Raw genomic sequence first — 72,089 nt, 5'->3', positions numbered from 1 at the left:
AATGAGAAGAAACCACAACAGCCTAAGAGCCCTCTGGGACAACATTAAATGCAACAACATTCGCATTATAAGGGTCCCAGAAGGAGAAGAGAGAAAGAAAGGACCCAAGAAAATATTTGAAGAGATTATAGTCAAAAACTTCCCTAACATGGGAAAGGAAATAGCCACCCAAGTCCAGAAAGCGCAGAGAGTTCCAGGCAGGATAAACCCAAGGAGAAACATGCCTAGACACATAGAAATTAAACTGACAAAAATTAAAGACAAAGAAAAATTATTGAAAGCAATGAGGGGAAATTGATAAATAACATAGACGGGAACTCCCATAAGGTTAACAGCTGATTTCTCAGCAGAAAATCTACAAGCCAGAAGGGAGTGGCATGATATATTTAAAGTGATGAAAGGGAAGAACCTACAACCAAGATTACTCTACCTGGCAAGTATCTCATTCAGATTCGACAGATAAATCAAAAGTTTTACAGACAAGCAAAAACTAAGAGAATTCAGCACCACCAAACAAGCTGTACAACAAATGCTAAAGGAACTTATCTAAGTGGGAAACACAAGAGAAGAAAAGAACCTACAAAAACAAACCCATTACAGTTAAGTAAATGGTAATAGGAACATACATATGGATAATTACCATAAATGTGAATGGATTAAAGGCTCCAACCAAAAGACACAGGCTTGCTGAATGAATACAAAAACAAGACACAAACAGACTTAAAGTGAGGGGATGGAAAAAGATACTCCATGCAAATGGAAATCAAAAGAAAGCTAGAGAAGCAATACCCATATCAGATCAAATAGACTTTAAAATAAAGAATGTTACAAGAGACAAGGAAAGACACTACATAATGATCAAGGGATCAATCCAAGAAGAAGATGTAACAATTATATATGCACCCAACATAGGATCACCTCAAAACATAAGGCAACTGATAACAGCTATAAAAGAGGAAATTGACAGTGACACAATAATAGTGTGGGATTTTAACACCTCACTTACACCAATGTACAGATCAGTCAAACAGAAAATTAATAAGGAAACACAAGCTTTAAATGACACAATAGACCAGATAGATTTAATTGATATTTGTAGGACATTTCACGCAAAAACAGCAGATTACACTTTCTTCTTAAGTGCACACAGAACGTTCTCCAGGATAGATCACAACTTGCAGCAAATCAAGCCTCAGTAAATTTAAGAAAATTGAAATCATATCAAGCATCTGTTCTGACCAAAACGCTATAAGATAGAAATCAATTACAGGGAAAAAAACGTGAAAAACACAAACACATGTAGGCTAAACAATACATTACTAAATAACCTAGAGATCACTGAAGAAATCAGAGAGGAAATCAAAAAATACCTAGAAACAAATTACAACGAAAACACAATGATCCAAAACCTATGGGATGCAGCAAAAGCAGTTCTAACAGGGAAGTTTATAGCAATACAAGCCTATTTCAAGAAACAAGATAAATCTCAAATAAACAATGTAACCTTACACCTAAAGGAACTAAAGAAGTGCAAACAAAACCCAAAGTTAGTAGAAGGAAAGAAATAAAGATCAGAGCAGAAATAAATGAAATAGAAACAAAGATAAGCCCAGAGATAAACCCATGCACCTATGGTCAACTAATCCATGACAAAGGAAGCAAGGATATACAATGGAGAAAAGACAGTCTCTTCAATAAGTTGTGCTGGAAAAACTGGACAGCTACATGTAAAACAATGAAATTAGAACACTCCCTAACACCATACACAAAAATAAACTCAAAATGGATTAAAGACCTAAATGTAAGACTGGACACTATAAAACTCTTAGAGGAAAACATAGTAAGAACACTCTTTGACACAAATCACAGCAAGATCTTTTTTGATCCAACTTCTAGAGTAATGGAAATAAAAACAAACAAAAAAAAATGGGACCTAATGAAACTTAAAAGTTTTTGCAAAGCAAAGGAAACTACAAACAAGATGAAAAGATAACCCTAAGAATGGGAGAAAATATTTTCAAATGGATGAATGGACAAAAGATTAATCTCCAAAATATATAAACAGCTCATGCAGCTCAATATTAAAAAAAAAAAAATCCAAAAATGGGCAGAAGACCTAAATAGACATTTCCCCAAAGAAGACATACAGATGGCCAAGAAGCACATGAAAAGCTGCTCAACATCACTAATTATTAGAGAATTGCAAATCAAAACTACAATGAGTCATCACCTCACACCAGTTAGAATGGGCATCATCAGAATATCTACAAACAACAAATCCTGGAGAAGATGTGGAGATAAGGCAACCCTATTGCACTGTTGGTGGGAATGTAAATTGATACAGCCACTATGGAGAACAGTGTGGAGGTTCCTTAAAAAACTAAAAATAGAATTACCAAATGATACAGCAATCCCACTACTGGGCATATACCCAGAGGATACCATAATTCAAAAAGACACATGCACCCTAATGTTCATTGTGGCACTATTTACAATAGCCAGGTCATGGAAACAACTTAAATGCCCTTTGACAGACGAATGGATAAAGAAGATGTGGTATATATATACAATGGAATTTTTTCAGCCATAAAAAGGAACGAAATTATGTCATTTGCAGAGACATGGATGGATCTAGAGACTGTTATACAGAGTGAAGTAAGTCAGAAAGTGAAAAGCAAATATCATATATTAATGAATATATGTGGAACCTAGGAAAAATGGTACAGATGAACCTGTTTTCAGGGCAGAAATAGAGACACAGATGTAGAAAATAAATGTACGGACACCAATGGGTGAAAGTGGTAGGGTAGGGGTGATGGTGTGATGAATTGGGAGGTTGGGATTGACCTATATACACTAATATGTATAAAATGGATAAATAATAAGAACCTGCTGTATAAAAAAGTAAAGAAAATAAAATTAAAAAAATAAAAATAAATGGGCAGAAGACCTAAATAGACATTTCTCCAAGGAAGACATACAAATGGCCAAGAGGCACAAGAAAAAATATTAAAAAGCAGGAAGATATTTTTTACAGGAAAACTAGACTTTGTAAAGCAGGAGGAGATGGTGTACTGTACTATCTAAAGGGAGATATAACATGTGCTCCAAAGACCAAAGCAATCTTTTGGATTATGGTAAAAAATAGAAATGGAAAGGAAATAAATGATAAGAAGCTACTACATCTCAGGCAGGTTGAAAAAGCAGATTTAGAAATATGTATGCAGATAAGAAAAGCCTATAAAAAAGCTAAGGCATTAATCATGGAAATTTATAATTACACCAATGCCAACAAGGCTGACTATAGGAGGATGCCTGTGGAAGGTGGCACACTTGAAGAAAACTGAATGTATAATGTAAAGATAAAATTCATAAAGAAAACATATCTGTATGTACACTGGAGTTAGATTTTGGAAACAGCCTCATAGAAATGATAAATGTGGTTGGTATAAATAGAATCAATAGGAAAATGAAAAAAAGAGAAAAAGGAAAGACAGTAATATACAGTGATTAAATATCAAGAGAGTTTTATGTAATTCAGTGTAAGAAATTTCACCATTCAGTAGATTTAGGGAGCACCTACTGTACATAAAGCACAGAATTTTAGAAACTAATACAAAGATAGATGATACATAGTCTCCAGACTCAAAAACTACAGTTTGAATTTATGCAGTATTTACTGGTGTTTAGTGAGTATGCCAAGTGTTTGATTTATGATAGTCTATTTCTGCTGGGTTGAAAATAACACATACATTTCCAGTTGAGTCTTCTGATTCAAGTAACAGAACTCCACAAAGCTTAGTTATATTAACAAAGAAGTTGTATCAATTTGATATGGGAACACACAGGCAAAAAGCACCAAGGTCACATAAGAAACTGAATCCTTCATCTGAAATGACAAAACAAAAACAAAACAGACAAAGCAAAGCCAAGCAAACCCTCTTTCAGCTTGGCTTTTTCCAAGTATATAGTTTCTTCACTTTCTTCCATACCGTTGCACTAAGAAGCATTTTAGCATTGTGTACAGTTTCTGACCTCTAGTCACCTCTGTTTGAATTCTTGATCCACACTTACTGTGTCGTGTGGCACAAGTTGAATTCCTGTAATACACTTACTGGGTCTTGGAGCAAGCTACTTATCCTTTCTGTGTCTGTTTCTTCAATGTTAAATGGGGCTAACAATACCTGTTTCACAGATTCTCTCCACAATAGAGATGAAAGGAGGAAATGTAAGTAAATAATTGTGACTAGTACCTAGCACATTGTAGGGGCTAAATAACTGTTCACTCTTTTCTATCTCCAAGGTGGTTGCCTTTCAGCTCTGGAGTTTTTATTTAATATAACCTTTAATTTTAGCAACATGTCAAGATTAAATTGTAATCTTTAAATCTCAAGTCTAAATTTCCAGAAGGAATAGGCCAATAATCATAAAATACCTAAGCATTTTTATAAATATCTATTATTTAATAATTATTACAAATTATAAGGTTACAAACTACGTTGTTTTACAGCTGAATTCAATCTATCCTTTAGATAAGAAACCACAATTCTATATCTATTCCAGATAGTCAAGATGGTGGAAAAAAAGATGCAAACTATCCTGTTTTACTTTACAAAGTTACTTTAGCACAATTTTAATAACAAAGCAATTTTAGCAGCAAAATAATGTTGAAATGCCAGAAATTCATTGGTATATCATAGAGAAACACATCCAAAGGCTTAGTGATAGTGGAATCTTAGAGTGTTTTATCATGGAAGACCTGCTCACACTCCCTGGAAAGGTCAAGAACACAGAGATTTTAACCAAGACTATGAGAAATAAATTTGTGAGAGGAGCCTCATCACCATTGAAGGTCTCTGTGGTGACCCTTGTTTGTAAGTCATACATTAGTGATAACTGCTACCATTGAAGTAGGATCCCTAAATGCAGTGAGAATGACAGAATCCTAGAGTGGCAGGAGCCAAGTGATGGTACTCATTCACCAAAGACAAGATGATCATAATTACTGAAATGGACAGTGAAGGCAAAACAGTAATCAGAATAGTTTTTCTTGCAGAGACCTTTGGCACTAGCTATTTCATTGTGTCATTCCTAAAAATTAATATACGGGAAACCTACTGTGTTCTTCATGTGATTATTCAATGTGGTTTGAGAACATATAATGGGCATTTGGATTCTTAGAGGAAGAGAAGCTTGGAATGAGAAATTCCAGAATTTGATTTCTGCCACATTCTAGTAGCCAACTCAGTCAGAGTCAGCCCATATTCAAGAAGAGGGGAAATAATTTCCATTTCCTGAATGTGGGTGTTCATACGGGGAGGGAAGGAATTTATTGTAAGAGACCAACTATCACGGTCCACACACTGGCAACAATAACCACATCCCTCTTGTATGCAAAATATACTCAAATATTGTATTCATTAAATCATTGGTTGGCAATACAGGATCTTATCAGCAGGTGTGGAAGAAGCTTCTCATGTAGCACAATAGAAGCAACTTCTCAGGTGCATTTTCTCATTTGCCGAGATAAGTTATCTTCCCTAGAACATATCCACTTTTACAGTGGTGAAAAAGAGACAGCATAATCACAGCAGACATGCCAGCTCACAAGGGGAAAAATCAAAGACACAATACAGTTAATGGTACATAGAAATTCTGAAATCAAACTGGGCACATAGTGTTATTTCCTCCAACTCCAGAGGTAAGAACTTTTCTTCGCTTGGGACTCAATTTTTCTCCCCAGGAATAGTTATCAATGGCTGTTGACTTTCCCTCTGTAATTTTGACTCTTCCCTCTGATTCATCTTTTATTTTCCACTAGAAATGATCCATGTTTGCAGATAAGTAGCATCCCCTGCTTGCAGGTAGAAGGATTGGATCCAGTGACCTCTTTACATATTGAATTATGTTCCTTTTCGTCAAAGATGATATGTCTTTAAATATTCTTGAGATCTTCCTGCATATCAAGTTACAATAAATCTGCTTAGGCAAAAGTCTCAATCAGAAATATATTTGAGAGGGTGACCCTCTCCCTACTTTAGACTGAGATACAGGGTGCTATAGGACAACAGTCATAGAATTCTTAGAAGTATTTCTATCTGGGTGAGAGCATCTATAAGGCAAATCCCTAAATCTTTCCAACATTTCAAAAAAGGTTCTTACAGACATATTTTGATCTCATCTTTTATCTGAGGCTACAATTTATGGGAAAAGCTGTGGATTAGGATTTGATCTTTGGCCGCAGGCTTTAAATAAATCATTAGTTAATTTATTTTTGGAGACTATCTTGTGGGCTGGAGAAACTGTAAATGGTATATAGTTTTATTTTCCATCTTAGTATATCCTTGTGGAAAATATTTCCCTAAATTTTCCCTGAAAACAGAATAGTCCCTTTTCTAGTTCAACTCTCTTATCTATAACTTATATATAGCTAAATGAAACCAGTTTGACAGTTTCACTATTTGATCTGGAAATCTATCACTAAAGTATCAAATTCATTAGGTAGATTTTTTTGAACCATAATGATTAATTTATTACATCAACTTGGCTAGACTATGGTACCAGCTGTTTGGTCAAACAATAGTTTAGATATTGCTGTGAAGGTATTCTTTAGATGTGATTAACATATAAATCAGTAGACTCTGAGTAAAGAAGATTACCCTCCATAATGAAGGTAGACCTCACCCAATCAAGTGAAGGTCATAAGCCCAAAGACTGAGGTTTTCTAAAGGAAAAGCAATTCTGCCTAAAGCTTGCAACATATAAATCCTGCCTGAGATTCTAGCCTGCTAGACTGCCCTGCAGATTTTAGACTTAAGACTGCATACAGTATCAGCTCTTACTTGAATCTCCAGCCTTCTAACTTGTCCTATGAATATCAGACTTGCCAGCCACAACAAATTCAACTTTTTAGTGGCTTAAAACAAGAACAATTTTTCTATCTCTCATTGTTCTGCCAGTTGACTAAGGAGGTCAGGTTGGTGGTTTGTTTATTCTACATAATGTCAGCTAGGGCTGAAACCCAGAGAGCTTGAGTCTCTCCCATCATTGCAAATAATTTTAAGAAGAAGGGAGAGGAAGCTACCAGTTGGCATACAGCCTGGGATCAGAAGTCCCAGGATGTCATATATGCCACATTCTACTAGGTAAGGAGTTACAGGATAAGACAATATTGAAGGAGAGAATCCACCTCTCTAGGTGCATAGATGTAGAAAAAGAGTTAATGGTGGTCACTGATGTGGGAAAGGGATTAGTGATGGCCATTGCTGAATACTCTCCACCACAACAAAATTACAGACATCATAAAAAGATGAAATACGAAACTTATCTATAAAAATGATATGTGGGAAAGAGGTGCCTGCTATCTCCATTATCCAATAGTTTGTAAGTCAGAGATAATGTAGTCAAATGGGGAAAAGTAAATGTGGCAGATTTTATTTTTTAAAGATGGTTGCAACAATATTTATCATTCTACATACTCTTTCTACAGTATATCCTTGATGTTCCTCCTACTGAATAATAGAGTTTATATTATCTTCCCTAGAATATGGGCAGAGCTTTATAACTACCTCAACAGCTAATAGATACTATGCACTTTCAAGACAAGATTTTTAAAAATACCATTCACTTCTGCTTTGTTTTCTTGCAACTCTCATGTTTGTAAGCCATTCACCATTTTGTGAGAAAGCCCAAGCAGTCACATGCAGATTTTCTGGTTGACAGCCACAGCAAACACTGCACTCAACAGCCAGCATCAACTGCCAAACATGTGAGTGAATGAGTCCTTCCAGATGAGTCCAGCTTTTAGCTACTAAGCCATCTCTAGCCTTTGAATATTCCCACTTGAGTCTGGAGATATTTTGAGGGTGAGAAAATCATCTGCATTATACCCTTGCCCAACTCATGACCTACTGAATCTGTGAAAATAATAAAATATTTGTTGCTTTAAGTTTTAAAGTTTTAGTTGACATGTATTTTCCTGCAGCAATAGATAACTGAAACAGTAATCCTTGGAAAAGGAAAAAAATTAAATTAAATTTGCATGTTATACAGTTGTCTTAACAATCGATAAGTTTTTTGTATGTTTTCTTTTTTGTATGTTTTATATTAGTCTTCACAACAACTATATTTGTAGTTGCTATCGATTCCCATTTGACAGGGGAGGTAACTGAAGAATGGTATGGTTATGCAAATTCTGAAAAATCAGGAATTAACAGAGCTGGAATTTGAACTCAGGTGTTTCACTCCAGAGCATGGATGCTTATCTTATGGATGCTTATTTTATGGATGCTTATCCCAGTGTCCCTAACTAGAAAACCCAAGAGAAAGGTAAAGGAAAGCTCTAGAAAGAGGAATCAGAGAGAACAAGAAATGACCTAGAAAATAAATAGAATTCAACACAGTAGAGTTCAAGAAAGGAGCAATAAGGCTGGTGAATTAAGAAACAACAAAATGAACTTTATTGAAAGCAGTGATGGACACAGTGAATTTCATCATGGCTGAGAAGCTATGCCAAGCATCCATGAGGTTGTGTCCTAAATAAGTGTTTTTTTTTGTTTGTTTTTTTTTGTTTTTTTCTGGCTAGATCTAAGTCATTGTAAGAGAATCATGAAAATTTGTTCTCTTTTCCAGAGGTAACTAGAAAACAAAGGCAGCGTTGACCATTTATCCTTTTTTCTTAACATTTTCTGTATTTATTTTCCATGCATGGTAGATATGCAACAGTAATTTTTGTCTATTTCAACTATGATTTTTTTTAACATCTTTATTGGAGTATAATTGCTTTACAATGGTGTGTTCATTTCTGCTGTATAACAAAGTGAATCAGCTATATGTATACATTTATCCCATAGCCTCTCCCTCTTGCGTCTCCCTCTCACCCTCCCTATCTCATCCCTCTAGGTGGTCAAAAATCACAGAGCTGATCTGCCTGTGCTATGTGACTGCTTCTCAATAGCTATCTATTTTACACTTGGTAGTGTATATATGTCCATGTCTCTCTCTCACTTCATCCCAGCTTACACCTCTTCCTCCCTGTGTCCTCAAGTGCATTCTCTACCTCTGAGTCTTTATTCCTGCCATGGCTCAGGTTCCTCAGAATCATTTTTTTTTTTTTTTAGATTCCATATATATGTATTAGCATACGGTATTTGTTTTTCCCTTTCTGACTTACTTCACTCTGTATGACAGACTCTAGGTCCATCCACCTCACTATAAATAACTCAATTTTGTTTCTTTTCATGGCTGAGTAATATTCCATTGTACATATGTACCACATATTCTTTATCCATGACTCTGCTGATGGACATTTAGGTTGCTTCCATGTCCTGGCTATTATAAATAGTGCTTCAATGAACATTGGGGTATGTGTATCTTTTCAAATTATGGTTTCCTCTGGGTATATGTGCAGGAACAGGATTGTTGGGTCATATGGGAGTTCTATTTTTAGTTTATTAAGGAACCTCCATACTGTTCTCCATAGTGGCTATATCAAGTTACACTCCCACCAACAGTGCAGGAGGGTTCCCTTTCCTCCACACCCACTCCAGCATTTACTGTTTGTAGATTTTATGATGATGGCCATTCTGACCTGTGTGAGGCGATACCTCATTGTAGTTTTGATTTGCATTTCTCTAATGATTAGTGATGTTGAGCATCCTTTCATATGTTTGTTGGCAGTCTGTATATCTTCTTTAGAGAAATGTCTGTTTAGTCTTCTGCCTATTTTTGGATTGGGTTCTTTCTTTTCTTTGATACTGAGCTGCATGAGCTGCTTGTATACTTTGGAGGGTTAATCCTTTGTCAGTTGCTTCATTTGCAAATATTTTCTCCCATTCTGAGGGTTGTCTTTTGGTCTTGTTTATGGTTTCCTTTGCTGTGCAAAAGCTTTTAAGCTTCATTAGGTCCCTTTGTTTATATTTCTTTTTATTTCCATTTCTCTAGGAGGTGGGTCAAAAAGGATCTTGCTGTGATTTATGTCATTGAGTGTTCTGCCTATGTTTTCTTCTAAGAGGTTTAGAGTGTCTGGCCTTACATTTAGGTCTTTAATCCAGTTTGAGTTTATTTTTGTGTATGGTGTTAGGGAGCGTTCTCATTTCATTCTTTTACATGTAGCTGTCCAGTTTTCCCAGCACCACTTATTGAAGAGTCTGTTTTTTCTCCATTGCATATTCTTGCCCCCTTTACCTAAGATAATGAGACCATATGTGCATGGGTTTATCTCTGGGCTTTCTCTCCTGTTCCATTGATCTATATTGCTGTTTTTGTGCCAGTACCATACTGTCTTGATTACTGTAGCTTTGTAGATTAGTCTGAAGTCAGGGAGCCTGATTCCTCCAACTCCGTTTTTCATTCTCAAGATTGCTTTGGCTATTCGGGGTCTTATGTGTTTCCATACAAATTGTGAATTTTTTTGTTCTAGTTCTGTGAAAAATGCCATTGGTATTTTGATAGGGATTGATAGTACATTGCTTTGGGTATGCAGTTATTTTCACAATGTTGATTCTTCCAATCCAAGAACATGGTATATCTCTCCATCTGTTTGTGTTATCTTTAAATTCTTTCATCAGTGTCTTATAGTTTCCAGCATACAGGTCGTTTGTCTCCTTGTGTAGGTTTATTCCTAGGTATTTTATTTTTTGTTGTTGTTGCAATGGTAAATGTGAGTGTTTTCTTACATTCTCTTTCAGATATTTCATCATTAGTGTATAGGAATGCAAGAGATTCCTGTGCATTAATTTTGTATCCTGCTACTTTACCAAATGCATTGATTTGCTGTAGTTTTTTTCTGGTAGCATCTTAAGGATTCTCTATGTATGTACAGTATCATGTCATCTGCAAACAGTGACAGTTTTACTACCTCTTTTCTGATTTGGATTCCTTTTATTTATTTTTCTTCTCTGACTGCTGTGGCTAAAACTTCCAAACTATGTTGAATAATGTTGGTGAGAGTGGGCAACCTGCTCTTGTTCCTGATCTTAGAGGAAATGGTTTCAGTCTTTTACCATTGAGAACAATGTTGGCTGTGAGTTTGTCATATATGGCCTTTAGTATATTGTGGTAAGTTCCCTCTATGCCTACTTTCTGCAGGGTTTTTATCATAAATATGTTTTGAATTTTGTTGAAAGCTTTTTCTGCATCTATTTAGATGATCATATGCTTTTTTGTTTTTTGTTTGTTTGTTTGTTTGTTTGCAGTATGCGGGCCTCTCACTGTTGTGGCCTCTCCCGTTGTGGAACACAGGCTCCGGATGCACAGGCTCAGAGGCCATGGCTCACGGGCCCAGCCGCTCTGTGGCATGTGGGACCTTCCCAGACCGGGGCACAAACCCGTGTCCCCTGCATCGGCAGGCAGACTCTCAACCACTGCGCCACCAGGGAAGCCCGATCATATGGTTTTTATTCTTCAATTTGTTAATGTGGTGTATCACATTGATTGATTTGCATATATTGAAGAATCATTGCATTCCTGGGATAAACCCCACTTGATTATGGTGTATGATCCTTTTAATGTGCTGTTGGATTCTGTTTGTTAGTATTTTGTTGAGGATTTGTGCATCTATGTTCATCAGTGATATTGGCTTGCAGTTTTCATTTTTGTGACATCTTTGTCTGGTTTTGGTATCAAGGTGATGGTGGCCTCATAGAATGAGTTTGGCAGTATTCCTCCCTCTGCTATATTTTGGAAGAGTTTGAGAAGGATAGGAGTTAGTTCTTCTCTAAATGTTTGATAGAATTCACCTGTGAAACCATCTCTTCCTGGGCTTTTGTTTGTTGGAAGATTTTTAATCACAGTTTCAATTTCAGTGCTTGTGATTGATCTGTTTATATTTTCTACTTCTTCCTGGTTCAGTGTCAGATGGTTTTGCATTTCTAAGAATTTGTCCATTTCTTCCAGGTTGCTCATTCTACTGGCATATAGTTGCTTGTAGTAATCTCTCATGATCCTTTGTATTTCTGCAGTATCAGTTTTTACTTCTTTTTCATTTCTAATTCTGTTGATTTGTGTCATTTCCCATTTTTTCTTGATGAGTCCGGCTAATGGTTTATCAGTTTCATTTATCTTGTCAAAGAACCAGGTTTTGGTTTTATTGATATTTGCTATTGCTTCCTTCATTTCTTTTATTTCTGATCTGATCTTTATGATTTCTTTCCTTCTGCTAACTTTGGCATTTTTTTTTTGGTTCTTTCTCTAATTCCTTTAGGTGTAAGGTTAGGTTGTTTATTTGAGATTTTTCTTGTTTCTAGAGGTAGGATTGTATTGCTATAAACTTCCCTCTTAGAGCTGTTTTTGCTGCATCCCATAGGTTTTGGGTCATTGTGTTTTGTCGTTTGTTTCTAGGTATTTTTTTAATTTCCTCTTTGATTTCTTCAGTGATCTCTTGGTTATTTAGAAGCATATTGTTTAGCCTCCATGTGTCTGTGCTTTTTACAGATTTTTTCCTGTAATTGATATCTAGTCTCATAGCATTGTGGTCAGAAAATATACTTGATAAGATTTCAATGTTCTTAAATTTAAGAAGGCTTGATTTGTGACCTATGATATGATCTATCCAGAAGCCTATTACATGAGAACTTGAGATGAAAGTGTATTCTCATTTTTTTGGATGGAATGGCATATAAATATCAATTAACTCCATCTTGTTAAATGTATCATTTAAAACTTGTGTCTTCTGGGCTTCCCGGGTGGCACAGTGGTTGAGAGTCCACCTGCCAATGCAGGGGACACAGGTTCATGCCCCAGTCTGGGAAGATCCCACATGCCATGGAGTGGCTGGGCATGTGAGCCATGGCCGCTGAGCCTGCACGTCTGGAGCCTGTGCTCTGCAACGGGAGAGGCCACAACAGTGAGAGGCCCACGTACCGGAAAAAAACAAACAAACAAAAAAAACAACTTGTGTTTTCTTATTTATTTTCATTTTGGATGATCTGTCCATTGGTGAGAGTGGCATGTTAAAGTCCCCTACTATGATTGTGTTACTGTCAATTTCCCCTTTTATTGCTGTTAGCATTTGCCTTATGTATTGAGGTGCTCCTATGTTGGGTGCATAAATATTAACAATTGTTATATTTTCTTCTTGGATTGATCCCTTGAGCTTTATGTAGTGTCCTTCTTTGTCCCTTGTAATAGTCTTTATTTTAAAGTTTACTTTGTCTGATATGAGAATTGCTACTCCAGCTTTCTTTTGATTTCCATTTGCATGGAATATCTTTTTCCATCTCTTCACTTTCAGTCTGGGTCTCTTATAGACAACATATATATGGGTCTTGTTTTTTTACCCATTCAGCCAGTCTATGTTGTTTGTATGTTCCTATTACCATTTTCTTAATTGTTTTGGGTTTGTTATTGTAGGTCTTTTCCTTCTTTTGTGTTACCTGCCTAGAGAAGTTCCTTTAGCATTTGTTGTAAAGCTGGTTTCGTGGTGCTGAATTCTCTTAGCTTTAGCTGGTCTGAAAATGTTTTAGTTTCTCCATCAAATCTGAATGAGATCCTTGCTGGGTAGAGTAATCTTGGTTGTAGGTTTTTCCCTTTCATCACTTTAAACATGTCCTGGCACTCCCTTCTGTCTTGCAGAATTTCTGCTGAAAGATTAGCTGTTAACCTTATGGGGATTCTCTTGTATGTTATTTGTTGATTTTCCCTTGCTTCTTTTAATATTTTTTGTTTGTATTTAATTTTTGATAGTTTGATTAATATGTTTTTTGGCGTGTTTCTCTTTGGATTTATCCTCTATGGGACTCTCTGTGCTTCTTGGACTTGATTGTCTATTTCCTTTCCCATATTAGGGAAGTTTTCAACTGTAATCTCTTCAAATATTTTCTCATTCCCTTTCTTTTTCTCTTCTTCTTCTGGGACCCTATAATTCAAATGTTCATGCATTTAATGTTGTCCCATAGGTCTCTAAGACTGTCTTCTATTCTTTTCATTCTTTTTTCTTTATTCTGCTCTGTGGTAGTTATTTCACCTATTTTATCTTCCAGGTCACTTATCCATTCTTCTGCCTCAGTTATTCTGCTACTGATTCCTTCTAGAGAATTTTAAATTTCATTTATTTTGCTGTTCTTTATCATTTGTTTGATCTTTAGTTCTTCTAGCTCCTTGTTAAAACTTTCTTGTATTTCCTCCATTCTATTTCCAAGATTTTGGATCATCTCTACTATCTTTACTCTGAATTCTTTTTCAGGTAGACTGCCTATTTCCTCTTCATTTGTTTGGTCTGGTGGGTTTTTACCTTGCTCCTTCATCTGCTGCATATTTCTCTGTCTTCTTATTTTGTTTAACTTACTGTGTTTGCAGTCTCCTTTTCTCAGCCTGCATGTTGGCAGTTCCCATTGTTTTTGGTGTATGCCCCCAGTGGTTAATATTGATTCTGTGGGTTGTGCAGGCTTCCTGGTGGAGGGGACTGGTGCCTGTGCTCTGGTGGATGAGACTGGATCTTGTTTTTCTGGTAGGCAGGACCATGTCCAGTGGTGTGTTTTGGGGTGTATGTGAACTTATGATTTTTGGCAGCCTCTCTGCTAATGGGTGGGATTGTGTTCTTGTCCACTAGTTCTTTGGCATGGGGTGTCCAGCACTGGAGCCTGATGGTCATTGAGTGGAGTTGGGTCTTAGCGTTGAGATGGAGATCTCTGTGAGAGCTCTCACCAATTGATATTATGTGGGTCCGGGAGGTCTCTGGTCATCCAGTGTCCTGAACTCGGATCTCCCGTCTCAGAGGCTCAGGCCTGACACCTGGCGGGAGCATCAAGATCCTATCAGCCAACTCAGCCCAGAAGAAAAGAGAGAAAAAAAAAGAAAGGAAAAAAAAATTTAAATAAAAAATAATTATTAAACTATAAAAAGTAATAAAAAAAAGGAGAGAGCAACCAAACCAATAAACAAATCCACTGGTGAAAACAAGCATTAAAAACTAAACTAAGATAAACATAAAACTCAGAAGCTAGTCAGTCGCATACAGCAAACCCCAAATCTACAGTTGCTCCCAAAGTCCACCACCTCAATTTTGAAATGATTCCTTGTCTATTCAGCTATTCCACAGATGCAGGGTACCTCAAGTTGATTGTTGGGATTTAAACCACTTCTTCTGAGAATGCATGGAGGAATTTCCTTTTCTCTTCTTTGTTCGTACAGCTCCTGGGGTTCAGCTTTGATTGACCCTGCCTATAAATGTAGGTCCCACTCTAGTGTCTCTCTGTCACCCAGACAGGTGTGGGTTAAAAGAGTGGCTGGTTAGGGGGCTCTGGCTCACTCAGGCCAGTGGAAGGGAGGGTTATGGAATGCGGGGGGAACCTGTGGTGGCAGAGGCTGGCGTGATGTTGCAACAGCCTGAGGCACGCCATGTGTTATCCCAGGGAATTTGTCCCTGTTTCACAGGGTCCTGGCAGTGGCGGGCTGCACAGACTCCTGGGAGGGGAGTTGTGGATAGTGACCTGTGCTTGCACACAGGATTCTTGGTGGCTGCAGCAGCAGTGTTAGCATTTCATGCTCCTCTCTGGGGTCCACGCTGATAGCCATAGCTCGCGCCTGTCTCTGAAGCTCGTTTAAATGGTGTTCTGAATCTCCTCTCCTTGCGTATCCTGAAACAATTGTCTCTTGCCTCTTAGGCATGTCCAGAGTTTTCCCAGATTCCCTCCTGGTTAGCTGTGGCACACTAGCTCCCTTCCATCTGTGTTCATGCAGCCAACCCCAGTTCTCTCCATTGGATCTGACCTCCGAAGCCCAAGACCCAGCTCCCAGCCCCTACCTGCCCTGGCTATGAGCAGACAAACTTCTCAGGCTGGTGAATGCTGGTCAGCACTGATCCTCTGTGTGGGAATCTCTCCACTTTGCCCTCTGCACCCCTGTTGCTGTTCTTTCTCCGTGGCTCTGAACTTCTCCCCACAACCTGCTGTCTCCACCAGTGAAGGGGCTTCCTAGTGTGTGGAAACTTTTCCTCCTTCACAGCTCCCTCCCAGAGGGGCAAGTCCCATCCTTATTCTTTTATCCCTGTTTTTTCATTTATCTTTTGCCCTACCCAGGTACGTGTGGAGTTCCTTGCCTTTTGGGAAGTCTGAAGTCTTCTGCCAGCGTTCAGTAAGTGTTTTGTAGGAGTTGTTCCACATGTAGATGTATTTTGATGTGTCTGTGGGAAGGAAGGTGGTCTCCGTGTCTTACTCCTCTACCATCTTGAAGGTCCTTGACCTCAAGTGAGATTTTGAAAGAGGCAACTCTCCATTAAATATGTAATTCTGTTTATGTGTTTCTGAGTGTGTGTGTGTGTGTGTGTATGTGTGTGCATGTATCTTAATTGTAAAGAGACATCAAGAGTCTGCTTGGCTTTCAGTAATGAAGATAACGATCAAGCCTAGAGTTTTGACTTAGACAAGTGTATATGTAGAGTGCCAATCACTGTGTTCAGTTTAGGCCATATGAACTTGGGGTGTTTTTATTATATCACAGTGGAGTCACTAGATAATAATTGAAAAATATAGGTCTGTATCAGATATGGTTGGATCTATGTACATACGATACTTAAACCATAAATACAACTCATTTTTATCTATTTATCAATTATCCCAAATATAAATAGACATTTACATATCATATATTCCATACATCTACAAAGTTGTTTTAATGAAATTCTGAATACAATATTTTTTATTAAAGTAAATGTGTATACTGTAACTAAAATAGAGGGGAATTCACTCTTAGCTAAGTATTGTAATAATATACTTTGGATTCAGTAAGGAAAATATAATCTCCTCTAGGCATTTCAAACAGGATAATATCTGATCAGAAAAATAGGTGCTTACAAAATAAGGTGGAGGAGTTAAAGTCAGAAGTGGAGGAAAGGTGCTTTGAGCTGTCAGTTTTGTCACCCCTCACTAGTTCTTAGGACACCAGTAAGTTACTTTTGCCACCTTACTTACTGTCACTGCCCAGATCAAGAGCTACAAGCAATGCAGTTGTCTGCGGCACCAAGGCAAATAATTTGCAGAGGAACTCCTAGTTGTTAAAAAAACCTGTGGAAACCCATGTGGCTGCTTGTCACTGCTGGAGAAAGATTGATGATTTCTGCTTCCCTTTTGCCTTTTAGAACTTATGTAAAGGGCTCTCACTGAAAAAATGACAATCACATCCCAATACCTGGAGGCAAAACATTCTGGCAATCACATTGGTCTTTTGGAACTCGTGATAATGGTGAGAACAAAGGAGAAAGTAGAAATAAATTCTATTTTGAGTTAAAATAACCTTTATGGCTACATTAAAAGAATCTGTTCCCTCAAGATTTTATTTTACACTGAGTTTATGAGCACATCTTTTTATTTGCTTCTTAAATGATTGTTCTCTCTTTAAAGTTGTGTCTATACCTAACTAGAGAGAGATGGGCTAAAAAATAAAATGAGGTTGATATCAATCATAATTTGAGCAGTCTGAACATGAGGTTGGAACTTTAGCAAAATGCACTGTAGAGTACAAGAGTTGAGGAGTTGGAAGTTTGAACCTACTACACAGAGGCCAACCACTATAAAGGGTAGTAGGTGGGGCAGTGTACAATGTAGTGACTTGTTCTGTGAATCAAATGATGTTCAGTGATCAAAGTATTCCAATCTGTTAGTTAGTACATAACATATTGATGAAGGACAAATTGCCACTTGTCCATACCAATTCAACCATCATCACAAATGTCTTCCCTGCCAGCCTACACTGACCTCATAGAACCGCTCAATCTGTGCTTTAGACTATAACTCTATTCATATTTCCAAAATAGTACTTTCCCCACATCTACTGTATTTCTCTATCCATATGTATGTTTCTTTCTTTAGACAAGAACTCTTTGAAGTTAAAGATCATGCCTTTTTAAACTCTTTGGTGAGCTCAGCTTAGAAATAGCAGTATCTAAAGTGTGAAATAGTTAACCTATGGCAGAAAACTAACTTCAAGAACTGGACTGACCACCTTGGAGAGAAAAGAAAAGGGAGAAAAAGAGAGGATAAGAGGAATTCATGCTGTGTGCATGTGTGTGTGTGTGGAACAGGGATGTTACAGTTTCAAGTCTTGTGTAAACTATTAGAGCTCATTGCCGACTGGGCAATGGTATTTTATGGGAAATTAAATTCAATTCAATATTAAAGAATCTTTTCTAACTTAAGAAATATATAGTACATCCTCTCCTGGCCATAACTGGGCACTCCTTCCTCTGTGCTCTTTTATGACACATAACACTTAATTGCCCTTATTGTTTATATCCATCTGTGTTTTATTACATTTTTAAGATCCATGTGTTTTATGGGCCACATAATTTTTTTTTTTTTTTTTTTTTTATCTCCTAAACACTTAACACAATGCCTACAGTATACTGGGTGTTCCTGTGACTGTCCATGTTGAGCTTTAGGAGAAAGGAGTGAATGAATTAGGTATAATTTTAATCAGTTTTGAATTTATTCATGTTTTAAACAACACTCCATTGCATAGAAGTGTACACTTTATAAAAAAATGTAGAAATTGTCAATCCATGGGGTGGTGATATTACCATGTTAAAATGTCAATTTCCAAGACCATCTGTGTTGGAAACATGGCTAATATTTTTTATTATGAAATCATGGCTTTAGACCTTGGCCACAGGTATCTGACAAACTAAACAGAAGTTCTAATGGACAGTCTAACCCTCTTAATCACCTGTCTCAGACATGCACATTAGAACATTCCAACTGAGAAAGAGTGAGATTTCATTTTTTAAAGCACTGAATTGGACATATATAAGTCATAGGTAAGGTACAATAGGTTGAAGACTTTGGGAAAGATATTTCATGGGAGAAAATAATGTTTTTTCCCAAAATTCACAGAAAAACAAATAACAATTTGAGAATAAACACACATACATGCACACATGAACTTACACATAGTTTTGAAAACTACATCTTACTTAAAAAAAAACATGTTTGATAAGTTTGCAGGAGAGTGTATAAAGTATGTATTTTTACAGAAGCAATCAGGGTAAGAATATGTGTATTTAAGATAATTAGGAGATCAGTTTCAAATAAATTCAAATTTTCCAGCAAATCTCTCTTGTACTTCAGGTGACCTTTACACTGGCAAAAAGGAGAATGAGTCTGTAAGCCATTTTGATTCCATGGTGTGAGAGCTCTGATTTCTAAAGAAAGTATAATAAATGCACTTTTTGATGCCATTAATGTTGCATTTACATATTTATGCTAATATTTTTTTCCATAATTACATAAAAAATATGCAGAACTGACAGTGTCTTTTAAACTAAGAATGCCATTCCCAAACTATTCTTTGTTACATATATATGTATATATACATACTACAAATATATTACTAATAGCATACTATGCATATATTATATTAATATAATAGTACATAAGTATATATAAACAAATATATAAATATATTTCTTTCTGCATATGGAAAAGCCTTGGTAATATGACTTCCTGGACATTTAGAGAACCCACATATTGTACTCCACAATGTTCCCCATGATTCTCTAGCTTTGATACAGCTTTAAATATTACATCTCTATTTAACCTGTTCTCCTAACTACTCCTGTTCTATTATTTCTTTCTCTGTCTGCCTTTATCTTTCAACTTCTCTGCTTCAGATTGGAGAAGCTCCTGAAAATGGATTTGAGGGCAGACCCCAAATCTAACATACAGCTTCGAACTACCTAAACCAATGTACGTTTGAAAGGACAAAAACCAACAAAGACAGTAACAAGAAAGAAAAATACTTGGGCTTGCCTTCTTTTTCCCCATTACTATATATCATATCATCTAATATACTTCACAGATGGGAAAGTGGGAGAAGCTTCTAATATTTGTAATTCATAAGAGCTTCTTTTTAAGTCATTGTAGTTTCCTTTTTGAGCAATAGATAATTATGTAACATGAGATACTCAAGTTCCTGGCCTTGTATTTAACATTAAAAACAAATTTAAAATTCTACCAAGGAAATTTTAATTACTGATTTTTTTTATTGACAACAGACTTATCATGCACGCCATGATCCTATGGCATTTATAACACCCACATAGATTTATGAGATGAGAAAATAATTCTTGTTAGATTTGACGAGAGGACAACTAGGTAGTGTCACGGTTAGTGCAAATCCATCAAGCAGTGTACGCTAGTGTTTGGGGAGGTCAAGGAGAACAATGTGACAGCACAGGGAGTAAGGGGAAGAGGACTGGCAGTGATGTCAGAGGGGTAGTCTTGGGCAATGTAAAAGAGGCTTGGTAGGTCTTTGTAAGTATTTGGAATTTTAAGTGTAATTGGAAGTCATGAGAAAGGTGAGAGTGAGAGAATTTTATGATCACTTTAATTAAAGATTAATTGTAGAAAAATGCCTTCAAAACATTACTTCAACATAAGATATATAAATATATATACATATAGATATATTATCTATAGCTATATTAAAATACATTTTCTAATATTTTTTATTCATTTCACATCTGAACATTATGTGAAATATGGAGAAAATGTGTTGATATATTAGCTTCAAGGGCAAAGGCAACCAAGCGTCCTTTAAGATGAGCTACTGCTGGTCTTTTAAAAGTTGCAGCATCATATTGATACTTTGTCCTAGGGTGACATTTTAAACCTCTCTGATAAAATGTGGCTGTATATATTTTGGTTAAAATAATTAAAATTAGTTTTATTTTGATATGTTCATGCCTATAAAAATCAACTTTTATAAAAATAATAACACTAATGTGTATTCTTGAAGAAACAGAGTATCATAGAGGTTGAAGGGATTGCCCTGGGTCTTAAGCTAGCTTGTGGAAAAAAACAGACATGAGCTTTCATTTTCTTACCCCAATGGCCAGGAGTCTTGTTGCTTCATCAGCCCTCTTGAAATACTATTATTGTGAATTTCTACACAGTCCTGTCTATGGTAGACATGGGCTAAGGAGACTTGATCAATGGTTCTCCATCAACTAGAAGTTAGTAGGCCTGTATAGATTTAGGTATTTTTTTATATAATTACTTTTGTTTTGTTTCTCAAATGAAAATATATTTTTTTGTTTTAATTTTTAGGTTTATTTAAATTAGCATTACACAGTCATGATCAACTATAATTGGGATTTATAAAAAAATATTGAGTTATATACACACAAATATGATTCAGTTTGAACCATCAATTTTGCCATAACAGAGTTATTACATATTATTTTATTTACAATGACTATAGCATTGTCTTACTTATGAGGTCTTAGTATGCCTCCAGTTTCTTTTTGTATTATTCTCTGGGACCCTTATATGTTAATACAAGAGAGTTTATGAACTCCTACTGTTACTATATGGTATTTAGTTCATACCAGGGCTAAGCAGTTTTCACTGAAAATAATTATTAGTTTCTATAATTTCCTTTGAGCTCTTTCTTTCTCTTCCTCTTATTCTTCTTTGGTAATTTTATCTCTTTCATATGCACACTCTATAACTTGAACTACACAGCTATATGTGTTTTGCTGTTGTTACTTCTATTTCTAACTCCACTGTGTGATACTCAGCCACTCTCATGCTGAATGCTACACAGAAACTTCTGTAGCATATCTTAGTCTCTTTTAGTACCTCCTTGATTGGACACATACATTTTTGATCCCCAAAAGATGGAAGAGACATTCTTTTGCATAAGGACTACAGAGGGATTCCTGAGGCAGTTGCTGGGACTTGACTCTAACCCAAGGTGGGGTTCCATGATTCACCATGGGTAAAGTGGAAAAGTCCATATATTTTTTATGAAACGCTGCATGGCTTGTCCCTTTTATACTGCTTATAATTTATGTCACTATGAGAAAAATAAAATATTTATGCTCTGAACTCAATTTCTCATCTGTAGTATAAAAATAATAATTCTTACCTCCTATGATTATTGTAAGAAGGGATCAAAATTTGATTGAATTGCTAAAGTATTTATCAGGTTGGATACTTTTCCTTTTCATTTGTTTTCTTCTTTCTTACTCTTTTCTTCTCTCCTTTATTCATCATTCCCCTTATCTTCTTTCCTCATTGTTATTCATTCCATCTTTCAGGGGTTTTAGGAGTGAATAGATTACTTAGTGAAATGAGTACCATTCATAGCCACAAACATCACTAAACCCTATACCAAAATGAAAGATTATTGCAGAATCCTAAATATAATACCTGAGTTCTTCACACCTTCAAAGAATGAAATAAAGATTTATACCAAATGACTTTTCATCTATCTTCATACTTATTATATTTGCAAATTTCCTCTTTGGCACAGTATATTGATATTCCTACATATTTAATGCCTTTTCACATATTGTCTGGTAAAAAGAATTTATAGAATACAACTCTCTGGCCCTGGAAAAACATATAAAACCATGCATAGGATGTTAATACAAACAACCATAATTTCCTGTGAAAAAAAGTCCTCAGCCCACTCTTCCCAGCTCAACTCTGTATGGTCAGAGATGCCTGCTATAGGACTTACCATGACAACACACTACAAATAAATCTTAAAAAAAAAAAAAAAATTGGGGAGTGTAGCCCAAATACAGTCTGTAGCAATCATGATAAATCAGGGTTATGGGCCACATGGAAAACTTAACTTTTTGTTAATGAGGGATGAGGGAGCTTTAAAATATATATATATATATATGGATCACCCTTTATTTCAGCTTCAATTGAGCTGGCCAAAAAGTTTCTTTGTTTTTTTTCTGTAAGATGGCTCTAGAAGTGCTTAGTCATTTTTAACTTCATTTGAAACAATTTTGTTAGATTGTATTGTGACAGCTGTCATATCAGCATGCATTTAAAAAAAAACTTTTCAAAATTGGTGATTTTTGTGTAGCCATTTTAATATTGAAGATGGAAGAATAAAGCAACAGTTTCAGCATATTATGCTAGATTATTTCAAGAAAGGTAAAAAAAAAAAGGTAAAAATGCAACTGAAATGCAAAAATAAGATTTGTGCAGTGTATGGAGAAGGTGCTGTGACTGATCGAACATGTCAAAAATGGTTTGTGAATTTTCTTTCTGGAGATTTCTCATTGGATGAGACTCCATGGTTGGGTAGACCAGTTGAAGTTGATGGCAATCAAATCGAGATGTTAATTGAGAACAATCAACCTTATACCACGCAGGAGATAACTGACATATTCAAAATGTCCAAATCAAGTGTTGAAAATCATTTGCACCAGCTTGGGTACGCTCATCGCTTTGATGTTTGGGTTCCACATAAGTTAAGTGAAAAAAACCTTCTTGACCGTATTTCTGCCTGAGATTCTTTATTTAAACGTAATGAAAACATTCCATTTTTAAAACAAATTGTGACAGGCAATGAAAAGTGGTTACTGTACAATAATGTGGAACGGAAGAGATCTTGGGGCAAGTGAAATGAACCACCACCAACCATACCAAAGGTCAGTCTTCATCTAAAGAAGGTGATGTTGTGTATATGGTGGGGTTGGAAAGGAGTCCTCTATTTTGAGCTCCTTCCAGAAAACCAAACAGTTAATTCCAACAAGTATTGCTCCCAATTAGACCAACTGAAAGCAGCACTCAATGAAAAACATCCAGAATTAATCAACAGAAAATGCATAATCGTCCATCAGGATAATGCAAGACCACATGCTTCTTTGATGATGGCAAAAACTGTTATAGTTTGGCTAGGAAGATTCATCCGCTGTATTCACCAGACATTGCACCTTCGGATTTCCATTGACTTCGGTCTTTATAAGATTCTCTTAATGGAAAAAAATTTCAATTCCCTGGAAGACTGTAAAAGGAACCTGGAACAGTTCTTTGCTCAAAAAGTTTTGGGAAGATGGAATTATGAAGTTGCCTGAAAAATGTCAGAAGCTAGTGTAACAAAACGATGAATACGCTGTTCAAAAAGTTCTTGGTGAAAATGAAAAATGTGTCTTTTAGCTTTACCTAAAAACCAAAGGAATTTTTTGGCCAACTCGTACATAAGAAGACAACAAGGGGAGACCCTGAAGAAAAGGAAGAAATAACGTGTTACTATAGTAGTTATATTGTCAGAGATAACTATGTATTCTTTGAACCACAAAATTTCATGAAGTGGTCTCAAATGTGAATGCTGAGAGCACATTATGAGTTTGGAGTATTTCTAAAATATCTGAGGAAATACTCTGGAGAGACATTATGGAGTGGGAAGTATGTAGTTTAACAATTTGAACAAGTGAAAATTCCCTGAGATTAAGACTCAGGAAGTTTCTTCAATGAAATTTTATTGTTGCTATTGTTGCTTATACCTACACTGTTTTCTCATATTATAAAAAGAACATCAATTAAAAAAGAGTATGAGAAATATATAGATGAATTAATTTTCTTATTGCTGTTTTATGTCATTCCTTTATTTGTTGGTGACATTACTGACTGATCAGTTTCCCTTAGTGAAAAACAAATAAAAATTTTAAAAATATCCTTACCATAATAACATGACCAAGAATGTTCCCTCATGTATTTTTCAAATTTATTTTAATTCCCTTAATTCCCTAAGTCATATAAAGTACAATGATCTCACAAAATCAGACCTTACCAATACAGTGAAATTTGTCTCTGTGCCCCCATTGCTCATTCATCATTCTTGATACACTCAGATTTGTCTTTTGACTTTGCACTTACCTCTTATTCATCATATTTAATGATGCACAAAAAAATTGTGCAATAAAACTCATCATAGCTGTCATTTATCTATGTCCAACTCTCATTGTTATCTATTAGAAATGGATGTTTTAAGCTTCTCCATATCTATGTATATTTCTCCTCATTATTTACTATTGTTTTGCCCTCATCCTCTTTCCTTTGTTTGTTCATTCCTTCCTTTCTTACCATTTGTCTAAGATCCCCATTTGGAGTTATTTCGACAAGATATCCTTTAATCACTGACATTCATTTACTGAATGCTGCATCTTCGTCACAGTAGATATTTTGCAGTTACTATTCATGACACATTCTTTGTATTAATCTTAAAGTACAGTCTTTTGAAAAGATGAGTGGTCTTCAAGCATCTTCTCCATCCTGATAAAACTTAGCTTTTGGAAGGCGGAAGATGGCGGAAGAGTAAGACGCGGAGATCACCTTCCTCCCCACAGATACACCAGAAATACATCTACACGTGGAACAACTCCTACAGAACACCTACTGAAGGCTGGCAGAAGACCTCAGACCTCCCAAAAGGCAAGAAACTCCCCACGTACCTGGGTAGGGCAAAAGAAAAAACAGAGACAAAAGAATAGGGACGGCACCTGCACCAGTGGGAGGGAGCTGTGAAGGAGGAAAAGTTTCCACACTCTAGGAAGCCCCTTCGCGGGCGGAGACTGCGGGAGGCGGAGGGGGGAGCTTCGAAGCTGCGGAGGAGTGCACAGCAACGGGTGCGGAGGGCAAAGCGGGGAGATTCCCGCACAGAGGATCGGTGCCGACCGGCACTCACCAGCCCGAGAGGCTTGTCTGCTCACCCGCCGGGGCGGGCGGGGCTGCGAGCTGAGGCCGGAGCGCAGGGAGAGGACTGGGGTTGGCGGCTTGAACATAGCCTGAAGGGGTTAGTGCACCACAGCTAGCCGGGAGGGAGTCCGGGGAAAAGCCTGCACCTGCCGAAGAGGCAGGAGACTTTTCCTTCCCTCTTTGTTTCCTGGGGCGTGAGGAGAGGGGTTTAAGAACGCTGCTTAAAGGAACTCCAGAGACGGGCGCGAGCCGCGGCTAAAAGGGCGAACCCCAGAGACGGGCGCGAGCCGCGGCTGAAAGCGCGGAATCCAGAGAAGGGCGCGAGCCGCGGCTAAAAGCGCGGACCCCAGAGGCGGGCGCAAGCCGCGGCTAAAAGCGCGGACCCCAGAGGCGGGCGGGAGACGTTAAGGCTGCTGCTGCCGCCACCAAGGGGCCTGTGTGCGAGCACAGGTCACTCTCCACACCCCTCTTCCGCGGAGCCTGTGCAGCCCGCCACTGCCGGGTTCCCGGGATCCAGGGACAACTTCCCCGAGAGAGCGCACAGCGCGCCTCAGGCTGGTGCAAAGTCACGCCGGCCTTTGCCACCGCAGGCCCGCCCCGCACTCTGTGCCCCTCCGTCCCCGCCGGCCTGAGTGCGCCAGAGCCCCCAATCAGCGGCTCTTTTAACCCCATCCTGTCTGAGCAAAAAACAGACGCCCTCCAGCGATCTACACGCAGTGGCAGGGCCAAATCCAAAGCTTAGCCCTGGGAGCTGTGAGAACAAAGAAGAGAAAGGGAAATCTCTCCCAGCAGCCTCAGAAGCAGCGGATTAAAGCTCCACAATCAACTTGATGTACCCTGCATCTGTGGAATACCTGAATAGACAACCAATCATCCCAAATTAAGGAAGTGGACTTTAGGAGCAAGATCTATGATTTTTTCCCCTTTCCTCTTTTTGTGAATGTGTATGTGTATGCTTCTGTGTGAGATCTTGTCTGTATAGTCTTGCTTCCACCATTTGTCCTAGGGTTCTATCCGTCCATGTTTTTTTTTTAATTTTTTTTCTTAATAATTAATTTTAATAACCTTATTATACTTTACCTTCGTTCTTTCTTTCTTTCTTTCCGTCCTTCCTTCCCTCCTTTAGACAACGAATCATCCCAAATTGAGGAGGTGGTCTCTGACAGCAAGATTTAGGATTTTTCCCCATTTACCTCTTTTAGTGAGGGTGTATGTGTATGCTTCTGTGTAAGATTTTGTCTGTATAGCTTTGCTTCCAACATTTGTCCTAAGGTTCTTTCCGTCCCTTTTTTTTTTTTTTTCCTAAATAAGAAGTTTTTAATTCAATAACTTTATTATACTTTATTTTATTTTTACTGTATCTTCTTTCTTTCTGTCTTTTTTCCTTCTTTCCCTCCTTCCTTCCTTCCTCCCTCCCTCCCTCCCTCCTTTCTTTCCTTCTTGCCTTCTTTCCTTCTTTGCTTCTTTCTTTCTTTCTTCCTTCCTTCCTACCCTCCTTTCCTTCTTTCTTTCCTCATACTTCTACTAATTCCCTCTACTTTTTCTCCCTTTTATCCTGAGCCTGTGGATGAAAAGCTTTTGGTGCTCCAGCCAGGAGGCAGGGCTCTGCCTCTGAGGTAGGACAGCCAACTTCAGGACACTGATCAACAAGAGACCTCCCAGCTCCACATAATATTAAACGGCGAAAATCTCCCAGAGACCTCCATCTTAACACCAGCATCCAGCTTCACTCAACGACCAGCAAGCCACAGTGCTGGAAAACCTATGCCAAACAACTAGCAAAACAGGAACACAGCCCCACCCATTAGCAGAGAGGCTGCCTAAAATCATAATAAGGCCACAGACACCCCCAAACACACCACCAGACGTGAACCTGCCCACTAGAGAGACAAGATCCAGCCTCATCCACCACAACACAGGCACTAGCCCCCTCCACCAGGAAGCCTACACAACCCACTGAACCAACCTTAGCCACTGGAGACAGACATCAAAAACAGGAGGAACTACAAACCTGCAGCCTGCAAAAAGGAGACCCCAAACACAGTAAGATAAGCAAAATGAGAAGACAGAAAAACACACAGCAGATAAAGGAGCAAGATAAAAATGCACCAGACCTAACAAATGAAGAGGAAATAGGCAGTCTACCTGAAAGAGAATTCAGAATAATGATAGTAAGGTTGATCCGAAATCTTGGAGATAGAATGGACAATAGATTGGACAAAATGCAAGAATCAGTTAACAAGGACCTAGAAGAACTAAAGATGAAACAGGCAATGATGAACAACACAATAAATGAAATTAAAAGTACTCTAGATGGGATCAATAGCAGAATAACTGAGGCAGAAGAACGGATAAGTGACCTGGAAGATAAAATAGTGGAAATAACTACTGCAGAGCAGAATAAAGAAAAAAGAATGAAAAGAACTGAGGACAGTCTCAGAGACCTCTGGGACAACATTAAACGCACCAACATTCGAATTATAGGGGTTCCAGAAGAAGAAGAGAAAAAGAAAGGGACTGAGAAAATATTTGAAGAGATTATAGTTGAAAACTTCCCTAATATGGGAAAGGAAATAGTTAATCAAGTCCAGGAAGCACAGAGAGTCCCATACAGGATAAATACAAGGAGAAATACGCCAAGACACATATTAATCAAACTGTCAAAAATTAAATACAAAGAAAGCATATTAAAAGCAGCAAGGGAAAAACAACAAATAACACATAAGGGAATCCCCATAAGGTTAACAGCTGATCTCTCAGCAGAAACCCTACAAGCCAGAAGGGAGTGGCAGGACATACTGAAAGTGATGAAGGAGAAAAACATGCAGCCAAGACTACTCTACCCAGCAAGGATCTCATTCAGATTTGATGGAGAAATTAAAACCTTTACAGACAAGCAAAAGCTGAGAGAGTTCAGCACCACCAAACCAGCTTTACAACAAATGCTAAAGGATCTTCTCTAGGCAAGAAACACAAGAGAAGGAAAAGACCTATAATAACGAACCCAAAACAATTTAGAAAATGGGAATAGGAACATACATATCGATAATTACCTTAAATGTAAATGGACTAAATGCTCCCACCAAAAGACACAGATTAGCTGAATGGATACAAAAACAAGACCCTTATATATGCTGTCTACAAGAGACCCACTTCAGACCTAGAGACACATACAGACTGAAAGTAAGGGGATGGAAAAAGATATTCCATGCAAATGGAAGCCAAAAGAAAGCTGGAGTAGCAATTCTCATATCAGACAAAATAGACTTTAAAATAAGGACTATTAAAAGAGACAAAGAAGGACACTACATAATGATCAAGGGATCGATCCAAGAAGAAGATATAACAATTGTAAATATTTATGCACCCAACATAGGAGCACCTCAATACATAAGGCAAATACTAACAGCCATAAAAGGGGAAATCGACAGTAACACATTCATAGTAGGGGACTTAAACACCCCACTTTCACCCATGGACAGATCATCCAAAATGAAAATAAATAAGGAAACACAAGCTTTAAATGATACATTAAACAAGATGGACTTAATTGATATTTATAGGACACTCCATCCAAAAACAACAGAATACACATTTTTCTCAAGTGCTCATGGAACATTCTCCAGGATAGATCATATCTTAGGTCACAAATCAAGCCTTGGTAAATTTAAGAAAATTGAAATTGTATCAAGTATCTTTTCTGACCACAACGCCATGAGACTAGATATCAATTACAGGAAAAGATCTGTAAAAAATACAAACACATGGAGGCTAAACAATACACTACTTAATAATGAAGAGGTCACTGAAGAAATCAAAGAGGAAATCAAAAAATACCTAGAAACAAATGACAATGGAGACACAATGACCCAAAACCTGTGGGATGCAGCAAAAGCAGTTCTAAGGGGGAAGTTTATAGCAATACAAGCCCACCTTAAGAAGCAGGAAACATCTCGAATAAACAACCTAACCTTGCACCTCAAGCAATTAGAGAAAGAAGAACAAAAAAACCCCAAAGCTAGCAGAAGGAAAGAAATCATAAAAATCAGATCAGAAATAAATGAAAAAGAAATGAAGGAAACAATAGCAAAGATCAATAAAACTAAAAGCTGGTTCTTTGAGAAGATAAACAAAATAGATAAACCACTAGCCAGACTCATCAAGAAAAAAAGGGAGAAGACTCAAATCAATAGAATTAGAAATGAAAAAGGAGAGGTAACAACTGACACTGCAGAGATAAAAGAGATCATGAGAGATTACTACAAGCAACTCTATGCCAATAAATGGACAATCTGGAAGAAATGGACAAATTCTTAGAAATGCACAACCTGCCAAGACTGAATCAGGAAGAAATAGAAAATATGAACAGACCAATCACAAGCACTGAAATTGAAACTGTGATTAAAAATCTTCCAACAAAGAAAAGCCCAGGACCAGATGGCTTCACAGGCGAATTCTATCAAACATTTAGAGAAGAGCTAACACCTATCCTTCTCAAACTCTTCCAAAATATAGCAGAGGGAGGACCACTCCCTAACTCCTTCTACGAGGCCACCATCACCTTGATACCAAAACCAGACAAGGATGTCACAAAGAAAGAAAACTACTGGCCAATATCACTGATGAACATAGATGCAAAAATCCTCAACAAAATACTAGCAAACAGAATCCAACAGCACATTAAAAGGATCATACACCATGATCAAGTGGGGTTTATTCCAGGAATGCAAGGATTCTTCAATATACGCAAATCTATCAATGTGATACACCATATTAACAAATTGAAGGAGAAAAACCATATGATCATCTCAATAGATGCAGAGAAAGCTTTTGACAAAATTCAACACCCATTTATGATAAAAACCCTGCAGAAAGTAGGCATAGAGGGAACTTTCCTCAACATAATAAAGGCCATATATGACAAGCCCACAGCAAACATCATCCTCAATGGTGAAAAACTGAAAGCATTTCCACTAAGATCAGGAACAAGACAAGGTTGCCCACTCTCACCACTATTATTCAACATTGTTTTGGAAGTTTTAGCCACAGCAATCAGAGAAGAAAAGGAAATAAAAGGAATCCAAATTGGAAAAGAAGAAGTAAAGCTGTCACTGTTTGCAGATGACATGATCCTATACATAGAGAACCCTAAAGATGCTCCCAGAAAACTACTAGAGCTAATCAATGAATTTGGTAAAGTGGCAGGATACAAAATTAATGCACAGAAATCTCTGGCATTCCTATATACTAATGATGAAAAATCTGAAAGTGAAATCAAGAAAACACTCCCATTTACCATTGCAACAAAAATAATAAAATATCTAGGAATAAACCTACCTAAGGAGACAAAAGACCTGTATGCAGAAAATTATAAGACACTGATGAAAGAAATTAAAGATGATATAAATAGATGGAGAGATATACCATGTTCTTGGATTGGAAGAATCAACATTGTGAAAATGACTCTACTGCCCAAAGCAATCTATAGATTCAATGCAATCCCTATCAAACTACCACTGGCATTTTTCACAGGACTAGAACAAAAAATTTCACAATTTGTATGGAAACACAAAAGACCCCGAATGGCCAGGGCAATCTTGAGAACGAAAGAAGGAACTGGAGGAATCAGGCTCCCTGACTTCAGACTATACTACAAAGCTACAGTCATCAAGACGGTATGGTACTGGCACAAAAACAGAAAGATAGATCAATGGAACAGGATAGAAAGCCCAGAGATAAACCCATGCACATATGGACACCTTATCTTTGATAAAGGTGGCAGTAATGTACAGTGGAGAAAGGACAGCCTCTTCAATAAGTGGTGCTGGGAAAACTGGACAGGTACATGTAAAAGTATGAGATTGGATCACTCCCTAACACCATACACAAAAATAAGCTCAAAATGGATTAAAGACCTAAATGTAAGGCCAGAAACTATCAAACTCTTAGAGGAAAACATAGGCAGAACACTCTATGACATAAATCACAGCAAGATCCTTTCTGACCCACCTCCTAGAGTAATGGAAATAAAAACAAAAATAAACAAATGGGACCTAATGAAACTTCAAAGCTTTTGCACAGCAAAGGAAACCATAAACATGACCAAAAGACAACCCTCAGAATGGGAGAAAATATTTGCAAATGAAGCAACCGACAAAGGATTAATCTCCAAAATTTACAAGCAGCTCATGCAGCTCAATAACAAGAAAACAAACAACCCAATCCAAAAATGGGCAGAAGACCTAAATAGACATTTCTCCAAAGAAGATATACAGACTGCCAACAAACACATGAAAGAATGCTCAACATCATTAATCATTAGAGAAATGCAAATCAAAACTACAATGAGATATCATCTCACACCAGTCAGAATGGCCATCATCAAAAAATCTAGAAACAATAAATGCTGGAGAGGATGTGGAGAAAAGGGAACACTCTTGCACTGCTGGTGGGAATGTGAATTGGTTCAGCCACTATGGAGAACAGTATGGAGGTTCCTTAAAAAACTACAAATAGAACTACCATATGACCCAGCAATCCCACTACTGGGCATATACCCTGAGAAAACCAAAATTCAAAAAGAGTCATGTACCAAAATGTTCATTGCAGCTCTATTTACAATAGCCCGGAGATGGAAACAACCTAAGTGCCCGTCATCGGATGAATGGATAAAGAAGATGTGGCACATATATACAATGGAATATTACTCAGCCATAAAAAGAAACGAAATTGAGCTATTTGTAATGAGGTAGATAGACCTAGAGTCTGTCATACAGAGTGAAGTAAGTCAGAAAGAAAAAGACAAATACCGTATGCTAACACATATATATGGAATTTAAGAAAAAAATGTCATGAAGAACCTAGGGGTAAAGCAGGAATAAAGACGCAGACCTCTTAGAGAACGGACTTGAGGTTATGGGGAGGGGGAAGGGTGAGCTGTGACAGGGCGAGAGAGAGTCATGGGCATATACACACTAACAAACGCAGTAAGGTAGATAGCTAGTGGGAAGCAGCCGCATGGCACAGGGATATTGGCTCGGTGCTTTGTGACAGCCTGGAGGGGTGGGATGGGGAGGGTGGGAGGGAGGGAGACGCAACAGGGAGGACATATGGGAACATATGTTTATGTATGACTGATTCACTTTGTTGTAAAGCAGAGGCTAACACGCCATTGTGGAGCAATTATACCCCAATAAAGATGTTAAAAAAAAAAAAAAAAAAAACTTAGCTTTAAGAAGACTGCATGTACAGGGGCTTCCCTGGTGGCACAGTGGTTGAGAGTCCGCCTGCCGATGCAGGAGACACGGGTTCGTGCCCCGGTCCGGGAAGATCCCACATGCCGCGGAGTGGCTGGGCCCATGAGCCATGGCCACTGAGCCTGCGCGTCTGGAGCCTGTGCTCAGCAACGGGAGAGGCCACAACAGTGAGAGGCCCGCGTACCGCAAAAAAAGAAGACTGCATGTGCCAATGCCAAATAAAATACTAAGTACCCACCAAGCATTTTTACCAGTCACTCTCTCACTCCAGAAAAACCAAAGCAAACAGAAAAACGGCACCAAAAAAGCAGTCTCAGAGAAGAGAAGGAAAATGCCAGAGAGGTGCTGTTTTTTGCTGTGCTAATTACATGAAAACTTTAACACAGTACTACTTAGGAAAAAAATCCTTGGAAAAATGAAGCTGTATGTAATATCTTTCTTTACATGCCAGACTGAGAATTGAGAGAATTGTCCAGAAAACTAGGCCCAAAAACTATTTCAGTAGAAACTCAATGATAATGAGGCAAATTTATATGTGAAATTGTGCTTTTCTTATCTGAACATTTCTTTCAAATCTCTTTTTCACAGTATAGTAGTGGGCAAAATCTCAGCATGAAAGAGTCACTTTAAGTCCATTTTCAAGTAGACTGGATGAACATAGAATCAAATTTGGCTTAGGTGTCATTCTTCCTGCCCTAGAAAGGAAAGTTGCTTTGTAGTCTTTGATTTTGTGCCTCTAAGTTCTTGGTTAATATTTTGCTTCTCCAAGGAGAGAGAATTTTTAACCACAAGGGGCTTGAACTAATTTTTTTTATATTTCAAAGTGCTCACCACTCTTCCTGTTTTAATTATACTTATGTCAATTTGTTATGTTTACTCTATAATTACAATAACTGCTCTGCATTTATTTTTAGTACAGTTGGGAGAGGAGTTGAAAAGGTGTATACTGTATGTTAATGATGCCATAAAAGCACATAGAATCAGTGTGTATTTGTTCAGTAGAATTACACACTAAGAAACCTCTCAGGAATGGAAATAAGGTAAGAAATGTGTTCCTAAACTTGAATTATGAAATCAAATATGAATATTGCATAGCATGAGAGGATTTACAATGTAGGTTCAGAGTAGAGTGTGCTCTTCCTTACCTATATTGTGGCTCAAGTAGGCTGGTTACCTAACATTTAAAAATCAGTGGTATCTTGAATAAGGTAGGTCTTGAGAGTATTTTGCTTCTTGGAAACAGAGGTATAGGCAGATTGTCTCCTGTAATGGTCCTCAGCTTCCTTAGCACATTGGTCAGAGTATGACCCTAAGGACTAAAAAGAAATATTAAATTCATTTGCTTCTCTTTCTGCAAGATGTAGAAGACATTAAGAGTCTTTAGATATTCTAAACTGAAAAGAGAAAATATATGTCTCAAACTCACAACGGTTCTATGGGTAATTAGAGCAAGTAAATGTATGTAGGATTTGGAAATCAATTGCTCTAGGTTACATCTTGGTTCTTCTGTTGACTTACGTGTGTGACCTTGTGTATGTTACTGCACATTTCTGAACTTCAATGTTCTAAGCTGTATAATATGGTCATGACAGAATTATAACAAGAATTAAGTCAATATATATGAAGTTAATCACATACATTGTGAAAACTGGGCAGACACATTGCTGACATATTTTCATTCTTAATTCCTATTAAAATATCTATAAATGAGATTATTAATCTCATTCTTTATAAACCTTAAAAACAGAATTAGTCTTGTTTACTGTAATAAAGACAAAGACTTCATTTTTGATGTTTGACCACTAACATCTTTCAAGCTCCCTCCTTCTCCTTTACCTTTTACCTCACAACTGAGCAAAGTTGTGAGAAAACTGCCTGTTCCCTCTCTTGGTGCTGGTGGGAAGTTCAAACCATGCATGTCCCAGTCAGGACAGGGGACATTTACTCTTGCCCCACCTCCTAACCATAAATAAAACCAGAGTCATCCTTCCCCAGTGATGTTTCTGGTTTCACTTCAGACCAAACTTGAGCCCTTCTCCTTGGGAATCTTTAAATGTTTACTGTGTAAATAATAAGCTTTCTTTCATACCTATTGGCATCTATGTGTCATTCATCCCAACATTCACAAAAATTCTTGGGGTGGGGGTGAGGGCATGGAGGTTAGGTGACTGCCCAACATCCAGCACTAGGTACCCAAATAAAACATGTGATCTGTGTAGCCAGCACAGTAGGTGGTTCCCCATAGCATTCCTTAGGACTGAAATGCCAAACTATCTTGGTTTTCTCCTGTTTTAAAATGGTTTATTTTCAGGTGCTCAAGAGAGATTGATATAGAAATAGGAATTAGAAATACCTTGTTATTCTTACTCCAAAGGGAGGTGCTAGAAAAGTTGCTAACTGAATATTCCTCACCTACTAGGACTTTGGTTAGTATCTACACATTGATGATTCAGAAATGGGAACCGGTTATGTTACAGCAGACTAATAATTATGCTAGGCTAAATATTATGCTTGTCATGAAGATAATAATGGTGAACAAGACTAAGGCTCTACACTTTCATGTTCCATATGGTCTAGTAGGGTAGATAGAATAATAAATGGTTAAAATAATGGATGATATATGCTATACTAGGGTTATTATGGTATGCCTTGAGCAATCATATCAGGGGAATCTCACATAATCTGAAAATGAGTAGATTAAGAAAAGGTGTAGACTACAATTAGGTGATAAAGCTAGAGACAGTGGGATAGACTACTCCAAAAGGGGGAATGAGGTTTGCAAATACCTTGAGGCAATAAAGGGCATAGAATATCCATATGTCCATACTTAGGACAATCTAAATTTCCAGCTGTTATATTGATGTGATTATTAATTATGCACTCATAAGTGTGTCTCGGATCTGGCAAAAAATATAAATATAGTTAGCCAAACCAGGTGAATTGAAACATAAAGTAGTTTAGTATGAACTTAACCTTAGACATAATTTCTTCTTCTAACCATACTATTTGCTATTCTTTTAAACCTAGAATAAAACAAATCAAAAAAAAATGTTCTGCTCAAATAAGAGTCATGATTGCAAATAAGATTTAGTATACGTCCAACAAGCTTCTCTTAATCATAGATAACTTCTTCTTATTTCTACAGAATGAACAATTCACCTTTTTTAGTACTAGTGTTTTCCTGTTCTCCTTTCACATCTCTTTCATTAAATAAGCTTATTCCCTGACATGGCCCCTATAAATCTCATCAAAAAGAATTTTTTATAATATTTCTAATTCACTGCCAAAAAGAAAGAAACAAAAAGAAAGAAAGAAAGAGAAGGAAAGAAAGAAAGAAAAGGAAGGAAGAAAAAAAGAAAGGAAGGAAGGAAGGGAAAAACAAAGAAAGATAACCATAAAGGATGTTACAGTATTTCACTGTATGCCTGGTGACTGAGGAGATAACTTAAAAGAGGTTTGTCTTTTATTTCTACATCTCTAATGAAGGAGGAAAGGATCTTGAGAAATTCGATTTCTGCCCTTAGACTCTTAGCTTGTTCTGTTTTATTATGACCAAAGCAGGAGGGAGCTGTTTCTTGAGAGAAACTTCAGTTTAGAGAAAATTCAGGAATGAGGAAAATGCTGTATGTTCCCATGAAAAAATAAGTCAGGTTTATATCTGATCTTTTGGCCTAAGTTAATGTTTAATCAGAGATGTTATATAAAGTTCATTTATTAACATATCTAAACTAGGTAATATATTTCAAAGAGTATATAAATGGACTGATAAAACACATGTAGCAACACCTAATGTCTCAGAGATTATATGTACACTTTAGCCTGTAAAACTGGATGGGAAAATTTGTGCTTATTAAATATACCTGTATGCAATTTAAAACCCTTTTAGGAAGCGTTAGAATATAAAGGTGAAATGAATAAGCAATTCTGTCAAAATGATTTGACATTAGCATCTACAATGATACTAATAAGAAAAGAGGATTAGAAAGACATTAGAAAACTAACTCACAAAGAGCATAATGAAAGGCTATTTGAATATCAGTCAGTTTTTCATGTTTATGTTCCATGGATGAATATAGATATGATTGAATGTGACTGATGGAACTTACAGAGTGTAGAGATTTTAAGAACCAAATATTTGGCTGGATGTGTTTAGAAACATGTAAAAAGGAACCCAGGTGGTCAGAGAATAGCATGATATGGATAGCTATATAAGAAATAAATGAATGCAATGATATTTTCATGTTCAAAAGCAAATATTGTTAGGGTAAAACATTTAAGAAATAAGAAAATTAAATGAGTGGAATACTTATTATATGCTATGCATCTTAAATAAATTCATTTCAGTTAGGCCTCATAGCAATCTTACAAGTTGAGCTGAATATCTCACAATGGTAGTTTTGCCTAATATGTCCCATTGATGTTTTATTTGTCAGGAAGAATATTTTAACAAAATTTTGGAATTTAAATTCCTTTGGGTGGGGCATTTGCTCTCTAGTTTTAATACAGACAGCCCCCTCTTTTCACACTTTTGGCCCTCACCCACTTAGCCCCCAAAGACCTTCACTGTGGTAAGAATTAGTACCTTGATATAAGAGGAACAGAAGCTGAGGCTCAGAAATTAAAATATCTTTCTCAAATTTAAACAGCTAGCACCAGGCATAAAAGGAATCCAGGCAAAAATTCAAGGACTCTCTACATTCAGCATTTTTTCCCTATATTTTCATCTTTACTTCCATAGTAAGAAGTATTATGGCTCTCCAAAATTCTCACATCTTAATCCCTAAAACGAGTGAACACGTTACTTTGGCAGAAGGAAGTCAGGTTGCAGATGGAATTAAGATGTTAATCAACTGGCCTTAAAATAGGGTGAGGATCCTGTGTTATTCAAGTGGTCCAATTGAGTTGCAAGAGTCCTTAAAAGTGGAGAACCCCTCTTGCTGGGTCAGAGAGATGAGATAGAAAAAGAAAGAGAGATCCAGTGTGAAAGGAACCAGACCTGCACTTGCTAGTGTTGAAGATGGAGGGAGACACCATGAGACAAGGAATGTGGGTGGCCTCTAGAAGTGGGAAGCAGTTGACAGAAAGAAACAAAGGTTTCAGTCCTACAATCCCAAACAACTGAATCCTGCCAACAACTCAAGCCATCAGAAAATTGATTCTCCCCCGAGAACCTCCAAAAAGGAACAGAGGCCCGTTAATACCTTGGTTTTAGCATCGTGAGACCTGGGTTGGGCTTTTTACTTACAGAATTATAAGATACTAATTTTTTTGTTTGTTTAAGATGCTAAATTTGTGGTAATTTGTTATGGCAATACAAAACTAATATAACCACAAAGGGAAAAGCTTATGAATCTGATTTCAGGGCATCAATTAGACCAAGACTGAAAGTGGGTGGTGCCATTGCCTTAAAATCTTAAAACAGGCTCTCTTTCTCACTCTTTCTATGCCTGGGACAGGGAGGAGGTGTTTGGGGTGTCTGGGAGGTATAGCACAAGATCCTTCCTGTGGCTGCTTTGCTCTTTCTCTCACTTAGTTGGACCCGGGACTACTCCAGCTATAGCTGCAACCTGAGGGAAAGTGCACTCATGTGGACAAGTAAACTCTGTTCTCTCTCTTTTTGATAATGGGATGCTTGTGCATGTCGGGCTTTCACTTGGATGGGTAGTGGGAGGGGTACAAAATTAGGTTCTCTTGTTTTTGAGACCTAAAATTATTTAGATTTTACTACATAACATTTGTAAACAATGACATGCCTAGCTACCAAAGTCTTCTGCTTGTGGTTTTGAGGCCAAAACTAATGATACAGTTTATTACTACTAAAAAAGGACTAATAATACAATTTTATTTTTTTCCATCTGAAATTATTTTTTTGTGTTCAACTTAGCTATGAAACTTTGTGGTTGTCTTGACTGATGCAGATTTTGAATACTTCTGGGTTCCCTGACCCTTATCTTAATTTCTAACAGATTTGCACATTGGTGTCTCTGGATTCTCCCATCCCGTGTTTGTGTCACAATACAATTCCTCCTAGCCCACTACATGATCCTCTGTGTAAAACTGACAAGTTGGATAATTACTACTCACAGCTCAGTGCTCTGAATATAATATGGCTATTCCAGAAATAGGGGAGCTTCTATAGAGTCATAGAACATAGGGCATAAAGGCAGATTTATTTCTAGTGTTGACTGACATGGTGAGAACACTTGTTAGCATTTAACGAGAAAACAACTAAATCACACGTCTTAATAATACATCTTGATTTATTTTATAGTAATTATCTCAAAGTAAGAATCATTTTCTAATAATAAAAAGCAATTGATGATTTAACCTTAATATAATCTCATTTTAAGTGATTTCATTGCTATAAGCAAAACTTCTGCTATAATGAACATGTGAAGATAAAGGAAATCTGGAAAAGACATGTGCCATTTTTCCAATTGTTTAGGATGTAAAATTCTGCATTAGAAAGGGAAAGACATTCCCTTTAGGTGGGCTATATTTCTGGGAGGACCTAGTTCCAGTTACCTGGTCAGGTCCTTGGGAAGAAGGTGATGGTGTTTGTCTCCAGATGAACTATTATTTGTGACTGAAGGTTCAGTAGACTTTCTAAAGACTCTTGTATCTCTAGTCTCCATTTAAAAATATACTAACTAAAATAGAATTTCATTTGGTTCAGTACAATTACCCCCTCCAAATGCCACTGAATCCACAGATGCACTTGAGGCTATCCATTTATTAAGGGGATAACTCAGGGGGACTCTCCTAAGCCAGTGGCTCATTGTGTCAGTCAACTCTGAGCTAGAGAATTATGATTTTGAATTTGTTTGTTTATTTATTTTTATTTTTGGCTGTGTCAGGTCTTCATTGTGACATGCAGGATCTTCATTGCAGCATGTTGGATTTTTTTTGTTGTTGTTGCATCTCATAGGCTTCTCTCTAGTTGTGACGTGTGGGTTTTCTCCCTCTAGTTTTGGCTTGCAGGCTCCAGAGCATATGGGCTCTGTAGTTTGCGGCATGCAGGCTCTCTAGTTGAGGCACAAGGGCCCAGTAGTTGTGGCAAGCGGGTTTAGTTGCCCCGCGTCATGTGGGATCTTAGTTCCCTGACCAGGGATTGAACCAGAGTCCCCTGCATTGGAAGATGGATTCTTTACCACTGGACCACCAGGGACATCCCTTGAATTTTTACTATCATGTTTTGTAATAAACTTATTCAGGAGTACTTATGTGTACTGAGTTCCCACTATGTGCCATGGACTATAACTTTTTTACATCTATTGCCTTTCTAATTCTTTTTACCAGTCCAGTAGTTAGACAGTATCATTCCCATTTTCAGGGGAAGGACACAGAGATACAGTGAGATTACGAGACAACTTTCAAGATCATCTAGAAAGTTAAGTAGCAGTCTGAGTTTTAAATCCAAGAATGTCTGTCACTTAACTCCATTTTTTAAGTGATCTATAGTGTCCAACATGCAAAATTCTAAAGGAAAGGGGTAGAGTCATAATACTGGCAAACAAATAAATCTCTCTAATCAGAATTGTGTCTAGTTTTTTCCTTTTAATTTCTCTATGTTTAGTCTTCTGCAGATAGCCTTCTCAATTGGAGATGGAGATAATCTCCTGTGGGGAATTATCTAAAGAAAATATCAAGAAAAAAAGTATTTCAGAGAACTTAAATTGATAATTAAAACACCACCATGATAGTTTCCAAGTTTTGAGGGAAACTTTCTCTCCACTTAGACCAGCTGAGCAGTCCCTGCTCTGTGTTTCCCCCGTGGAAAATGGACTATACGATTATTATCTATATATCCACCAGTCTTTCTCCATGAGATTATGAGATAGTTGGGGGCAGGCACTGTGTGTTTCGTAACATCACAAGGAACATTAAGTGCTCAAAAATATGTTTTAGAAGGTGAAATTAATTTCAGTGATGCAAGGCCCTCACCCAATACAAGCCCACTTCTAGGATGTCAGAGAGCTAAATATTTCTCAGCAATAAAGGACCCCAAAGACTTGATACCAAACCTGTGAAATATAATGGATCTTCTTTATTTTTTTCCCATTTTCTAATTTCAAGATAATATCCTATTTAATTGATCTCTGCATTTCAAGTATATTCCTAGGCATGATGTTTAAAGAGAAGTAGGAGTTTTCAAAGGCTTATTCTTATCAGTACATTAAGGTAGTGTTCACATCCTCTGTCATATTTTTTTTTCTGATGCTTTCAACAATGTCATACCCATAGATATATTTTTCTTTCACTTCCCTTCTTCTATTAAGCAGCTCCTACTCCTACGAAGAAATGAAACTCTGCATCTCTGCCTCTTTCTCTACCTCCCTCTCTCTCTCTCTCTTTCTCTCCCCTCCCTTTCTGCCTGCCTCTCTGTCTCTGCCTCTCACTGATGCACATACACACACACACACACACAAACACAGTGCGTTCCTTGTTTATTCCCCTGGTAAGTGTGGCCATGTCTACAATGGTAAAAAATTACATAAGAGAAACTGGGTTATCTGGGATTGAAATTTGTGTTAAAAAAATTGGAGAGTATAGGAGAAAGACACTTCAGGAAGAGCAGCAAAGGGGTAGAGCAAAGGGAAAGACTAAATCTAGGGTCTCTAAAACTAGCCATGAGTCTAGAAAAAGCAAACTTAGCTTTAAAATGAATTGTTTTCCATACTTTTATTTCCTAAGATCATGAAAATATATGTGATACATATCCTATCTAAACTGTTTTTTCCAAATTAACCACTATAATTGTTCACCTGCTTTATATGATACTGATATTGATTTTGTTCTAGTTAATTTTACATAAACATTACACCTGTCTCTCTCTAAAGGTAATATTTATTACAGCAACTGAAAGGCATAATTTGATAGAAAACATAAACAAAGTAAATAATTAGCTGATTTACAACTTGCTTTAGAGAACATCTTCACTTATTAAAATAATTAGTGAAATTGAATTCAAGATAAAAACCTCAGCTTAATTTGAACTTGTCCTTGAAGCTACTGTCTGACCCATTTGACACATTACCTATTAAAATATTCATAAGAAAAGAGAAATTTTAAGCTTTGTGTTTAAGGTGACTTTTTTTTTAGTTGACTTTAATTTTTTAAACTTCCCTTCTTTTTTATATTCCTTTCCCTAGATAAAAACATTTTGAACATATCAATCCAAATTACTTTAATTCACTTTATTTGAGAATGTATGTTTCTTTAACAACAGATTTGCAAGACCTCAGTGTATCTCTGCTTTTTGGACTCCTCTTCAAGCAGTGTCTAATTCATTTTCTTTCTTTTCTGTTATTCAAAAAATATGTAAACATTAAAATATAGCCATTTCCTATTAAGTAATGCGGTTTGCTTTAAAATAATAATACTCCCCTTAAGACAAAAGATTATGAACATTAAAGAAAATATGATTACAACTGAAATGTGGTCCAAATTGCCCCTTTTTCTCAAAATAAGCTTTGACCATTAATTTGAGCTTCTGTAAAACAGGGATGCTTACTGATTTATGATATAAGTATGCACATTAGTAGTAGGACTATTTCTCTCTATTATGTAAGACGATTTAACACAATTTTATGGGCCCAAAGGAAAGGAGAACAAAAATGTTCTATATTTCCTTTAAGTAAACATAATCATGTTTTTCTGTAAGAAAATTTCTTAGAATCTGTGTGCCTCTGTAATCATCAGAAACTTGCTTATTATATACCAAGATGTCATGCAGGGAAAATTTAAGTACAGAATACTTCCTACCATGGCACTGCTTAAAATGTGTAAGTTTGGGAATATGGACTTGGAGCAGGCCTCCACAGCTACCTGCTCTGTCTTATTTACACTTACATATTTCATTCTAGCTTATTTTTTCAAACAAAATCAAGCATGTTTTTACTGCAAAATGAAAGAAAATGGAGAACAAATCTTTTGTTTCCCTCATATGAACTCCTACTTCCCTACTTGCAATGGCACTCATAACCTCAAGGAGGCTTCGGTTTCTGTACCCTTAATGGAATAGTAGAGTTCTTGTATATCAATTTTGGCTACCTTGGCTCCTCTGAAAATCTTGTATCCAAACTCTTGACATCTTTTGGTTCCAGAGGGACCACAATTTCCCTAGTAACAGTCATAGCAGACAAACACAACATGAGTTCCTATAGCCCATGGTCTCCTACTCCACAAGGAAACTGGAATTCACCAGGGGAAGTCCATGGCATTCCCAGAGTAAATTTAGTTTGACCTACAAATTGTAAGTTACTATAAATGACATGTATTATTCTTCCTTCCTGCTAAAATTGTATTTCATGTCACTGTCATTTTTTAAGCAATAAAATTAAATTAGACAAGAAGTCTTATCTCACCACTTTGGTAATGGAGACTACATCTCTTTGTTCAACAACCTTGTAGGAATCCTGATATTGGTATTAATATTAAACCCTGTGATCTTTCCTAGGAACATAAATTACCCTGCAAAGGATCTCTTTCTTCTACTCCATATAGTAATCTGAACCCAACAAAGGCCCAATGAGAGAGTTAAGACTGTTTTCCAAGTAGAGGTCTCAGGGTCAAGTTTAACCAAGACTCTTAACAGCTTTTCATACAAATATTTATCTTTCTAAATTTTTTGTAGGTTTCATCCAGCAATTCCTATAAGTAAACTGGAAAACATTCTGACATGCTGTAACCATAAAAGAATTTTAAATATAGGTTAATTTAACACTTTTATTAGGTGACTTCTATGCTTCAGTTTCCATGCCAGGAGCAGTGTTTAAATAGCTGTCTAGGACACAATCCCCACACTCCTCAACCCTGTCTGGCAGGGTAGATATGTAAATAGATTATATTATAGAGAGATAATGACAGTAGTACTAAATGTATCATCAAATCTATTTATTTAATTCAACCTGGAGTTATTAAGTGCAAAATTTACTTCCAATAAATTGAATTAGAACACACCTTATTTATTGTTCAATGCTTACCGATTATAGGGTGAACAAAACCCTTCTGCTTTTAGTAAGAATAGTATTTTACTTACCATGAAACTCCTTTAAATGATCTACCTAGCCAAGGCAAACACACACTAAGAACTGTTCACAGAAATTCCCTGGCCCTCTTCCCAATTCTTCTGTATCTTTCACCATTGGCTCTATTTGTTTTAATAATTTAGACATGCTGTTCTGACTTGACTCTTGGCCCATATTCTAATGAACATTTTGGTTGTTGTTGTTCTTTGTTCTCTGTATTACAGGTGCAGATATAAACTCTTCCTTCCCTTCTCCATGGATACTATAAAGTCCATGGGAAGGAGCAGTACTCTCAGTGGTGTGTTGCTATATATTAAACATCTGACTTTTTAAACATCTGACTTTTTAAACATTTACTCTGGGAAAGTAAAATAAATAAACAAACAAACCAGAGTTAGAGTATTTGTTGATTTCCATGCTGTAAAACTCTCACTGTGGTTGATATCAAGCCATCAGGATGATGTCACTGAACACAGTGTTGAGAAGTTCTCAATTCAGGAACAAGAAAATGCTGACTCTAGCACATCACTGAATATTTCCTTTGTAATACGATTTTGATATGGTCCTTAAGTATAAATGTCAAGTACATAACTGAAGACTAAGAATTTGTGACACTTGGTAGTGAAAATTAAAAAGAGATCAACTACAATAAGGAAAGAAACAAAGTTAAGACACAGAAAAGGAACAGCCATTCCTGGGCAATGTAGAAATGGTAGAATTCAGAATTAAATACATCAGAGACTGTTCTGATTCCACCAGAGTGAAATTATTCCTCTCTTTCACATAAACTTTGCTTAACACATGTAACATTTAATGTGAACATTATAACCATTCACAAATATATATATATATATTTTTTTTTTTTTTCATCAAAGTATCCATCAAAGAAGGATGCTACTTCTAGGCTCTCCTGAGTTTAACTGTGGCTATGTATCATTCTTAGGCCAAACAATGCAAACAGAAGTGACATGTAGGAAGTATCCATTAAAGAATATTTTGGCTTTGACTATCACTGTCTGAAGCATTGCTTCTTGGTAGTAATGAAGCTATATATTTTGGTCCTGTACTTTTAACGTGAGCAGGGCAGTTATAAAAGAGTGATTGTGACTATATTACAAAACTGGGGAACGTGTTCAACCTAAATTCACCTCACTTCCTGTATCAAATAAGAAGCCCAAGATTGAAAAATGTTTCTAGGTGATTCTGATCTTGTCCTCTCTATCCTTTACTGTAAAACACTGGGGTAAGGATTATGGATATCTTCATTCTGTTATTCCTTATGACATTTTAAGCTAATTATTTAAATTCTCAGACCTATACTATCTTCATCAAAAACACAGATAATGCCTCTGTCTTGATGGTGTTGTGAGGAAGAATTAAAGTAAGTATTTAAAATGCCTGAAACACATATTTTTTCTGATTATTTCTCAGAGTATAAAAGCTACTCTAGAATTTTTAAATATGTTAAAACAAATTATTTTACCTTATTCAAAATGTCTGTAATTTTATATATTTGAATCATATGGACTTTCAGATTTCACCTTTCCATGAGGAGTTCCCAATTTCCAATCTATGCATCATTATGCCTTGTACTTGCATATTTTAAAGTCTACATTAATAATTATTATCTCATTGCACTGTAACACAATCTTATCGATTAATTTGCAAAAGTTATTCACAATTAATTGACAAGAAAATTAATATTCAAGCAAACTACCTGACTGCCCAAGGGCCACGATAATATATCCAAGGTTTCTTGATTCTTTACTGTTCTTTCCATAAGTCCATGGTGGCTACAGGTTGATGATCAGATAAATGAAAGATGAACATGAAACATCTCTTAACTGTAAATTTAAAAATAGTTGATACTCATCAACAACTACATATTAATAGCAAAAATTATTCCTACCACAGTGCCTTGAATTAGCCTGGAAATTTCACACCCACCTAACAATAGAATAGGTATATCTTTCTTTGGTGGCAAAAACTGCATTTTCATGTTGGATTGTTTTCTCTATTTCACTAGAAAGGACAAACTATAGGTTGCAACGTCTATTTTTTCAAATTTGGTACTTTTCAGTTCGTCATTCCTGATGGTTGTTCATATTTGGTGGCTGTATATTCTGATAATTTGCTATCAAGAAGAGGTTTCAATATATTGTGCATCACCTGAGTCCTGCAATATATGTATGTGTGTCTATATGTATACACACACACAGAACTGTGAAGTGGTTGATTGTAAAGGCTCATTGAATCAGATTGGGGAATCCTTCAACAATCAGCTCAAATATCATCTCTATGAGAACCACTGATTAAGTCCCTTCCTATTAAGAATAGAAATTACACATCTTTTCTGCTCCTATAGCACTTCACACGTGTCTCTGTTAGAGCACTGTCCACCCCACACTGAAATTACTTTTGTGCCTGTGCCTATTGGTCCTTCCCAATTATCTTGCAATTCACTGGGAGCAGGAAGTATGTATGTATGTATATGTATATATATATATATGTGTATATATATATATATATAAATATATATATATAAATTACCATCTAATATTATCCTGGGCTAATAGTGGTGTTAATGCCAATTGTTTAAGAGTAGAATGAATAATTACTGAAGTCATGGGATCAAGAAAGATAGGACCTACAAACTACATATCCTTCCTTCATGTTTCATGCTCATCCTGGCTGCTCAAACATCAAAACCCAGTAAATCACCTCTAATGTATGTTCTTATTTTAAAGCTTATGTCCACTAAGGAAAAAAAAAAATACATAATTGCTGGGGTAAAATGATAAAGTGAAAACCAAAGAATGTAATTTTATTTTGATATTGTTAATCATACATTAACATATATTGTATGTGTGTGTGTGTATATATATATATATATATACATATATATAATGTGCTCTTCATAGCAGAGTACACCCAAGTATTTATTAGAGAAGATTTCTCATTGTTATCTTACTAATTTTTTCAAAAATGTTAGGGAGCAAACTTGGGAGAGAAACAGAAACATTCACTATATAGATATCAAAATATAAGTACAAGTTTAATAATAATCATCAGAAAAATTAAGATTACAATTAAACATTTATTTGGATTTATGAGTAAAGACCCTGCATCTAGCTAGCTCCCATGGATGTCAGCCCTTGCATACAGCTGATCAAATTCATTTTTCATAACCTATCTTGTTTATCTACCAAGCATTCATGATTCACACAATCTTCGTAAAAATGACAACTTTCCAACTCTCAACTTTCACATATATTCTCATGTATGCATTCTAGCATTCACTCACAACCATTAATAATTAAATATACACACACAAAGAAAAGAAACCTATATTTAGTTAACCATATAGATCAATGCACAGATAAACATGAACTTGCAAGAGAAACTTGTAGTGATATATGGATATCTTTTCATAGTGAGGTATATTGATCAATTAGACATGTAGCTACATTTACAAACATAGAATCATAAATATATGTAAATAAATTAGGTAAGATAATGTGGAAGGAGAAAAGTGAGCTGAGTGAATAGGTAGACTGATTAGGGAATAAGAAATAGGACTTTCTAAAAAAGTCAAACAGTCTGTATATGAGAGAATTGAAATAAGGGTGGAACAGCAGCTTAGTGGCCCATGAAGGGAATGGATACTGCAGTACTAAGATCTTAAAATGAGAGCAGGAAAATATTAGTGGAATACATTTGATTGCTCATGCCAGGAACAATTCAGGCTAAGGAATGTGTTCTTGGGGTTATTAAGTTGGAAATGGAGGAAGTAGAGATACTACATACTAAAATATTTATTATCAGTTTTATCTGCTCCAAGTAATATTTGAGGTCTCAATGGGGACAACATTGAAAGAAACTCATGCTTCCTATTTTCAAGTTTACATTTAAAATACATTTTATATTTTCTGAGTTGCAGCTGGTGAATGGGAGACAGGAGTGACACACATGTAATATATCTACTGTGTTGGATTTCTGAAGGGGTAGTAATGCTGGCTCCTAAAATCCAGTGATATACCAAAAATAAAGTGTATTTAAATTATGTTATTGTTAATCAAATGAGATTGGCTTGCTTACGAAAAGGTATATATTGTTTGACTTCCTTGGAAGGGAGGAATAGTCTTCCTTAAAATTTAGTGACTAGTTTTTAACTTAAATTGTCCCACCTGCCTAATCTAATAGCTGAATACACTTTTGCTGCTTTTTCCCTTTCCTGGACATTTCTTCAAATTGAGTCATAATATTTGAACTAAATTCCAATAATTTAATATTAAAGCATCCAAAGATATCAACAAAGAAATGAAAAAAAATAACATATTTAAAGTAAATGATTATTTATAGTCATTTAGTCAAAAGTACAGTGCATCAACTAGGGAGAGAGAAAGTTTGTCTTTTTGAAAGATGTTATTCACCTGATTCCACCTTTTTCTAGTGTCTTTTTTGCTGCCAAATTCTTTCATACAGATGGACTGTCCCCACAGATTCTACCTTTGCAGTAAACCAAACAAGGCAGGAGTCTTTTTTTTTCCTATTTACTACATATCTTTCTGTTTCTCTTCCTATAGGAAATTTAATCATTTTATTAAGAATTAAAAAAAATACTTTCTTTTTAATAAATTTCACCAATATTATGCTAATTTCTGGTTCCTATGACACATTTGCTTTCTTCTCTTATTTCCTTTATTTTTTATTTATTTATTTACAATTTTTTTGAAAACTTAGAAATAATTTCATAAAAATGTTTTTTAATTCCATACACAGACATATCTTAAAATACATCTCACAAAAATTTTCTTGTGCCTGTTTCTTCCTGAGTTAAATGTATTTTAGTCAACTAGTTAATACCAAGAAGATAAAATTATCTTCTCATGTAACATAAAAGTCATAAATTTGAATCATTAATAGAATAAAAAGAAAGACATTAATATGTTCAGTAATAAAATATGAAGCTTCTAACTTAAGGAATTTTCACTGTCTTAAAAAGTAGATCTTAGAGGGCTTCCCTGGTGGCACAGTGGTTGCGAGTCCACCTGCTGTTGCAGGGGACACGGGTTCTTACCCTGGTTCAGGAAGATCCCACATGCCGTGGAGAGGCTGGGCTCATGAGCCATGGTCGTTGAGCCTGCGCGTCCAGAGCCTGTGCTCCACAAGGGTAGAGGCCACAACAGTGAGAGGCCCACGTACCACAAAAAAAACAAAAACAAAACAAACAACAACAAAAACTAGATCTTAGAGATCTCAACTCAGATATCTAATAAATAGAGGTGTGACAATAAACCTAACTGTTTTTCATAGAAGTTGAAAGTCAAAGGGAAAAAAGGACTGAAAGGGAAACTTTACTAGGTGAATACATAGACAATAAAAAAATGGATGTTATTCTTTTCTGCAAATAATTTATCCATAAATTTATTTAACTCCTTTACCTAAAAATTTGGATAAACTTATAACACAAACTAAACAGGTATAAAAAATTGTCAAATCGCCAAGCTCTTGCTCTTTAATTTTTTCAAATTTTCTTTCACCAATACTTTTGTTCAGGAGTCCAAAATGTGATTTTAACACTGTCTTATTTTCTCTCTCTCTCTCGTTCTCTTTCCATGCTTTTTGTCCCTTCCCCCTTACTTTCTGTATCATTTATAAATATTTATCTTTCTTTACCAATTTCTGTTATACTAAGATATATTATGCAAAATAAAAACATTTCTCTAAATTAGAGATTATGTAAAAATAAGACATCTTTTGTTACTATTTTGCATACATCTTATTTTTTTCACTTAGATGTTACCTCCAACCTTTACAGTTTTTTTTCCATTTCTGAAGCTCTGCATATATATTTGCTTGAAATGAAACATTTCATAAGCTTTTAATATATGACAGTAAATTAGAAAACAAATAATAAACAGAAAAAAAGAGAAAGGAAGGAAAGAAAAAATGTATTGCAAATAGTCTTTAAATAAAATATAAACTGTAGGAACAACATCTTTTCAAGTGGAGATGATATTGTTTGCCTGAGTACAGATTATTGGTAGGCACAACACTTTACATTACTTGAGAATGAATGAGCACATGGCTTCTCTGGTATAGAAGAGCAAGTCATCTCATAGGGAGTACTACGTATGAGAGTGTCTGGTGTGTTAAGAATCAGGAGACCTGAGCTATGGTCCCAATTTGACCATGACTGTGGAGCAAACTCTCCTAGATTTCAGACGTCTCATCTAAAAACAATGTTAAATTTATTGTCTTGGCAGCATGTGTTTAAGAAAACCATGGATATAATCTTTAAAAATATCTCACCTTGTTATCAATGCAAGCTCAGCACCTATTGTAGGCTGGACTCACAAACGAGTCTATGCCAGGAGATTTTGCTACTTTTCTCCTACTCTTTCAATGGGCAGTTTAGTCTTTTCCAATTGATTCTGCACATAAGTTTTGTGTTTATGGCTATTGCTGGCCAGGCAAACCAATGAATACTTGCTACTAACTTGCTGGGTGCGGCAATCCCCAGCACACATGGACTACACTCTATGGTTGCCACACCGGGCACTCTGTCTCCTGCTGTACCAGGACCAGCATTTCCCCACTGATGGCTACTGCTACACAACAGAAGAAGGATTTTCCTACTGGTACTTATTTCTTGAGCCTCTTGATGGCAAATTTCTAAAGTGGCCTGTGACTGAGAATATATGAGGATAGAATCAATGGGAGTTTCCTGGTGGTCTAGTGGTTAGAATTCAACACTTTTAGTACCATGGGCTGGGTTCAATCCCTGGTCAGGGAACTGGAAAAAACAAAAACAAAAACAAAACTATTCTCTCCTGCTAGAGTGTTCCCAGGCAATGTTGATTATTCAGTAAGGTGTTTCATAGTTCAGTGAAACAGCTCATTCAGAATTTTAGGAAAATATTTCTTACAGTTTACCTCTATCTTTTATAGGTCTCAGAAATGAGAATAATGGAGATTGAATCAAAACATAAATCCTACAGAATAATTCCATATTATGCCCCAAAACCACCACTTTTTGATTTAGATAGTGGTATCCAGTTAATATTTTTATACCTAGTTCTCTCTACTCTAAAACTTATTTTTTTCCTAGGCAACTAAACATTTCTACTGCTACTGGGCTTCTCTTTAATAGTCCTACCAGTGTTCTGCATATAACCAAGAATCTGAATCCCCCATATAGGACCAGTTAATATTCTTACTCAGAAGGTTTCTCCAGTCCATAGACAAATAGATTTCAATCAGGACTTGTTATACAACTCACCAGATGTCCTTAGGCATTCCAACACTTAGAAGCAGACCAAGTGTAGGTTGACATTAGTGTTATACTTCAAGCAAAGGTACATAAGAGAAAAATAAAGACCTGACAAGATCTACCACAAGCTATGGACAGTGATTATAGAGTTGGGCTAAAGTTTTAATTTCCTCTTTTTCCTTTGCCTTTATCTGTATTTTCTAAGAGAGTTACAATAAGGATGCATGCGGTTTTAAAAATAAATAAGAGGAAAATCTTAGTTTAAAAATGTTTTATCTGGTTCCTATCAGGATGCCGAAGTAGCAAGAGTGCTGGTTCCCAGCCCTAAGAGAAATTGAAAAGAAATCCCAGAGAAACCATGGAGGCAAAACAACAAGAAAAGGAAAAAAAAAAAATAGCTATAAGAAATCCCTGGGTGATGTGTGGCTGTTTTGAAACTGCTGTGTGAGGGGAATGTGAGGAGCAAGACCTACTGTGAGAGGAAAAACTTAGGGAATAAAACAAACTGTAGGGTTCTTCCTTTGTTCTTCCATTACCATTGTGTTGAGATGAACTGTCTGCCTTCCAACTTGTGGCAATTCTGCTTCCAGACCAAGTGCCCTCAAAAGTAAAATCAAGTCAGCAGAGAAAATCTGTGTTATCAGGACTTGAGATAAACAATATGGGAACTAATTAACTTATGGCATTTGTTTCCTTGACCATTTAGGAAGTGTCTTCACCTTATCCTTGGGGCATAATGAATGAGGTAATGATCCAAAGAATTGTTTTATGGAGGGAGCAATACTCTGACACCTCAAGGCTCCCTTCACCTCAGGCTCAATCCACCCCCAATCCTTGAACTCACAGGGTTTGGGGTTTGACTTGAGGTCTGGCCTTTGTTCACATATTGACTGTACAGAGAAAAGTTAACATAGTAGACTAGAGGCTGCTATTTTTCAAGTTTGACCCTTGGATGGTGTCTGGGAATTTGGTTTCTGAAACATTCCCTAAATGATAAGATTGTGTCCCTGGACTATATCATTTGTATAAGCAACATGATTTATGGTGAAAACCTGCTTTTCGTTCGAAAGCCTGAAATATTCATAGTTGCCAGACAAAGAATGCCTATGTGACCAGCCCCCACTAAAACCTCACATTTCTGAATCTCAAACAGGCTTACCTGGGCAGAAACATCACACAGGTGTCACTGCATTTTTGTTGCTGAAGGATGGGTGCACTCTCTGTGACCCCTTAATAGGGGGCGGGGGAAGAGCATGGGAAACCTGCAAATAGATTCCTCTAGATTCTGCTTGTTTCTTCTTCCTATTTGATCCCTGCTGTGTCTCTGTAATAAATCCTAACAGTGAGTACAACCATATGCTTAGTCCCTTTAGTCCTTCCAGTAAATCATGAAGTGTGGGCAGTCTTGGGACACTGGAAAAATTCACAAAGTAACTAATAACACTGAAGGATATGAGGTCCAAGGTCAAAATAACAGGACTCTTGAGGAGCATAGCTATTTCAAAAGAAAAACAAATATTGGATTACCACTTTCATTAGAAGTAAAATGATAGAACAGATGGACCAAGAATTAAAAATTATCTTTATAAACATTCTAAGAGAGAACCAGATGCACATTCAACAGCAGAAATGAAAAGGGTTTAATGAAGACACTGTTTATGCAAATGGGGGCAGGGATAAAGGAACCAAGAAGATTGTTAATAACAGAAACTTGTTACCAAGAGCAAAAGTTGACACAGACACTATAAAAATCTATTTGGCAATGCAGAAAGTCATCACAATGCCTAAGCCTGAGGCAATAAAGGTAAGGACTGATTACTAGGGCCCAATAAAACACGGAGCTTAGCTGGAGCATAAGGGATCAATCACAGACAGTGGAAAAGTATAGTCATGGACCAGCCATAGCCTGGAATGTAGGGAGCTGGAAGAACTCAAACACAGAGCTCTCACTCCCTTCATGTTCCCAGTTATTACTGGTGCCTCTCATTGGCTGAACACAACCAGAAGCCAAGGGACAAAATAGAGGACAGCCTCCACACACAGAACAGGGCAGGATCATGGTAAAGAGTGGGTCTGACTGGCAAATGGAGAATCTCTGAAAACAGTAAAGCCCAAGGTCAAGAATGACATGCTAATTCATGAAATAAAATAAAGACAGAACACCAGAGAGGCTAGTGCATCAGAAATTCAAAGACCTGACTTATAGTGCTATTAACATCCTTAACTAGTTTTGATATTTCAAACAAGTCACTCCATCTCTCTGGGCCTGTTTTATCTTTTGTTAAAAGAGTTCCATGAACTCAAGGGTTTCTTAGAGTTTTTACAATCCATAATTATACATATCTAAATTTCCTATACAAAGTATATGAAGAGAATTACTTTGGGAAATGATGTTCAGAATTATTTAAGAAAGCAGGATAATTACCAGGTAGCAATGATCTGCTTAAAGAAAATTAAGAGAACAGCAGGAAAGGTCATCTGTTGGGTTTGCTAGTAACAATGGATGATTAACAAGAGCAAAAGTTGGCACAAGGGATGACATGAAAATAGAAGAATGCAGCAGAGAACACAAAGAAAATTCAGGTAAATTAATGAATTCTTCAAATTAGCCCAGTTTAATATTATCTAATTCAAAGCATAATAGACATAAAGGACATAGAATACACAAGCTTGTAATTTTTTTTTTTCATTTGGAAATAAGAGCAGTATGGGTTAATCAATAGAACAGGTGAATTTAGGATCAAAGTTCATGAGCTCAAATTTTCAGAGTACTTAGGAAGAATAAAAGAGATATTTATTTGAAAGTGCTTTGGAAGCTTTAAATTGCCACTAAAATGCTTTTGACATTTTTGGGGGATCAATGTATTGGAATCTTAATAGATTTCTTCCTAAATAAAAAAGTGCTTGGATTTTTCTAAGCACATATTTTTGAAAGAGGAATCAAGGGTCATGGCAAAAATATGACATGGAGAAAACACAGTTCATTAGCATGGTAGAATACAGTAATTTTTACCAAATATTCTAGTTTCTGTCCCTGTGGTGCAACTTCATGTGAGAAGATAATACTCTGTTGAACTTTGTGGCCTTGAGACTTGCTCTGAGTGAGGACATATAGGTAGGAGAGATATGTGTCCCTTTGGGACAGAAGTTCAAGAGCTGGCATGTCTCTTTCTCCTTTGTCACAGCGTGGAGCAATGTACTAGGTAGAGGCTGCTCTATCAGCCTGGGTCCCAAAACAACTATGACATGAACAAAAGCCACAGTCAACCCCAGATGTACATACAGTGTAAAAGAGAAATAAACATTTGCTGTTTTAAGTGACTGGAGGTTTTGTGACAGTTGTTACTGTAGTATAATTTAGCGTATCTTAACTGATGTAGTTGGTTTTCCAATATATTTACATAATTCAGGATACATATTTCCAAAGGCATATATAATTGCTATAGCTCTGGCCTGTTAGTTTTAAGGTAGAAATACCTCACCAGCTTTTCTTCACTTTCAAGTGGAGACTGAACTCACTCAGGGGTTGTGGTTTGAGACCACAGAAAAGCTAAGGACTTACTGTTAACCCCATGCCTCAGTCAAGCTATGGATTTTTCTTCTTGAGGCAAACCAAAGTGTTCTTATTTCTGGTACTGATGCATTTATTTACTACTCATATTTGAAATTATTTCTTTGGACCTTTTCTTGTATCATGTGCAAATGTACTATTTTTATTTCTAATACTGTAGTAAATATTCCACTGGATAGCCAAGATGACATTAAATGCTCTGTCCAATATGAGCAATTAAAATATTAAATAGAAGTCATGCCCCACAGGGAGATTGTAGTGTACATGTATGTATATTCCTAATCCTAGCCAATACCCTAATCATATATATATATATATATATATATATATATATATATATATATATATATAGAGAGAGAGAGAGAGAGAGAGAGAGAGAGAGAGAAAAGTAAATAGAAAAGAGGAGGGGAGAGGAGGTTTAAACAAGACCAGAAGACAAGAGGAGAGAGAGGTATCCTAAAGAAAGAGAAGTAGAAATAAATTGCCATAGTAGTTCAGGGCAGGGAGAGATTATGTCTTCTTCAAAGTAAAGGTGGTAAACTGTAATTTGCAAGCTGTGTAAAATTCAGACTATGCAGGTGTAGCACATATGTACTACATAAGACCCGGGTTTACTGTGAAATGGATGAACTGTAAGCTTAAGCATCCGTCCTCTTGCTTGCACAGAATATTCCAAATCTCTGGGTGGGGAGGGTTTTGCAAAACAGTATGTTCACCTGGTAAAATGTGTCTGTAATGCAATTATGAACTGCTGTGAAGACTGTTTTCTCACTCTGATTTCCCTTTGTCACAATTCTTCTTGTTTATGTACTGTTGGAGTGAACACAAAATTTTTGGAATCTGGCTAGGGGACATTGAATTGGGAATACATTTATTTGGGGTTTAATGATATAACTGTGTGGCTCACAGTCACTTCTGTGAAAATTTATTAGTAACTAAACTGATGTAGAAATGTATACCAGGAATACATCCTCCTGCCCCTAATGTACAGATTACTTACTTGGCATTATGACATGACTGTCATTAACTGTGTCTCTATTTACACTTCCTAAGTATGGAATGCTGCAAGTATGTGGTTATGTGAGAGAAATAGGATATGGAACCAGAAAATAGCCTCGGAAATTTCTTATAAATCTTAGATTAGGAAAATCATAAATGGAAGATAATAATCTAGAATAGGTGTTATCCTGTCAGGAATATAGTTGGTAATGTGGTGTATACAATGATATAAAAAGCCAAAATAGGTTTTTTCTCTTGTTTTTACAGGATTCACACAAAAGAAAAATTTTCAGAACTCCTTTGTTTGAAGAATAAAACTTTCAACAGTACTGTAAACAATAATATATCAATTTGTAGTACTGCATATTTTATGCAACTCAACTTTTAATAATAAAATATTCAGTCATGCTAAAGATAATATTGAATTACTATTGTAATCTCTCCAAAAATGGTTTTACAAAATCATTGTCATGTGAAATATGAAGAAATTATAAGTAAGGTAAAAACAAAAGATATTATATGTCAAGCAATTAATAAAAATTAATATATTATCATTCAGGAATTTGTGATGTTTATAGTGTTTGTCAGATTTTAAAAATTTTAATATGTTTCTCTCTCTTTTTTCAATCTAAATAAATATCTACATTCATAACTAATTTTATATTCACAATTTTGTTGTATTTACCTTTTTAAATGAACCTCAAATTATATAAGCTTTAGGACCCACAAAGCCGGAATCTCTGTATATGGGTAATGGAAGATTATACTGTAATGGGAATTACAGTATAAGAAAAGCATGGACGCGCCGAATTGAATAGCATTTATGACAGAGGATAGTAAGAGAATGTGTCATTTGAAATGGAGTCATTAAATACCTTTTGGATAATTTGAGTAACCTGGAAAGCTTTTAGTCAACTGATGATGATGTCTGTAGTTCAGTATTTATACTCTGACAGCAATGATGATGAAGAAAAATAATGAAGAGTCATATTAAGAGGCAATTAAGTAAAGATGATAGGAAAGGTAAACATAGATTCAAATACACACACACACACACACACACACACACACACACACACACACACAAACATTCATATATGTAAAATTGCCAGGAGTTGAAAATTCATATGAGAGTAAAGAATAAAGGTAAATCAAAAATGATACTGTCATCCCAAAGTGTCTAGGAAATGTTAGTGATAATAAGACAGTGTTAAAAAATTTAAAAGAAACAAGGCTACCAAAGGTTACTAGCAATCTCCATATTTCTAAACACCAATTAATGTTTTCCAGCCCTATCTTATTAGATATATCAGCAGCATTTGAAAATTATTAACACTTATTAAAACACTCTTCTCTCTTTAATACTTTTGGTTTTTCTCCCCACATTATAACTACTCTTTCTATGTACAGTTTGTAGCTCCATCCTGTGCATGACTATTTGAATGTCAGAGTTCCTATAAGCCAATACTAGATTCTCTACTTTTGCTGCTGTATACTTTCTAAAAGACATCATTCAAATCTTTAGTGACCTCACGTATGTCTAGGACTCATAAATATATTTATTTGGTTCAGAACTTTTACCTGTGATCAAGGCTCTCTCTTTCTCTTAGAATATAAATATTCTTATGGTTATTGTATATATTATACAATGTATAATTATTATTTGTTAAATATAAGATATAGAAGTATAGATATTAATCTAATCAATCTAATTATTATATATAGACATTGTATATATTATATATGTATAGATATTTTGTATATATAAGGATATATAATATATACATGTACATATACATATATAATGATTATTCTTCAGTATGTGAAAGTAACTAGAAACGCTTGGTATAAAATGGAATTGAGGATTTTCCTGTCATCTTTACCTTCTTCCTGGGTTTTCTAATGAAATGACTGGATCTTCCATCTACCCTGTGAAAGGCACACCATCTTTTTTGGGGTCTCCAAGAAGCAGGTTCAGAAACATCCAAACAAACAAATCAGGGCAAATAGACTATTTGGAAGGTGCAGCGAACAAAAGGAGGAACATAGGGAAGTTATACATTGAAAAGAAGTCAGCCAATAAAGGGTGAATTACTAAACCAGGTATCTCAGAGAGCAAACAGAACTTAATCTTGTAGGGAAATGTTGTAAAATGATTTGAAACATGCAGCACAAAAGTGTTGAAAAGACAGGAAACTGGGGTATTTACACATCAATTTCCATAAGTCATTAGTTAAGGGCTATTCCTGAAGGACGTTTATTTCTTGGTACTTTTGCATGTGCAGGAGAATTGACTTTCATGGTTCCAAAAAAAAACCCTCTCAGGAACTGAGCTGCAGATATTGACAATTGGAAATAATTTTGATTATATCAAAATGGTAAGGTCTAAGTGATATATGCAGGAAACTCTCAGTGACTGCTGCATTCATCCTTTGTACCACTCATTAATTCCCCATGTAAAACTCACTGCATCCTGTGAGGCGACTAGTGGAACAAGTCAAATGAGTGGGAGAAGCTGTTACAGAAGGTCTCAAGAACACAGCTGGTCATGCATCTCAATAACAAAAAATCAAACAACCCAATCCAAAAATGGGCAGAAGATCTAAATAGACATTTCTCCAAAGAAGACATACAGATTGCCAAAAAACACATGAAAAGATGCTCAACATTACTAATTTTCAGAGAAATGCAAATCAAAACTACAATGAGGTATCACCTTATACTGGTCAGAGTGGCCATCATCAAAAAAAATCTAGAAACAATAAATGCTGGAGAGGGTGTAGAGAAAAGGGAACCCTCCTGCACTGTTGGTGGGAATGTAAATTGATACAGCCACTATAGAGAACAGTATGGAGGTTCCTTAAAAAACTACAAATAGAGCTACCATATGACCCAGCAATCCCACTACTGGGCATATACCCTGAGAAAACCATAATTCAAAAAAGTCATGTACCAAAATGTTCATTGCAGCTCTATTTACAATAGCCAGGAGATGGAAACAACCTAAATGTCCATCATTGGATGAATGGATAAAGAAGATGTGGCACATATATACAATGGAATATTACTCAGCCATAAAAAGAAACAAAATTGAGCTATTTGTAATGAGGTGGATGGACCTAGAGTCTGTCATACAGAGTGAAGTAAGTCAGAAAGAGAAAGACAAATACCATATGCTAACACATACATACGGAATTTAAGGGGGAAAAAAAATGTCATGAAGAACCTAGAGGTAAGACAGGAATAAAGACACAGACCTACTAGAGAATGGATTTGAGGACATGGGGAGGGGGAAGGGTAAGCTGTGACAAAGTGAGAGAGTGGCATGGACATATATACACTACCAAACGTAAAATCGATAGCTAGTGGGAAGCAGCCGCATAACACAGGGAGATCAGTTCGGTGCTTTGTGACCACCTAGAGGGGTGGGATAGGGAGAGTGGGAGGGAGGGAGATGCAAGAGGGAAGAAATATGGGAACATATGTATATGTATAACTGATTCACTTTGTTATAAAGCAGAAACTAACACACTATTGTAAAGCAATTATACTCCAATAAAGATGTAAAAAATAAATAAATAAATAAATGACTGCAGACTGTTAAAAAAAAAAAAAGACACATGCACCCCAATGTTCATTGCAGCACTATTTACAATAACCAGGTCATGGAAGCAACCTAAATGTCTATCGACAGACGAATGGAAAAAGAAGATGTGGTACATATATACAATGGACAATTACTCAGCCATAAAAAGGAACAAAATTGGGTCATTTGTAGAGATGTGGATGCACTTAGAGACTGTCATACAGAGTGAAGTAAGTCAGAAAGAGAAAAACAAATATTGTATATAACTCATATATGTGGAATGAAGAAAAATGGTACAGATGAACCAGTTTGCAAGGCAGATAGAGAGTCAGATGTAGAGAACAAAGGTATGGACACCAAGAGGGGAATGTGTGGGGGCGAGGGTGGTGGGATGAATTGGGAGATTGGAATTGACATGTATACACTAATGTGTATAAAATAGATAACTAGGGCTTCCCTGGTGGTGCAGTGGTTGAGAGTCCGCCTGCCGATGCAGGGGACACGGGTTCGTGCCCCGGTCCGGGAAGATCCCACATGCCGCGGAGCGGCTGGGCCCGTGAGCCATGGCTGCTGAGCTTGCGCATCCGGAGCCTGTGCTCCACAACGGGAGGGGCCACAACAGTGAGAGGCCCGCGTACCGCAAAAAAAAAAAATAAATAGATAACTAATAAGAACCTGCTGTATAAAAAATAAATAAATAAATAAAATTTAAAAAAAACACAACAACTAAAAATAGAACAACTAAAAATTGCTACCATATGACCCAGCAATCCCACTACTGGGCATATACCCTAAGAAAACCATAATTCAAAAATATACATGTACCACAGTTTTCATTGCAGGATTATTTACAATAGCAGGACATGGAAGCAACCTAAATATTCATCGACAGATGAACAGATAAGATGTGGCACAAATATACAATGGAATATTACTCAGCCATAAAAAGGAATGAAATTGAGTTGTTTGTAATGAGGTGGGTGGACCTAGAGTCTGTCATACAGAGTGAAGTAAGTCAGAAAGAGAAAAACAAATACCATGTGCTAACGCACATATATGGAACTAAAAAAACAGTAGTGATGAACCTAGTGGCAGGGCAGGAAAAAAGATGTAGACGTAGAGAACGGACTTGAGGACACAGCAGGTGAAGGGTAAGCTGGGGTGAAGTGAGAGAGTAGCATTGACATATATACACTACCAAATGTAAAATGGATGGCTAGTGGGAAGCTGCTGCATAATAGAGGGAGATCAGCTCGGTGCTTTGTGACCACCTAGAGGGGTGGGATAGGGAGGGTAGGAGGGAGGCTCAAGAGGGAGGGGATATGGGGATATATGTATACATATAGCTAATTCACTTTGCTGTACAGCAGAAACTAACACAACATGATAAAGTAATTATACTTCAATAAAGATGTGAAAAAAAAAAAAAGGAACCCTCAAACAATCTGAGGTCTTTAACTCAAATACATAACATTATAAACAAATATACATACTTTTTTGTTTTCCCCTTCCTTGGAACAAAGTAAAATTTAAGTTAAATTAAACCTGTAAACATAAACTGCTTTATGATTGTAAGGGTAATTCATGGCTCACACAGCTTTGTGCCATTTTTTATTCTGTAGCATTTTGCCACAAGTAAAGTATATACATAATGAGTTAGGTTGGAGTGGGTCTTGTGAAAGTTGTGAGAGAGAGAGAGAGACTTAGGATTGTTCCTTTTCTCTGCTCCATTGCTGAGTAATGGAGCCATCTGCAATTCACAGGAGCATACATCCAGGGTAGAGATGGGAAGTGTTGTCTCCTGGAGGTCAGCACAAAGTCGGTTTTCTCAGTCTTGTTATTGTGCTCTTGGGGATTTATGGCTTTTTGAGGTATGTTTGGGAAAGAAGGATCCTCATTCCTTGCTTAACCTATGCAAACAATCTTTAAGGACTTTGATCATTGGAAAGAGGAAAACAAGACTGTCAACTGTCCTCCAGATGAAAGGCTCATTTTGGCAGGAGCATTACAGAGATGGGTCCTGAATTTTTGGTTGCTTTGATTTTATGCTTCTATAAAGGATCTTGTAAAAAAAAAAAAAGAAAGAAAGAAAGAAAGAAAGAACACAGCTAGTATTCATTGTCTCATTCTGTTCATCCACTCTAGTCTAGTAATCTTTCACCTCAGGTTTTTTTCTGAACTTCTTAACCCCAGGTTAACATACATTTGTCAGATCGTGGTTATTACTTCAATTATCTGTTTACAGTTATTACTGGGTATGACAGCACCAAACAATGCCACAGTGAATCACTTGGGTTTCAGATATATTCCCCGCACCTTATTTTATAGTAACAATCTCAAGACCTAAGGATAATCACAGTAAATTATGTGTGTCAGCATAGTTACTCCTTTCTTTGCCTGCTAAGGTACTTGTATGATAAGCCCAACTAAGCAACCAAAATTGTAAATTAATGTGTGATGCAACTCTTTCTTGTCTGAAGGTAAAAGTGTGCCTCCCCTGGGAACCTGCTAAGCAAAATTTCAGAAATTAATATATAATTGAAATAAAGAGGAGTTTATTTGGGGTTTATTAGGACTGCAGCTTGGGAGACACAGACTGAAGAAGCACTTGAATTGTGTTCTGCTGAACTACAAAATGGAGAAAGCTTATAAAGGCAAAAACCACGAGGTTGCAGTTAGTTACATGAATTGTTTATCAAGAATTATAACTGGCTCTGACAAGAAGAAAGGGTGTTTGTTAAGCAAGGATTAGTTGGGGTCTGAAATGGCTGCATAGTTACAAAGGGGAACAACCTTGAAACCACAAGGTTGCAGCTAGCAGATTCTATTTTAAAAAACAGCTGGTTTCCTCAGGTTTTGTATAGTTCACAGAGAATTCAAATTCTCAGTGTTGCAGGGATGTGTCTGAAACCAGATCCTCAATGGCCGCCAACTCCATTTTGTGTGCCTGAACTATGATTACTCCATTATGATTTCAGTCTGTCATCAGATCTCTACTTTAACAGAGTCGAAATTTCTGGGGACAAAAAACTCAACATTCTTAAGTAGATCACTGAAAGTAATGTTGAGACGGTCCTTCCTTCTTTAATTTCTCAGTTGTTATTCTAAGGAATGAACAAATATCTACCAATATGCTGCATAACATAATATCTGTGATACGGTGATTTATAGTAAGAAATAGATATTTGGTCTTCATCCTCATTTCTGGTACAGAATTTCCTAAGTGATAGGAATCTAGGGAAATCTTTTGTTCTACTACTTAGTCTTTGACCCTTGTTCCTGACATAGGGCTTCTGAAACACTTGTAATTTCCTGGGTGATAGGAAAGTCTTTTGTGCTAATGAGATGACTCTGGGTGGGCTCCTGGATGCTCCTGGATGAGGGGCAGTTACTGGAAAGACCAAGCCATGATTAGAAGCTTGGAATTTTCAACCCCATCCCCCAAGCTCTTGAGAACGGAGAGGGGCTAAAAATGGAGTTAATGATCAATTATGCACTATGTGATGAAACCTACATACAAATTCCAATAGTATGGGGTTCCAAGAGTTTCCAGATCTGTGAACACATCCATGTACCAGGAGTATGATATACCCCAACTCCACAGAGACAGAAACTCCTACACTTGGGATCCTCCCAGACTTCACCCAACATATCTCTTCATCTGGCTTTTCATCTGTACTCTTTATCATATCCTTTAATAAACTGGTAAACCTACATAAATGTTTCCCTGAGTTCTGTGAGCTGCTCTAGCAAATTAATCTAATTCAAAGGAAGAAGAGGATATGGGAATCTTTGATTTGTAGTCAAGTCAGACAGAAGTTGTAGGTAGCCTGAGGACTCAGGCATCTGAAGTGGAGGACATCTCTTGGGACTGAGCATTTAACCTTTGTGATCTTATGCTATCTCCAGATAGATAGTGTCAGAATTGAGTTTAATTGTAGGGATACACAGCTGGTATCCTAGAGAATTGCTTGGTGGGCCCTCATCAAAATTGGAAGTCTTATAAATCAACTGATAAATTAGCTGAAACATTATTCCCAATTGATGTGCTGTCTCTGTAACATGAAAGGACCTACAAAGCATTTGTGTCTTTTGCTTAGTGGTAAAGCATGAGGTAGAATATGTGTTCTTTATCTTGGAGAAGTATCTCAGAATACTCCACTGTAATGAATCCCTAAAAATTTCACCCATTTGGCGGGCACCTGAAGCTTTTAAGGTTTTATCTTTCATCCTTTGATGTATATGAGCCTTACTAGGGCATCTAGAGTGTGAGCTACTTTCTTGGTTCTCATGTTCAATTAACAGAATATTATCAATAGAGTGTGACAGTTTAGTATTCCATTATAGTCAAAGTCCTTTGAGTCAAAGAAAATAAACATTACATAGCCCAGGGGAAAGATCATGAATATATCTTACTCTGTCCCATGAATGTATCCTGCTGTTTCTTCCATGTGAATTACTACAGATTCTTCTCCACTACAGAAATTGAAAAGGCTACATTTTCCAGATCAATAGTTTCTGGTGCTTGCTAGGAAGCTATTAATTTGATGGGGTGTTTTCCTCAATTCTGTCATAGATTGGTGTTGTCTGTTCTTATCTATTTTATAGATCTATTATTGTACATTAAAGATGCCCAGAATAGCAGCTACAACTGAGGCTTCCAGTTAAGTTTGTAGTAGTTCCCTATCAAAGGCCATGATTCAGCCAGTTTTTGAAAAGTGCCAATTGTTGAATTAAGTAAGGATATAAAGGTTACCACCAATTCTGCATTCTTTGTTTTGGAAAGTGGCACTAGTCTCTCCATTATGGGTTCTGACTTATATCCAGGGAGTGTAGAGTTATGGTTTGAGGGACTTCCCTTTGGCTTTTCTTACATTGTGGATCTTATTTCACAGGTGAAATTCTTAGTAACTGTGATGCTACAGTGGGCCAGGGATAAGTACTACTTGTCTTAGTGAGTTTGGACTACTATAACAAAGATGCAAGAGACTGGGTGGCTCAAATAACAAACATTTATGTCTCAGATCTGGGAAGTCTGAGATCAAGGTGCTGACATTTCTGGTGTCTGGTGAGAGCTGTATCCTCACATGGCCAAGAGAGAGATTCTCTCTCCCATGTCACTTCTTATAAGGTCACTAAGTCCATTCATGGGGGTTTCTCCCTCATGACCTAATTACCTTCCAAGGGCTCTATCTCTAAATACCAACACATTGAGATTACGATGGCAACATATGAATTTGAGGGGGATACAAATGTATAGTCAATCACACCACTCTACTTACTATAGGGTCTTTTTTCCCATCTGTCTGACTAGTGATCCAGTTCCAGAAACTTATTTTAGGAATCACTTTCTAAAACCACTTTTAGTTCCAACTGTTTGGATTTTGGTTCCTAAAGCTGCAGATCCTCAGATAAGTATTCACTTTTAAGTAGTTAATTTTGGAGGTGCTGAAAGCATGAATAGGATGAGAAATTGATACAAAGGAGAGAAGATGTCACTAAGTTAGCTACCTCTGGTGATTGAAACTTAATCACCCTGGGAAACAATATAAAATATGTTTTTTGAAGAATGTAATTGATTGTGTATTTGCTTATTAATTTCTATCAGTTATTGTTTGAAAGCTACTATCAGGGGTGTTATTTCTTAGTAATTCTAGATCCTCATGCTTGTGGGATAAAGTGGTCTTTAGTGTTTTCAGAAAAAAGTTCTCAGCATAGAAATGCAGAAATTGACAACTGGAAGTTGGTAGTCATCTGACATCAAGTAAATACTTAGTCTGAGCTTCTGCTCGTTTGACTATCAGTAATTACTCTGGGTCAAAAGGTCTGTACTGGGACTGTTGTGGGCAAACCAGAACATATGGCAACTTTACATTGCCTCAACTAAGTTGTCCCTCACTGATATTCTCCACACTGAATCCAGAGTGATTGTCTCAAAACACAAAGCCCATCTAGTTATCTCCTTAGGTCAAACCCTTTGTTGGTTTACTATGGCTCAAAGGATGAAGTGAAATATCCTTAACATGGCCTACACCTTCTGGATGATCTTCTTCCACCTGCCCCAGGGCATTTGAACATACTGTTCCTTCTGATTAGAATGCACTTCCCTCTTATCTTTCATATATCAGTTCAAGCATCACTTAGAGATGCTAGTGTATATCTTTTCTGTTGGTGCTTTTACTTTTATTTAGTTAAAATACTGATTTATTATGGAGAATTATAGGGCATTTGATAGACTCTATAGAAACAAAAGGAGTGAAGTATTTCAAGATGCTTGAATAATTAGAAAGCCTTTTTCTCCTAAATAATCTCAGGGCTGAGGTTTAGGAAGAAATAGGAAAACTACTTATGATCTAAGCATTCCTAAATGTTCCTTTTCTCTGTGGAATACTTTTTATGAGCCCTGATTTCTTTCATCTTGGATTGAGTACTGGCACACAATACCTGCAACTTCTTAAAGACTCCATCTACCTAAGCTAATTGTCACAAACTGTGTTAGTGAGATAAACTTGTCTGGATGGCAGCTTGCTGAAGCTAAATATATTTTTGATATCATATGTGCAGTTTGAATCAAAGCATCTGGGGCTTGTTAAATGTTGTAGAATAATCACATCATGCTTATTTTATTTAAAAAATTTGAAAATTGAAGTATAGTTGATTTACAGTGTTGTGTTAATTTCTGGTATACAGCAAAGTGATTCAGTTTTATACATATATATGTATAATTTTTCATGTTCTTTTCCATTGTGGTTTACTACAGGATATTAAATATAGTTCAGTATACTATACAGTAGGACCTTGTTGTTTATCTATTTTATATGTAGTAGTTTGTGTCTGCTAATCCCAAACTCCTAATTTACTCCTCTCCCATCCTCTTTCCCCTTTGGTAACCATAAGTTTTTTTCTATGTCTGTGAGTCTGCCTCTGTTTTGTAAATAAGCTCATTTGTATGTATTTTAGATTCCACATATAAGTGATGTCATATGGTATTTGTCTCTCTCTGTCTGAATTACTTAACTTAGTATGATAATCTGTAGGTCCACCTATGTTGCTACAAATGGCATTATTTAATTCTTTTTAATGGCTGTGTTTTATATATATATATATATATATATATATATATATATATATATATATATATACCACATCTTCTTTATCCATTCATTTGTCGATGGACATTTAGATTTGCTTCCGTGTCCTGGTTATTGTAAATAGTGCTGCAATGAACACTGGGGTGCATGTATATTTTCAAATTAGAGTTTTCTCCAGATATATGCCCAGGAGTGGGATTGCTGGATCATATGGCAGCTCTATTTTTAGTTTTTCAAGGAATATCCATACTGTTTTCCATAGTGGCTGCACCAATTTACATCCCCACTGATAGTATAGGAGGGTTCCCTTTTCTCCACACCCTCTCCTGCATTTATTATTTGTAGACTTTTTATAATGGCCGTTCTGACCAGTGTGAAGTGATACCTCATTGTATTTTTTATTTGCATTTTTATAATAATTAATGATGTTGAACACCTTTTCATGTGCTTATTGGTGATGACATGTTTATATGGCAACACCGAAAACCATCTCCTGTGCTATATGTTTGCGTTGAGGTTCTGAGGTTCCCACTGTCAACAGGGCTAGCACTAGAGGGTTTTTGTTTCCTGCTCTGCCCCATCATACACTGAGCTTGCTGGATGTGGACCTTCAATACATTTCAGACAGTTCCCTCCCTGGCAGCCGTAGAGCATTTTAATGTAGTATTGATGTTTAACTACCCAGAGTTAGCACAGATTTCTCAGGTTAAAGCCAAAGTCCTCCACAACACGCCTTTCACTTCAGACACCAACCACATATTCTAGGGGTTCCAAGGTCACTCATGCTTCTGATCAACTGGCTACAAGTAGGGGGTTGCCACTACCCTCTCAGGTTCAATAATTCACTAAAACAACTCACAGAACTTAAGAAAGTGCTATAGTTAGAATTACAATTTTATTATGAAGAATACAAATCAGACCAGTCAAATGAAGAGATGCATAGGATGAGGTCTGGCGGGGTCGCATATGAAAAGCATCCACCATGTCCTCAGGACCTGTCACCCTCCCTGCACATCAACGTGTATCACCAACCAGGAATTTCAATCAAACTGAGATGTCCAGAGCTTTCTTTGGAGTTTTATTACGCAGACATGATTGTTTGAACCATTGTCCACCTGGCTAAACTCAATCTCCAGCATCCCTCCCCTCCTTGTAGATCAGACTGATATAATAAAATATCTCAAAGCTCCAACCATTTAATCACATGGTTAATCTTCCTTGCATGACCAGCCCACATCCTTGAACTATCTGGGGGCCCGCCTTGAGTCACTTCATTAGCATAAACTCAGTGATTGCCTTAAAAGTCCACCGTGAATAACAAAGACACTCCCATCACTTGGGAAATTCCAAGGGTTTGTTTAAAAACTGCCCCTTAGAACCTGGGACCAAACTAGACATATCATTTATTATACAACAGGTATTCATATTATTGTTTGTATTCACAGAAGTCAAAGTTCAACTCATCACAATTTCTGCTTGACAAACTGGCCACAGACCATGTAGAAACAGAGTATCCTTAAACTATTTCTGAAATTAAATAATTAAGTACTCAAATATTTTGTCTATGAGGGAGAAAAGGATATACAATGTAGGTGTATTTCATCATGCTGAAGATAATGTTTATTTCTCTTCTGTTCTTCTGATTATTAGCATACATTTTCCCCCAAAGAGCATTAAGCATGTCACTTAAGTCTTGGAGTTATGGCTCTCTTGTTTTACTTAATCATCATATTTGAATTGACCTCAGGACTCCCTATTTTAAGCCTTGTTTCTTTTTGCTTTGAAAACTCCCAAATTGCCCTGGGGTTAGCAAAGGAAGAGAGGCAAAATAAGCTGAGGGGGGTTTCCCTGGTGCGCAGTGGTTGAGAGTCCGCCTGCCGATGCAGGGGCCACGGGTTCGTGCCCCAGTCTGGGAAGATCCCACATGCCGTGGAGAGGCTGGGCCCATGAGCCATGGCCGCTGAGCCTGCGTGTCCAGAGCCTGTGCTCTGCAACGGGAGAGGCCACAACAGTGAGAGGCCTGCATACTGAAAAAAAAAAAAAAAAAAAAAAGCTGAGGGGAGGCTGGTAACAGCAGGAATTAAACGTTATATTTGTTTTGTTAGAAATACAATTTTATAAGCCTCCTCTCATCGACTGAAGAATGTGAGCGCGTTACATTCCCAATGTTATCCCGTTAAATTATTCTCCTCATTTGATATTCTTCACCATACCAAATTATGCTACATAAAATGAGTCTTAACTTTTAAAGTATTAACATGGGATATTCTGAGACTAAATATTTCCATCAAGTGTACGTGAATCTTGCTGACACTCAAGACTCATACTTCAAGAAATGGATTTGCTCATAGAATTAGACATAAGCAATTGTGAGTTAAGCAGATTTCTATTGCCTCTTAGCAGCCAAACTCCAGTGGGGGTAATATAGGCAGAGCCTTAACCTTTAAAAGTGTGGCTTTCTGCCATGCCCATATCAAAGCATCTATGGTGTGGGGGATGGGCATATGTGATAATGAAAATTAAATATTCCAAACTAAATATACTGAGGACAATTGTTGTAGAACTTAATTAGCCATATGCAGCCTAAACCACTTAGCTTTAGGAGCAGGGTGAGCACCCACAGTTACTTCAAAAAGAGAGATGACAGGCTAGAGTGTGAATTTGCAAAGGCTTAAGTGAAATGACTTCATTACCCACCATTACCACTCTGGTGTAAACCTTTATCAGCACTGTCTGTCAAGTTGCAAATTGTATTAAACATTTGCTACGCCTCTGCTACCCTACAATCAGTTTCCTTTGTCTTCTTCCCTCATATTTTTCAAATGGACGCGTACGTGGAGGCATTTTCTAAGTTTCAGATATAATGGTGTGTATATATATATATATATATATATATATATATATATATATATATATATATATTAGTTCTTCAAATGTACCCCAAGATGTAACATCCACATTGAGAGGTCACACTCTTTATGGGTAGAACTTAACTCACCTCTTTATCTTGATCTTAGACTATGATGTGATTGCCTCTATACAGGTTTTAGAAAAATCCAAGTGTTGAATCACATCTACATGCATCTTTGGAATAAGCAAGATGCTTAATCAAGACTCCAACCCTGTATATAGATTAGTATTCTTTATTGCCTTTTCGTTCTTGTAATAAAAGTCAAGGGTGGGGAAAAACTAACTAACTGAAGCATCTTCCACCAGATGGTTGCATCAAGAGTGAACTCATTAATTTTTCTCAGTGTCTTATTGTTCCAAAACATTCTTTATTTGTTTAATGAAAAATATATAGTAATATTGATATTTAAAGCTTTATGTGATCAGTATTTGCTGACCAGGTGAGGTTCTCATGTATGCATTTTCATAATGCTTATATTGTTTTAGCTTTCACATTTAGGTCAAAGATCTACCTTCATTAATTGAAGTTGATATTGATTCTAATTTTTTCATTTCTCAAAGTATAATAATCTAGTGACACAACCAAATTAAGAAATTATGGAATTTTAAAGGTGAATGTGGACATCAAGATCACCTAGGTGTTGAGACTTTGGGCAGGACTAGTGGGGCTGGGTGGGAGTGCAGTAGGAAAGTATCCATTAGACCAGGGATGATAAAATTCCCAAATCCCTTTCAATTCCATGTAATATTCTCTGTTTATAAATATCAGATCATACAACGTGTGCTCTATGGATAGAAATATTTTACTTCAGGTCATATAACTTTGTGTTGGAAATTTTATATCGTCTCACTTCCTATGGCAAATTTTATTTCCTTCATATCCTGTGTCTCTCCCATCTGCCCAATAAAAGGGTATTCGTTTTGTCCACTGTTCTTTGTGTTTCAAACTTTAATTATAATCCATTAGGTGCAAAGCTTTAAGCTATTAAAAATATAAACCATCTTCCAGCCCTGGAGTTTAAAATATATTGTAATTAAAAGGATAAACAAAATAGTAGTTAACATTGGGAAGTTAGAAGTTGATGAGTGCTGAAGCATTTGCCACAATGTGGAATGATTGAGAAAATATTCCCGAAGGAAGCCAATGTTGGCTTCAGTTGAAATAGTGATGCACATAGGTGTGTGTGTTTGTGTATGTGTGTGTTGGTGGGGAAGAGTGTGAAGTGATTTAATGAGAAACAGTTTTTGACACTCTTAGAGCTAGTAGACTTGAGGGCTCTGGTACAAAGAAAGCACCTTATAAATTTTAGCCTTTGTTCTACCAATTTTTATTTTGTTTTGTTTTGTTTTGCTTTGTTTGCGGTACGCGGGCCTCTCACTGCTGTGACCTCTCCTATTGCGGAGCACAGGCTCCGGATGCGCAGGCTCAGTGGCCATAGCTCACGGGCCTAGCCGCTCCGCGGCATGTGGGATCTTCCCGGACTGGGGCACGAACCTCTGTCCCCTGCATCGGCAGGCAGACTCTCAACCACTGCGCCACCAGGGAAGCCCTCTACCATTTTTAAGCTGTCTTTTGTAGAATATTAACATACTTTGGATGGTAAACCATGCAGCAGTAAATAGTATTGAGAAGCTTTTAAAACCTTATCTTACATTTTGGAAATTCAAAGGTATATTACATTAGAGGTATTTGCAATAAGGTGTCGAATAAATTTAGATAATGTTATTCAATTCCAAGGTTTGACTAGAAACTCTAGTAACAGAACAATTATTCATATTTTGCGGCCACTATTTTTTTGTAGAACACTAGTTGATAAATGATGCTTCAAAGAGTAAAGTATCCTATTCTGACCCTCTGATTTCCCTATGCTGGTTTCTCTGTTTGCTAATTATTTTATTTACTCTGTCCATTTAATATTTTGTTATCCAACTTCTCCAGAGAATTCATTCCATTAGAAACACCTAACAGATGGGCCAGGAATATTGAATGGTGTGGTTTCCACCAGCCAGGAGCTTTTAGCCTAGTAGACAAAAAGATATAAACAGTAATAACAGGTCTTCCTGAGAGATCACATTTCAACCAACCACACTAAAATAAAAGAAAAAGAAAAAAAAAAATTCTATTCTAATAAAAGTAATAAATATTTTTAAAAATTTACCTCTATAAATAAATTCATATTTCCTTAAGTCTCAGAATATTTCTACATAATTTCAAGCTGGATATAAAGTGAAACACTTATTTATAGGCATAACTAAATATTCATTGGTACAATTTTTAAGATAGCTAAAAATTTGAACGTAGACTAGGAGTCTTTAGCTTTTTTAGTTTCTTTTTTCTGTACGCGGGCCTCTCACTGCTGCGGCCACTCCCATTGCGGAGCACAGGCTCCGGACGCGCAGGCCCAGCAGCAGTGGCCCACGGGCGCAGCCCCTCCGCGGCATGCGGGATCCTCGCGGACCGGGGCACAAACCCGCGTCCCCTGCATCGGCAGGCGGACTCCCAACCACTGCACCACCAGGGAAGCCCCTCTAGTTTCTTAAGACTACTGTATGATATAGAGTTTTGCAAAAGCACCAAGCTCAAAGCCATTGTAAAACTATTATTTTTGCTGAGAATCTGTGGTCTTGACTACCCTAAGAACACATCACGGCTTAATATCTAATATGGATGTGTTAAGTGTTTTAAAAATATCCCTTACTAGTAGGCATGATTAGACAGTTCTAGTGGGGGTTATGTTGGAAAATTACTTGTATAATTAATCAGGAACCAGCCCAGGCCTGAGGAATCTTCTGCTTATAGATTATCTATTGTCTAATTATATCCTCTTTAATTATAGTGAGTTCAAGCTGTCCCTTTTGTTGCACTTGGGCGTTACTTTGGAGTATATTAACACAGAAATAGTTGCACAATATTTTAATGAGGTTATGTGATAG

This window comes from Orcinus orca, chromosome 1 (genome assembly GCF_937001465.1).
Source record: "Orcinus orca chromosome 1, mOrcOrc1.1, whole genome shotgun sequence".
NCBI lineage: Eukaryota > Metazoa > Chordata > Mammalia > Artiodactyla > Delphinidae > Orcinus > Orcinus orca.
Note: the sequence above shows the minus strand (reverse complement) of the source record.